Source organism: Benincasa hispida, chromosome 12 (assembly GCF_027475165.1).
Source record: "Benincasa hispida cultivar pf3 chromosome 12, pf3_genome.v1.1, whole genome shotgun sequence".
In the NCBI taxonomy this organism is placed as follows: Eukaryota; Viridiplantae; Streptophyta; class Magnoliopsida; order Cucurbitales; family Cucurbitaceae; genus Benincasa; species Benincasa hispida.
In genome coordinates this window covers 44354462-44426550 of record NC_143489.1, presented here as the reverse complement: position 1 = coordinate 44426550, position 72089 = coordinate 44354462, and the positions used below count along the sequence as shown (strand labels likewise).

At 33.6% G+C, this 72089-nt stretch overlaps 1 protein-coding gene across 1 annotated transcript; it reads right to left on the bottom strand.

Annotated features, from left to right (window-relative positions):
- Positions 1 to 17012: 17012 nt before the first annotated feature.
- Positions 17013 to 51981, bottom strand: LOC120067195 (Di-glucose binding protein with Leucine-rich repeat domain-containing protein). Its single transcript, XM_039018684.2, has 9 exons — positions 51637 to 51981; positions 50495 to 51547; positions 49827 to 49977; positions 49269 to 49340; positions 48681 to 48749; positions 40167 to 40235; positions 39664 to 39741; positions 22317 to 22525; positions 17013 to 17618 (listed from the first exon to the last, which is right to left on the bottom strand). The coding sequence occupies exons 1-9, from the start codon at positions 51953 to 51955 to the stop codon at positions 17512 to 17514; spliced, it is 2127 nt and encodes a 708-aa protein (XP_038874612.2). The 5' UTR covers positions 51956 to 51981; the 3' UTR covers positions 17013 to 17511.
- Between the last annotated feature and the right edge of the window lie 20108 nt (positions 51982 to 72089).

The window sequence follows — 72089 nt, the reverse complement described above, 5'->3', positions numbered from 1 at the left end:
TTGAATTAACTCAACATAAGTATCAATAATAAGAATTATATAGATTTAGACACATAAAAACTTAAAGTCTAAAAAGATTTTAAAACTTACTTGCCAAGTTCATATATACAAATGAGTGACAATAAATAATCCTCTAACTTGAACTCTAAAATTAATTTTAAAAACCTATACGAGTTATGTGAATGTAAAAAATAGCATGGAAACAAACGAAAATAAATGAAGAGTAATGTGAATATAAAAATTATGTAAAAAAAACTAATGATATAATAAAAATATCTCTCCATATTAAATTAGAGCTAACTCTACAAAAGTATTCACAATAAAAATATTAATAACTGTTATGTAGATTTAAAAATATAAGAACTAAAAAGTCTAAGAAAAAATTCAAACTTACAAACCAATAATATGATACATATAGCCTAATGAGTAACAAAAAAATTATCTTTTACAACTCTAAAACTAATATATATAATGAAAATTACGTAGGAAAAAAAAGTCAACATTACCTATTCAAGAAGACATTGTTGAGAATTATGATTAAAAACTTCCCTAAATTTTGAAGGGAAAAAAAACTTCCACAAAAAATAAAAGAATTACACTGATTTTCTAATTTTTTTGGAGATTGATTTGCAATTACAACCTAAAAAGCTAAAACCTACTTTATATTTTAACTTCATATTTGAATTTTTAAAAAAATCATACTTTTATTTCCATCAAGATAAACCAGTTCGGATATAGGAATCTCATTTTTAAGTCGGATTTTTTTTTTAAAGATAAACCAGTTTTTTAGCAAGAATTTAAAATTAGAGTTAAAAAAGAAGATTAGGCAAGATTGATTCAAATCTAAGTCCCATGCAATATCAGCCAACCCTTTAACCATTTAACCACAAAAAGGATTTGATGATAAATGTACATTTATTAATAATATTATTAATTATTACTTAAAAATTTATATTAAAAATACAAAAACCGATAATTTGAGGGACACATGCCTCCTGACTCCTATGTGGCTCCATTCTTGCTCCGGAGACAATATAATCAATTTTGCGTCTCAAACAACCCTTAATTTGTTGAAATGTTATAAATGTGATTAATTGGTAAAAAAAAAAAAAAAATAATCGTAGCACTCCATCAAAATATATCATTTTCAACTGAAAAAAAAATGTATTCAATTTTTTCTCTCTTTTTTTTTTAGTTCAAAAACGTATTCAATTTTATAAACGAGAAACATACAGCGATACCCAAATGCCGTTGTCAATGACTCAATGTCATAAATAAGTTTCAGTTTTAAAAATAAAAAGAAAAAGGAAAATAAAAACCATACAAATCTTCCGTATATATTTAGGTTTTAATTATTTTTGTTATCTCGTTTTGTAATAATTTTATTTGTTTTTTTTATTTTTTTTTAATTTAGATTATAGACACTACTTTCACTTTTAAATTTTTTTCTTTGTTATCTACTTTTTACCAATGATTAAAAAACTAAGGCGAATTTTAAAAACTAAAAAAAAGTAGTTTTTTTTTTTAAAAAAATTGAATTTGACTAAGTATTTAATCATTATAAGTAAGAAAGATGCAAATTATTATAAGAAATAAGGAGGAAATAGGCTTAATCTTCAAAAATAAAACAAAAGACGAAATAGTTATCAAATAAAACTTAAGTGTCTGTATTTCAAATTTGTAACGATCTAGTCCATATATTTTAAAATTTATAACAATCTAGTCTCTATCATGAAAAACATCATCAAGCTTATTTACCAATTTTAATTATGTAACAGGTTAGTCTTTATAATTTAAAAACAAACTTGATTTGTAACTAGTTTTATCAATCTACATATATAAGAAATAATCTCATTAAATCTTAATAATATTTTTCATAATATAAACTAAATTACTCTAAAGTATAAATTATAATTTAATATTTATTAAATTTTAGAGATTAAATAATTACAAGATATAGAAGAAATAAATTTTTATAAATCTAGAAGATAAGGACTCAATATCATTATAAACGAAGTGGAATATATTAAAATAATTTCGAAATTGAGAAACAAGAAGAAGATTGATGATAGAAAGAAGTATGATTTTAGATTAGATTAATTAGAGAGATTCATTATCTCATCGTAATCTCGTAGTGATGATAAGGGTGAACAGTCAAAATTTGTGGGCTCCAAATATACTCTAAAGCCATAATTAATACATTAATTATCCTTTGTGTTTCTTCAATTTTTTTTAATAGTTTCCATATTCTCAAGTATATATGGAAAGTGAAATCTTAAAAAGTTGAAAGGAACCGAAACAAAAGAATTTTACAAAAATGTTTTTAAATATTCTAAATAATAACAATTGCTTTGCTTCATCAAAAGTTTATTTGAGGATGTCTTTATAAGGAATTTTGAGAATGCTTTTAAAAGTAATTGCGGCTAGCTAGGAATGTATATTTTTTTAAAGTATATATATATATATATAATTATGAGATTGGGCTGCTTTTTTCTTTTCTTTTAAAATTTAATTTACAGATATGATTGGTCAAAAGAACTTTATAAATAATAATAATAATAATAAATTTGTTTTGATTTTTTAATTAATATAAGATGGTGGTGACGTGAGAGATTTAAATCTTTATCTTTAAATAGATTACTGATATACTTAGTAGTTTTTTTTAAATAGTAATATATTTACTAGTTACATTCATTTAAAAAAGAAAAGAATAATTTCAATTTGAAATAAGTTATTTTATCTTTATTTTATTTTATTGATTTTTTTTTTCAGAATAACAAACGTTATCTTAATATTTTTAACTAATGAAATGCACAATAAAATTTACTTTTTAAATATAACATAGATGATTTTAATTCTATTAATTTTTTTTTCTTTTTGATGATTTTAATTCTATTAATTTTTTTTTCTTTTTGCTTTCTTACAGATAATTTTCAAATACATGCTACTCAGATATTTTGTTCTGAAAGGCCAATTCTTAACAATTCTTAACATTTTAATATGTCAAAAAAGAAATTTGACTTTTTCCAACAGATGAAACCATCGAAAAAAGTCAAAAAAACTGTCAGGAAAATATTTCCGACGGAATTTTGACCATCAGCACTATCGTCAGGAAAACCTCATCGGAAAAACCTTCCCCGATTCAAGAAAACCTTGTCGTTGGGAAAAAGATTTTGCGATGGAACAAGGATGAAGTATTTCTGCAGACGCTAAAAGGAACTATCGACAAAAAGTATTTCTCCCCACGATAATTTTTTTTTCACCGTCAGGATAATTAATCTTTTGCCGACGGTTCTTTTTAGTGTCGGAAGATGGTTATTTATCCCAACGATTATTTTAACGTTGGGAAAAGTTGATTTTAACGTCGAGAGAAGTTATCTTTGCTGATGTGATCTATTTTTGCGTCGAGAAAAAGGTAAAAAATTCATGAAATTACAATTTTTTCTCAATGCATATACCGTTGGGATTATATATTTAGGTGTCGGGAGTATCTTTTTTTCTTTGTTTACGTATTAATTTTTTTTTTTACAAATATCATACCTTTTTGAATCTTACAAGTATCAAATAAACTAAAATAAAAACTATAAAATTAATTAGATGTCTATAACATTAAATAATATCCACAAAACATGCTTAAATCTTACAAATTTAAAAGTTTTGTCTTAAATATTACATGATATCAACAAATTTTAACCCCAAAATAACATTACATAATATCCACAAAGTATCTAAAAAATACAATTCTACAACTTTAACTTAGCTCGTCGAGAGATGCATCTTCAACATAAATCTCGAGATATCTACAAAATACAAATTTAAATAGTTTTAATGCTCGATATTCTATGTACCAATCTCAAAATGAATAAAAAACTTAAAATTCAACTTAAGAACATTAACAAATTGGAACAAACCAACTCATTAACATATTTCAATCTCAAACTCAATATTGAACTTAAAACTCAACTTAAACTTAAACATAATTATACATTTACCTCTATACCAACGACCCGACATAAGAACATTAACAAATATAAGTGAACTTTATGCAATCTCCCCTTACCCACTTTAACCTCAAACTCAATATAGCATATTCTCGTCTCAAAATTAATCTCAAACTCAATATAAAATTTAAAACTCAACTTAAGAACATTAACAAATTGAAATAAACCAACCCATATTTACACATTTTAATTTCAAGCTCAATATACTATATAACAATCAGAACATTATCAACTTTAATTGATAGTAGTTTCTTAAAATTTGTTTTGTTTTTTTGGAATTTAACTATTAATTCAAATGTTTATGTAGTTGAAAATCATAATTAATAAATGGTGTAAAATAAGCACAATTTTTTAAAATCAAATGATTATAAAAAAAGGTCTAAAAACCAAAATGAGCTCAACTAGAAATTTAAACCTAATACAAATAAAAAAAGAAAAAGAAAAAAGAAAACAACTAGGGGCTATTTGGGACATACAGGATGTGAGAAGTTTTGATGTTTGAAAAGTTCTAATATCTGGGGAGTTCGGGGAGTTCTGATCGAGTATGAACGATCGAGTATGTTCAAGCACTGAGATGATATACGATACACGGAAGGAAAATGACGGTGAGATACGAAACACATTCCGAAAATGGGTCCACAAATAATTAAAATCGATGAGATAAGATAATAGACCTTCAAATACTAAGATGAGAAAGATATTTAATCTCTCACCAAAGTTGCTGCATGGAGAGAAAGTTTCTCCTTCTAGAAGTTGAATGACTTTGTACTGCTCATGAAACATATTGGCCAAATCTCCCAAATGGTTCCAAAAGAAGCCATAGAACTTCTCAGCTCTGGTATATTTCAACTAAAACCTTTAGCCAAATGCTAAAAAACCCAAATTTCAACATCTCACTTCCAGTCATACTTGTTAAAAACCTAACCAAGAGAAGCTTTACATTTCACAGCTAATATACGAAAGAAAAATTTTTTGAAAGCAAAGGTAACTACGAGAACATAACAAATCACGCAGAACTCTTTACTTCATTTTCTTCTTTCATGAGCAGCGGAAACTCAATCAAAAATCAGTACTAACTTTGTGTTGGGTTATATATCTTAAAACTCGCAGTTTGTAAATATTAAAAATATTCTATTTGCAATAAAGCTGTTATTGAGATTTATTCAATGAAATTTTAATTGAATGTGTAAATTGCACTAGTAATAGCCTAAATTCTATAAACTAACGAGCCTCTAGCTATAACATGAATACTTAAACTTTATGTGGAGCCATAAAAGACGATCAAGTTTGAGTATTATATAGCGAAAATGGTCTATAAGTATAAGGATGAGGTTGGGTATCTTATCATGGGGATACTATGGATGCGACCAGCTTTGTATTTGATACAACTGATGGGATCCCAAAATCGTTCATGTGGATATATGCGAGTGAGGGCATCCTATGCAAAAGATGTTTTCATAAGACCGGACCACTTTTCTTTATAATGACCGTTTACTGTTGAAACTGACTATTTCAATCTGATGACTTAAGGTAACTCGATCTCAATTCTGAGCTAACTATGAACTCCTGTTTGTTCAGAATTATCCTTTAATCTACATGGGTGAGAGTGGCTCAACAACATTGCTCAATAACCTCCCATTTTAGGAGTAAGACCGAGTAGATAGCTAGGGACATAGTCTTGTAAGATGAAATTCACTCTTACCCGTTTTAGGGTTAGCAGATAGATTGTTCCCTTAAGTACTAACTTCTGGTCTTGAATAAAGGGGCCCAACCCTCTTTATCGAGAGGGACTCAGTTTATTGGTAGGACCGTAAACCAATTGTTCCTTAGTGAATCAATGGAGACTTAAGAAGCAAGATGTATTACAGGGGTAAAACAATAATTTTGACCCAGTTATTAATACGAACCATCTGTGAAGGAAGGTACAAAAATAAAGAGGTCTAGCGTGAAGAACAGATACATAGATGAAGGAAGATATGCATACAAAGAGGAGTAGAAGCTTTGCAAAGAGCTCATGCCGCTAGACAACATTGGAACGAAGCTCTCAGATTTGCTTCAATGGCGCTATAATGAAGTTGTGATCAGTCTGAAAGAGAAATAAAAAACGTGAAAAATGTATGAAAAGAAATAACTCAAATCTGCTTAGATGGTGTAGGAACAACTTCGACAAAGTAAGAACAACTCTCAGATCTACTTCAACTGTGCTGGAACGAAGCACGACGACCGTGGAATGGAACTCCAACAATGCTACAACAAAGCTTGAACGACGATGGAACCATGACGCTTGAACGAAGCGGAGTGGAGTTTTCGAACATGTGAGTTGAATATAGATGAAAAAAATAAGGAAGAAAAAGAAAACAAACCTTCTTGATCGTGCGGTTTGCAGAAGGAAGGGAAAATATTGGGTTAGGTAGCTAGAGATGAAAAAAATAAGGAGTTGAAAATTAGAGTTTTAAATCACCTTATCGCAACGCCTTACATGACGTCATAAAAAATTGGTTCTCCCGACAGTTGTATAAACTACTGTCACGATAACCTTAAAAAACAATATCAATTTTTTTTAAAACTTCCACTGGTTCCCTCCACTGTCGACAAAAGTAATTCCTCCTAACACCTAGACCATACTATCAAGAGAGGTCTACAAAATTTTTTCCACCATTTTTTATGTCGATGGTCTAAAAATATTGTCAGGAATACTTGTTTTTCCCAACGCCATTTGAACTACCGTTGGAAAAATCCATTTTTTCCTACGCCAAAAAATTCATCAGAAAAAATGAGTTTTTCCGACGATTTCTTTGGCATTGAGAATAACCTAATTTCTTATCATGGGTAAAAATTGGACCCCTGAATTTCTACAAGTATTAAAATTGGACCCTCAAATCTATACAAATGTACTAACTTATACAATTATATAACTTTGAAGATCCAATGTGACTTAATTTTACCACTTATATAAGTTTAAGGGTCCAATTTTAAAAATTAAAAATTAAAGAATTTAATTAGAAATGCCACCATCCTTCCAAAGTAATTTTTGCAATTTACGGAAGAAGTGTTAACTGTGGACGTACGCAACCAAATAGATTAAAACATAAAGTTGAACATAGACTATTACATGACTTTAGATTAAATAAACTCCAAAGTTAAAAAAAATAATAATAATAATAAATAAATAAAAATGAGTTGAAGCAAAATAAATTAAAAAGAAAAATTCCATTTGATTGACATCATATTATATGGTTTGGTGGGGTTGAAAAGAAAACAAAGAGAGGAAAAAAAAGAATATGTGCCACATCAGCAACTCCTCACTGTCTTCCACTTCTCATTAGTTTCTTTCTTCAACCCGTTCACACGCTTGCAAGTGGCACCCAATTTTTAAATAAATAAATGCAACCATAATTATTAAAAACCTCATTAACCAATTAAAATTATACAGAATTATTAAACACAACACGGATTTAAAATTATGATCACGTTACGAACCTTTGACTGCTGCTTCCTCTTCCTATTCTGTATACGTGGACAGATAACATATTTTTCGGGTCAATTCGCACGTGATCTATTTGCTTTTGTTACCTCCCACTAATTATTTTTTTTCATTAACTAATTTTGAATTAAAATACCATTTCTAAATTTACCAAAATTCAGAAATCACAACAATTATACCAAAACACATCTAAAATCTTTTTCTCTTAATCATAAAATCTAAATCTACTCAACCATATATCTTGTATTACATCGTAATTACACTTTGACATTTCTATATAGCTTACAAAATTATCCATATTTATTTGAATCTTGAGATAGGAACATTTTTCTTTTTCTTTTTTCTTTTTCCTTTTCAAATCTCATTTTATTTCAATTTTTTTCTTTTTTTCCCCTAAATCTCGTATCATCTTTATTGTTCCGGTTTTTTTTATAAGGATCAAATCTTCTTCTTCTTCTTCTTCCTTTTTTTTTTTTAAAAAAAATCCCATTTTTTCTCAATATTTCGTTTTTTTTATATTATTTTTTCAAATCTCATTATCCTTATTGTTCCAATTTTTCCTCTTTTTTTTAAATTTTTTTTCAAATCTTTCTTCCTTATTATTCCTCTTTTCTTTTATATTTTTATTTTTTTCTTCTCAGTGTGATAACATTTCAAACTCGCTTTCTTTCGTAGAGTTATTGTCTAAAAACTCAATGTCTAACGATTTATTCTCTTTACTATATTTATTTATCTTTGTCTTCTATTCATAGTGTTGTTGTTGCTTTTGCGAAAATTTTTCGTATAATAGCTTGACTTTCTTCAATTACTTCCTAAGAACTTCATTCGCGAAAGAGTTGATTTTCTTGATGTGCGATTCTGATGCATTTCAATGCTCCTGATTATTCTTTGTTGATTCTTTTCTAACACCAAAGAAAATCTCGATAGTGAAAAGTATTTGTGCTTCTTAAACCACTTATGCAAATTAGAATTCGAGTTGTTGTTATTGTTGTGATCTTCACTATATGGATACTGAATCACACTTTGAACTCATTGTCTTGATCATGGAAAGATTTAGAGGAAGTAACAAACCTTCTTAGACGAGCTCAATTGGGGGGACAAAGCACGATGGAGATTTGATGAGGCAAAACAAGGATGATAAATTCAAAATTGGAAGATGAAGAGGAAGAAAAATAATTAACTGATAATTACTTTTTTTTTTTTTTTAATCAGCGATTTAGTACCTTATTTTACAGAATTATCAACTCTTAAGTAAATAGTCGTTATTTATGTCTTTCTTTTGTTGTTTACCAATTTTTCTTCAACAACATATTAAAATTACAATTATAATTAACATCATCACACAATTTTCAAATAATCATCAAATTTGTATATGGTGTATATTACCTACTCCAATTAAGGTGTAATATAGTCTTAATAATACTACTATTAAAGAAAATGTTAGATCGAATTTGGTTGTTGGATTCCCAAATTATCGGACAAAATCCTTTAAATAGAAGAATGAAATGTTTAGAGTGTGAAATAGGTCTCGTATGGTGACCATTTGGTTTTTTGTTTTTAAAAATTAAATTCATTTCATCTACATTTCTTACAATGATTTGCATTATTAGTATAATGACTAATTCTTAACCAAATTCCAAAAACCAAAATAACTTTTTGAAGACTACTTTTTTAAATTCTCAAAATTTGGCTTGATTTTTTAAACCATTGGTGAAAAATAGATAAAAAGATAAAAAAAAAATTTGGAGATAGTAATAGTGTCCATAGATTTAATTTACAAAAACAAAAAAAAAAAAAAACAAAATATTACCAAACGAGATCTTAATAATTTGAAAATTATAGTTTTGATATATTTTTTTAAATACTAATAAAATCTGGATGGATATGGTTTTAAAAACTTGTATCTTTTTTTTAATAAATTCGTTATATGTACTCTTTTGTAACATTTTTATAATCTATTAAACTAAATAATTAAATCAAAAATTATTTTTTTTTAATTTTTTTAGACTTGAAAACTTTAGTACTTTATTTTGAAAAGTACTATTCCTCTCACCAACCCTTAAGATGTGTTTGGTTTAAGGAATTGAGAAGTAGAAGTAAAGGTTTAGGGTTTATGGTCTCCACTTCTTGTTTGGCTCAAAGAGTTTGTGAATCCCACTATTAAAAAACAACAATTTTATATCTTATTAACTTCTTATATTGTAGGCCTTAAAAGTTTACAACTTCTTATATTTCATAACTCTTCACTCCTTACTATTCCACTCCTCACCCCACAAGATGTCTCGAAAAATTTTAAATGATTATGAGTATTTTAATTTTCTATTTTATGTATACATGTTATTTTCAACCATTTTCAAAATTCATGGATTTATTAAAACTTCAAAATTTGAATGGTCTTGGTCCTATAAAATATAAATTTCAATTTTGTCTCTTACCAGCTCTAAATTTTATTTTTTTATAAAAATTGAAAATAATTATATTTTTATGAATGAAATATAATATTGAAAGTTTAAAAACTTATTTGATATTTTAGAAAAGAAATGACTTAAATGTAGAAAATTAAGGAGTTAAAATTTTAATTTAACTAATGTTTTTTTAAAATCTTAATTCGGTAAGATTTATTCCACTTAATTTTGACTTAATAAAAAATATAAACTCCCTCCTCAGTGGACACATGCATTTTCTATTGTTCAAAGATTAAAACTTTAAATAAAGAAATAAAATAAAACAAAACAACAAATATTAACTTGTGAGCTATTTTCCAGAAAGAAAAATCTGATGCTTTGAATGGATGCATCATTGGTCCAAGTCAATGTTAAACAGACCAAAAAGAAAAAGAAAAAAAAGGGTTTTTAGTATACTTTAGAACTAAATATATATTATATATGTAATCATAATTTTTTTTAGAAAAAAAAGCCTTTCTCTATTCGAGTCTATTTACAGAAAATTGTAGACTTTTCAGAATCTTTTAATTCAGATTAGTTCATTCTAATTATGATTAGGCCCAGACTTTTATTATTCTAAGCAAATTCTTTACACTTTTTAAATTATTTATTTATTTATTTTTGTTAAACGAAAATTTGGATTACTTTGATGGTTTGAGAAAACCTATGCGACGCTTTGATTATCAATTCATTTTTTTAATCTAAAATTAGACGTTCAACTTCAAGTGAAAAAATTATAACCGACATGAAAATTTTGCCCTTTTTAATTAAACGATAATAACTAAAAAATGTATATATAAAAAGCAAAGCCAAGTGTACAAAAATATTCAAATATTTGACCAGTAAAAATCATCATAAGTATTGTTTTGATTATTTAGATCATATTTGATAAACATTTGATATTTTTATTTTTTAATTTTAAAAATTAAGCATACAAACATTATTTCTACATCTAAATTTTTTATTATGTTACCTACTTTTTACCAATTGTTTAAAATACTAAGTCAAAATTTGAAAACTAAAAAAGTAACTCTTAAAAATTTGTTTTTATTTTTGGAATTTGGCTAAGAATTCAATAATTGTACTTAAGAAAGATATAAATTATTTATTATAAGAAATAAAGAGAAAATGATTTAATTTTCAAAAACAAAAAACAAAAAACGAAATAGTTATCAAACAGACATTAATTTTCACATTTCTCTTACTTCTTTTTTTTTGAATATTATGTTTCAATTTTCAAATTTTTGTAAGTGTTATTTTTATCTTTATCATTAAATTTAGTCGAATTTATATTAAGAGCAATAAAAAAAAAAAAAAAAGGAAAAAAACCCAAATAAAAGAAGTACTAAAACAAAAAAGAATAAATATTAAAATAAGTTTGAAGGGCGAAAACAAAGTTAAAATCTAAATACCAAAATTAATGAGGCATAAAAGCAATTTGAAAGGAAGTTTGGGTTTGTGAGCAAAAAGGGAAGAACAACAAAATGGCTTAAGGAAACAATATAGGAAAGGAAGCGATAAGGTCATGCACGGACCACATACCTCGTAGCTGCATTCGTTGATTAATCATCGTTGACCACCAATAACTGTTAAGTGGGACCCGCCATTCCTTGCATTCACGACACGGATGACGTAATTCTACAGTGCCTACTAATGCTTAGCGTGTGATCGCCTACACTTGATTCCTCCCCTTATTTGTTTCTATTTCTGGCTCCATTTTTCATGCGTGATTATGGTGCTTGTAATATATATATATAGAAAATACAAATGTTTATTTTAAAACATTATGGCAAGTTGTTGATATGTATGAATATTGATGATAGTTATATTTATTTACTTTAAAAGGCTTTAATTATGCATTTTGAAAAGAATTTAATCACACTTAATGTACTACTTACATAATACATTGCTTGAATTAATGAGTGATGTGATAAGTAAAATTCTGGTAAGCTAATTTGTTTGATTTTAAAAAATTTGAATTTTCATTAGAAGATTTAATCCATAATTTTGGCAAGTTTTCATAATTGAATAAGTTGAACTAATATATGTGTTTCTAGGAATGGAAACCAATCTTGAATTCAAAGAAACTAAAAGATGATTTGAACTCGAATAAAAAGAGAGCATCAAATATATATTTAGGTTTTTTATAAGAAAAATATTAGAGAACTATCAAATTTGACATAGTAAACGATTTTGTTTTTGTTTTATATTTAAAAATTGAATCAAAATATATTAATTACTAAATATTTCAGAAAATTTTCACATATAGAAAAAAAAATTAAATTATTTACAGAAATAGAGAAAAAAATGGATAGATATTGATAGACTTTCTATCACTTATAGACACTGATAGATTTATATCAGTTTCTATCCGTCTCTATCAAATAAGATTAAAATTTTGTTATTTGTGGAAATAATTTTTCTTATTTTTCTATTTTTAGAACCCCTAAATATTTATATAGGAGTTCACCAGTATACTTGTACTTCTATTGTACAAGATTCGATAGTATCAAATTTTACATAGGAAACTATTTTTCTCTCTTTACTTTTGATTTCAATTTTATGGTGAAGAAATAATACATATGTAACGTTACTCAGATATTTCATAGATATTAAAGTGCAGTTTTTTTCTTGCTTTTTGATCAATTTCCAATTTTAGATTGATAGAAAATATTAGGAGAGGGAAAAAAACATAAATCTAATAGCAATTTATGCCAAAAGATTATGAATCATTAATACTAACCATTTTGTTATAAATTTGGGAATAGTTGTTCTAATTAGGTCAAATTTTAAAAACTTTTTCAAGTTAATTTTTTTAGTTTTTAAATTTTAGACAATATATTAAAATACTTTTAATAATGGGTTGAAAAAAATCATTTATTAATCTTCAAAACCAAAATAATAATAATAATAATAAAGACAACACATATTTTAGTGGAAATATAACATGTAACCTCAATTTTTCAAAGATGGGAGCATATGTGTGACTACAAACATTACAAATGACAAAAAGACATTCAATAATTCTAATAAAATCATATGACAAAAATTTCCAATTGGCTAAAAAAAAAAAAAAAAGACAAATAAATAAATATCACTCATAAATAGGCCAAGTTGGCAACATGAGCAAAGTAAAATTTAACTCATTACAGAAAAATCAAATAAAAGTTGGCCACTTGGTCTTCCATTGGCTGTCCCACTTGCAAATACCATTGATTTCCCCATTTTGTAAGTTTATGTTTTTTTTTTTTTAAAAAAAAATAATAAATTAGGTAAAAATAAGAAGGAAAAAAAAATCAGGTCTTCTTATAGAAAGGTCAACAAAATCCACAGGATGGATCCTTTTTTTAAAAAAAAAAAAAAAGAAAAAGAAAAAAATCTTATCTTGGGGAGGGAAAAAAATAAACCCACCATAGGAATAAATAATAATATTATTGTTTTATTAGGAGAGAAATGGTTTATGTTTTATTCCTTTTGATTTAATTATTATAACATTAAGAAGGTAATGAGACTTTTCAAATCTATGGGTAATTTTGTTCTTGTCTGGTAATTATATGTGGCCCTAGAATCTTATTAGTAATATAAAAAAAGATTGATATCAACTGAAATGTGGATATCTTCTAATCTTATGAAAATGTCGATGTAAATATCAATAAAATGATCATGTTTAAGAATAATTTTGAAAAATTAATAAAAAAAAATATGTAAATTACTAAAAAATTATATTTTTATTAATGGATTAAAATATTTATTATATATATTATATTTATATTAATGACATCCACTTGTAAAAATATAAAAATAGCTAAAAATATCCGGATATCGACGACCCTTTAATATCATTATTAATTCCACATAAAACTTTTGATCCAAAATGCGGTATATTGACAACAAGAGTGTAGCTCAATTGACATAGTGCTCGTACAATCGATTTTGAGGTCTGAGGTCCGATTCTCCCATCCTACACTTTAACTACAATATCTTTGGGGAAAAAAAAAAACAAGAGGGCATATTAATTTTTTTTACTTCATTTTATTATTATTTTTCTAAAATAAAACAAAAAATATTTGGGTTTTGATATGGAAATTATTATTAGTATGTTGAAGTCAATTATTTGGTGGTGTGCTTGTTGAAGACAATTGTGGCCTTTTCCATCCCTACAAACATGTGAGTTTGATTATTCACTACAAACTTCATCTCACCAAATTTTCATATTTATTCTATTTTAATTTCACACTTTTAAATAAATTAAAAGTCTTTATTATTTTTGTTATCATTTAGTAGATTTATTGATTCAACTTATAATTTAAAATCCAACTTGTTACATGTGGCTTTAAGTGCCTAAGTTTTTTTCTCCTCTAACAAAGATTAATGCAAATTATTGAACAGATTGGAGGAATCTGTTTGATATACAATGTAGTTTCACTTGATCAACTTAGCTTTAATGAAATCGATTTATTAAAAATTATTTTTTGAATACAAATTTTAGATTATGTGATTCAAATAATAGAAATTGAGAGAACATATATATAATATATATTTTACGTATTATTAAATTTGAAAATATTAAACAAATATATCATTTCATGTTACATACCCAAGTTTATTTTTTAAAAAAATTTAAAACAGGTTATGTCGCAGTAACATATTATGGAGTAAATAATATTGTGAAAAATATTCGCCTTACATGTTAATTTATTAATCATATTCAAGATTGAACTAAATATTACATTATTAATTGCCCGTATTATTTTTATTATTTATGAATATATTATTGATCATAATTGTTAAATCGAAATTCGAATTTTGAATTTACTATCACACACGTTTGAAAACATTAAAAATGTAGAGTTTCTCATTTTCATAGAATCCTTTATTTTCAAAGATTCGGTAGTCGATTAATTTTTCCTTCCAATTATACCCTTATATGGAAAAAAAAAAAACAATAGATACTTGGACAGTTTTTGGCCAAAACAGGCATTAGTATAGTCTAATCCTAATCAAACAAAATTAGTTTAGTTTTTTTTTTCTTTCTTTTCTTTTCTTAAAAAAAGCATTTAATGAAGTGTTTTTGTGTTAGAAAAGTGAAGTCAACCGTTGGGGTTGCATGGACAGATGGGTTTGGCCTCAAAAGTCAAAAAAAGGGAAAAAAACAACCAAAAAGGCAACAAAAACCAAAACCTTTTTAACATAACATATCACTTGAATTATTTGAATCCTCACTGTTTTCACACTGACCAATTCCTCTTCTCCTTTTGTAAAATAAACACACTGATGTGGCTTTTTACAAACCTTAACTTCAAAACCCTTTTAAAAAAAGTTTGTTTGAAACTTTTGGATTGGAGAATTTTCAACTCCCTCACCATCCAATCAAATGTGTTGAATACTCTCAATCCCACATTGCTTAGATTCTCTATCACTGACTTTTCATACATTTTTTTTTCAAAATTGTGTTTTTGGTTTCTATTACCTTCAATCCAACTAACTTGTCTTTATATATATATATATTTAGGGATTCTAAAAAATAGAAAAATAAGGAAACTATTTACATAAAATAGCAAAATTTTAATTTTCTTTGATAGAGATTGATAGAAGTCTATCGATGTCTTTTTTTTTTTTTTTGTTACTTCTGTAAATAGTTTGTCATTTTTTCTATAAATTTCTCTATTAAACTTAATGAGGAATTAATGAGTGGTTGAGAAATTAACAAGTAGGAGACAAATAAGTCTATATAGTGTTATGGAGATTAGATTTGACTTCAAGAGGATGAAGCTATCTCCCATTAATTTGGAAATGGAGTAGGCAACAAAAATGATTTTCCTTCAACTTAAAGTTATTACATTTTTTTAATGAGTAGAAAATTTAGACTTAAACTTTTGGTTTGTGTATATGGTAATTGAAGTAATCTCATGATTATAACCATAATTAAGTCATACTTAGGCCCATTGGGATAGTTTAAAATTAAAAGGGATAGTGAATTGAATTATAAACTTTAAGTAGAGTCAAGATTGAAAAGAGAAATTACAATTTCTTATAAACACAACTAGCTAGTTCAGACTTCAAAAACAAGATCTCTCTTTTTCTCTCTTTTTTCCCCTAATTTTTTCCAATTATTATTATTATTATTATTTATTGTAAATTGGTAGTGTTTTTATATTGGGAAAATAAATAAACCAATAAAGGGACTGTTTTATACTTTCAGCTTTTGTTTTTGCCTTTTTAGAGGCAAATATTCAAATGTGATATGGTTGGACATCTGTGCAGCAAAGCCACCCCGATTCTGACATCTTTGACATTTTTTTTTAAAAAAATGCTGTTTTCCCAAAAACATGTTTTCAATTGTTCATGAATGAGAAGGTTTAGTTTCCATTTTATACCAATTTTATTATAGATTCCCATTTTCATATCATTTGTCTACTTCCAAACTCTACGTTGATATGATATTTTATTCTTTAAAATTAGAATGGGAATGATTCAACAGTTCCTCATATGATTTCAAAAATATTTTTAAAGTTTGCAAAATTTAAACGAACTAATTTATTACAATATGTTTAGGTCCATCCCTTCCAAATGTTGAATGAATAGAGTGCAATCATTAAGTATAGCCTAGACAATACAGGCCATACCTAATCACATGCTTCCTTTGTTTTTACCTAGTAAAAATAAATAAAATAAATTAATACATGACAATCTTTCATTAGTGTTGTATGAGCTACACAAGAGATAGATGCAACCCAAATTACACCAGAGTTTTCTTCGTAAGAATAAAGCAATCATTAGATATAGAGTTTTCTTCATAAAAGTAGGATAGGTGCAACTTAGACTACACCTAATCCCCATATTTCCCCTTCTCCTACACACAAAATTATTTTTTAATCATTTTTTTAAATAAAAATTCGACACATAACAATCTTTTATTGGCTGTCGGTTGCACTAAGTACTTTCCATAGAAATATTCCATATTAATACATTTGTAGAAATATTCCATATTGAGAAATGCTACAAATGTATTGATCACTTGGCTCAAAAGCTTACATTATTGCTCCTATAATTCAACTAATAAAAAAAGGAAATCACAAGAGAAAAATGAAATTTACCTTAGATAAATTCAACAGCAAAGGAAACGCATCATCCTAAAAGAACATTGAAAGGTGGAAGAACAGCTTCCTGGAATTCAATAACTGGTACAAGTAGTTCATGATAAAACTGACTACTATTCAGCAAAAACACTCTGTATATACACTTTTGGAACAGAACTACATATTATGAAGACATCTCATTTCTGGAAGGAACTATGCCATTCCAAATGTACACCAATCAAATGCTCTATTGGATCATATCAAAATGTTACAAAGAAAAATTGTCACTGTTCCATCAATCAAGATGTAATTGCCCTCTGTGATATATATTTGCTTGGTTACTTGAATGAAGCTCGAGAAAGCCAGTCTCATTTCAGCAGCAAAGCCTATGATTATTTTATGTTCGAACATCCTGTACGGTCATATTTAAGTTAGCGTTCTAATGATCTGTTACAGTTTCAAAACTCTCTCAAGGATTCCCTTTTTTTCTTTTTCAGCATAATTCAGTTAAGGGGAGTGAAGGGTGATAATCCCTTGGCATGTTGACTCTCCATTTCCAACAGCATTAAGGATTTCTGCCTCTGATACCTGTTCCTTTTTGCAGCAAGAGCTGGGAAATAATTGTCAGAAGGTAATACGTTAGCAGAGAATCCAAGCAAAATGATTTGTTGCATAAAAGAAAATAACAAAAACTAAAATATAGCTCTCTGCACGAGAGCGTATAGTCAGGACTTAGATTATCAGATTATGAATATAGGAGCCTCTAAATACTCATACTCATCACCACCGGCTGATGTTCACAAGCATGAAATGCAACGGCATCAGAAATAGACTTCTGAAAAGAATCTAATATACCCATACCCTTGATTTTACATTAAAAGAAGAAAGAAAGAAAAATGGAACAGGCAGATATTTCGAGATATCCTAGCTCTCACAAGGTTCTCACTGGATTCTTCATTCCTTTTTTGTCTCTTCCCCTCATTCATCAACCTGAAGTCAGCAGGTAAGACAGTGGGAAAATAACTAACCCAAATCCTCTCAATCTTAGGATATCATTCCCTCTCCCACTCCTACCAACATCAAGTATTGTTAAATTGACTACATAGAAGTTTGAAATGGGAGGAAAAGAAACTCCTACATGCCAGATGTCACTTAAATAAGTATCATAATAGATTCACTCATCCTTCACTTTGCTTCAAACTAGATTAATCAATGAGGAGCCAAGGTCAAGTGTATAAACTACAACGCCAACTTTCTCAAGCACACTATGAACACCTAATATATTCGTGTCTTAAAATTTTCCTTGCTCTCAGCAAGTATTTAAGAAAAAACTTACTCCCCGGTAAATATCTTCTTTTTCATGCATTGTTAGACTTTGTTAGGGACAACAAACCTCTCTATAATTCCATAATGGAATGGCATTGTCTAATTTGAGCCTAAAGCCTTCATGGCTTGCTTTAGGTTTCACCAAAAGACCTCCTCCTACAAATGAAGATAGTTATCCTTGCCAATATACCCATGAGATCTTTGTCTAGCCAATGTTGCACTCTCAACAATCATTCCCTTAAAGAAGCCCCTCATATAGTCCATCCATTTGTATCCTCTCACGGTCCTATCAAGAGTTTTCTCTTATTTAGGTCAACTAATTTTTATTTTCTAGAGCACACCCCCAATATCTAGGTGAACTTTCCAGCCTGTCTGAAATCCACGTCAACTTCCCAACCTGGCTAATATCCAGGTCATCACTTCTTCCTTTCTATAGTAACTAAATCATAGTGGGATAATTTCTCATCGACCATCTTCTGTCCCACCCTTTAACAATCCTCCCAACAGATAAAAGACCATCAAGCCTCCATCAGACTGCCTTGTCTAATAAAGCTTTACTGCTCACCCCTTTTTGTCGTCCATTAGAGGATTCATCTTCTCACATGACCATGTCTTTGAGACTCATCAACATTTTTTTTTTAATATCCGTGAGTGTCCGGACCAGCTTATGCGCACCTCGACTAATCTCACGAGACAACCTGCCTGACCCTACAACATTTAAGTGCCAACGAAACCCATAGGATATTAAATCCTAGGTATAAAGACTCATCAACTTTGTTCAGTACCAAAAGGTTTTACTGACACAATTAAGCTTGGTGATTTTCTTTTACTCGAGATCGGAGGACTGTTTTGTTAATCTTAATTCTATCCTAAGGTGTTCGAAATCATTTCGGTCTTGAAGAGTAACAAGGATAAGAGTTCTATGTGTGATATTAGTTGTGATTTTACCAAGATTGAAAGATGGGCTTCCATAGCAGGTTGTGAGATTGGATCCAATTCTTATTTATTCAAGTCTTCCTCTAAGAAACAGTATAATAGTTTGGCCTTTTGAAGTTCAGTGGTTATAAAGGTCCATAATAGCCTCATGGAAAAAGGTTTTCTTTTATAAGGGGATCGGATGTCGTTCATTTAGTTACTACTTCCTTCCTATCTTTATTTAGGAACCCTTCTATGAGTGCGAGGATGGAGAAGATGACGAGTCTGGGAAGGAATTCAAGAGATGAGATCTCACTTGATTAGGTGGAAGATATCTCAGCCAATCAATCTTTAGAGGGGTTGGGCATTGAAAATTTTAAATTTCGTAATGACGTTGTTAGGTACCCAAACATAGAAAATACAAGAAAACACTAAAGATTTATGTTGCAATATCAGTAGAGAAATTCAAATTACAATATATTATATCAATTCAAGAGGGCTATCTCTCTTGAAGTCCCACAATAGAAACTGTCACCAAAATGATACACCTTGTAAGGTCCCTAACTCTCCACATCTAAAATCAAGGCACCACTGATTAATTACCTTTAAGCACCTACTACTGTACTACTAATATTTCCAATATAACCCAATAATACATAATTCTATCAAAATAGTTTGTGGTGATTCCTCTTGGAAACCAATATGTTGTGACACAGAATCATTTTAAGCACGTATAGATGTCTTGCTTGTAAATGGATCTCAAACCAAGAGTTGAAAAGCCACTTTCAAAAACTCATGGGAAGTCTATTGTTTTGGGGTATGAGAGGTTCTTTTTAGCCATTTGAGATTCTTGTAAGGTATATGTCTTCAATTTGTTTTCAGGAGAATCGGTGGTTGGGTGATAGCACAAGAAAGACCTTGGTCATTTACTGTGAGGTTGCCAGCTCGCCTTCTTCCTTTGGAGTCTGTTTCAGGACGTTCTGGATTGTTTTGGCTCATAGCAGTATGATTGAGGAGTTGTTCTTGAATCCCCCCGTTCGACATAAAGGAAGAGTTATGTGGCAGGCTTATCCTTTTGCTATTTTGTGGGGCATTTGACTTGAGAGGAATAATAGAATATCTAGAAGAGCTAAGAGAACTTGAGAAGAGGTTTGAGAGATGGTTAGTTTTAATTAGTTTTTATGGGCATCCATCAATTGAGGTTTTTGTAATTACCAACTGAGTCTCATTATTGTTAATCGAAGTTCATTCTTGTAGCTAGTCTTGGAGCTCAGTTACTGAGAGGAACAAAACCTTAGGGAGTGAGGTGGGGAGTGCGCCCGCTATGGGCCCAAGTTATTTAGCATGAGGTATTTTGGGTAGTTTATTAATTTGTATAGGGGCTAATGTGGAAAGGGGTGGGGTATCTTTTTGGTTGGTTGGTTAGTGAGAGTGTGGAGAGGTAGGGATCTCTCGAATTCTCCCTGGGTCCCTGTAAAATCTATGAAGATCAATAATAAAAGAGGTCTCTATCGGTCTTGTACATAAAGTACCCTTTTCAATTTTGAGACTAGAAGGAAGATAGGAAAAACCGTTATCCTCCCTAATCAACACGATCTAAATGTTTATAGGTTCTCCCTCTGTGTAAAATATCAGAAAGTTCTCTCCATTGACTACGCTATTTTTTAATACTTGATTCCTCTGTCTTTGCATGACTTCTTCAATTTCAACGGGCTAGCAACTGCAATTGTTCTTTCCATGTTTTCATTTTTCAATTTTTTTCAACAAAAACGGTCCAGGACGTGTCTCTCACGTGCCTTGGCGTGCTCAAATTTTTCTAAAAATAATAAAAGGACATACATTTCTCTTGGAGTATTAGACATGTCCAAAGCATATACTAACATATCCATGTCCAACACATGTTTGACATGTACACATTGTCCAACCCAATGAGTGCGTGCTTGGATAAAGCATTCGTGCTTACTCGAATGCAAATATCCTTCCTTTGTGGTGAGCTACTATGAGCTAAGAAACTTCTCAAATAGAGTCCCTTCTTGAGAGAAACAAAGACGGATAAAGGTTGCCTTCACAATTCATCCCAACCAACTTCAAAATGGTCTCCTCTCCTCTTCCAACCGATTCTAGCCCAACACGTTGCTCTTTGTAAGTATTATTTAGCTCAAACAAACCAACCTCCAGACTATCACCATCAAAAGTCAGCATCTCCAAACATAGCAATTGTAGCTCAACTGCTCTTTGTGTGGCGTAATAGATTCTATCGCTACAAGTTTTGATGATATCCCTTTAATCAACTAGCCTTTCAGCGATATTTCCAATCCCAAGTGTGAGGTACTCTCCCATTTCTTCAAATATTTAACCCACTTGCGATGTCATCATCTTCATGCTTTCTCCAATGACTTTGCTACTGCCTCCACAACTTGAGTGAATTAGTTTTCCAATAACTCTACCTAACCTAACACCCTGAATTCCACGAAAGCTTTAACTCCAGCTACCATCTTCTGTTCTGCAACCATTTGCAGCCATCTTATCACTCTGATAAAACATTCATGGACTATACAACTTGCCAGTTCTCAGTTACAAATTTCTTTCATGAATCCACCCCACCAATGGCCCACCCATTACTTACCGATCATTCTTTCACACCAAAACGTACAAAATTTTGAATCAAAACAATCCGACCTCTTCTTACACCCTATTCTTCCCTCTCCTCTGATAAAAAAACTGAACTTTGGGGCCTAACAAAAATCAAACAACATGCTCCTTGTTTTTATGTAGAAATAAGAAATCAATGTGCAATTATTAAGATAATCCAGTAGAAGCTCATGTTTATTTTCTTACTGAAATAACAAATGTTTTTTACCTTTCAGTTTCTCTTTGGTAACATTTGAAGAAAAATGATAAAGGTATCAAGACAAACAGAAAAATGGAAGTCTATAAATCTAAATAACAATTGCTTCCGTGTAAAAGCTTAAACTAATCACATAATTGATAAAATTGCGGTTTAGCTTCGGGTGGGGGTAAATAAAAAACGAGGGAGAAAATAAAGGTATTTCAACTAAATACTTACACATTAATTCACTAGGCAAGCCGAAATCATAATCATTTCTACGCCTTCTGATGCAGCATATGTAGAAAACTGCCAGCAGTGCACAGAAAAGGATGGCGGATGATACACCTATTGCAATTTTACCAGTTTTAGACAACCGCCCATGTTCCCAAAATATAGGGCATGTTGGCAGGGAAGGCACACCACACAAACCCTTGTTGCTAGACAGGCTGCGAAGGAAAAAAGGGGAATTGAAACACAGCACAGAAAACTAGGAGGTAAGGTAACACGAGACTAAAATGCTCATTACAAGATGAGGATTGCTGTTAATTAGTGTAGTCAATATGAATTCAGCCAACTAAAGATTTTCTTCGAGTAAAGCCATCTTCTAAACTTTTGCAGCATGATTCGGAAAAGTTTGGTAAAGAATGCAGATTCACTTGATACTAAAGAAATCAAAATTACTCATGAATTAATTATTATTATTATTTTAATAGAAAACAATTTTTTTTATTGCTGAAATAAAAAGAGAGTGATGACGTTCAATGTAAAACTCTTAGGTTTGAGAAAGAATCAGAATACTCTATTCATTCACCAAAGATATGAATATAGACAAGTGTACAAAGTATAGAAAAGTAAAAGAAAAAACGAATGGAAAACCCTAACTATAGAATTATAACATTCAAGAAAAAAACGAAGTCCTGTAGAGGAAGAAGAGTTGAAAAAAAAAAAAAACAATCTAGAAAATGCCGTTATAAACGTCTACCAATTTGTTCAACAATCATGAAAGAAACTTGAATTCCATATTAACTGCAAGGTAGACTAAAACTAAGCAGACAATTCCAATAATGACTTGTTCTGAAAAACCGCCAATGATATCCAAAATTAGCTGGTAACTTTGATGCAAATCGTATCTCTCAAGATTAAGATTTGAAGCAATGACTGGCAATATTCGAAATTTGGAATCATAAACCAAACATCTGATTATCCTTGTTAACAACTCCTTAAGCCAAGGTTAACAATTCCAGAGGACGTCCTTTTGTCCCCTTCTCCCTTTGTGAATAATAGTTTTATCTGTACTGAGATACTCGTACAAAAAAAAAAAAAATGCCTATATTTTCATAGAAATTTTTCGAAGGATCTAACCCACTAATATATTTTATTAATACATAATTTCAATCTAATTATGTGTCACGACTAAAAGGCAATTCTGAGTGATATTTATTGGAAAAGAAGAGAAGAAAAGAAACACAGATTTACGTGGAAACCCTAGATCAGGGAGAAAAACCACGATAGGAGAATTTTTATTTTTTTAATTTTTCTGATACACAGTACTCAATACAGAACAGGTATAAATAACCAAACAGAGAGAAACCTAGGCAGTAGATACTGAGAAAAAGACTAAAACGCCTTTAGGGCTAAAATACCATTTCAACAATATTAAAATTGAAAATCAATAAAAGTGAATAATTTTTATCCTACTTGCATTGTGTAATAGTCATGCTTGTCCAGTGCATGTTGCCCATGGCAGAATGTCCAATCCATCCCCCTTTTTATCATGCTTTCAATGTATTTCATTAGTTAAGTTAGTTTGTTTTCCTTGTACTTTTTGTTGTAAGTGACCACTCACCCTTTTGCACATACAAAGGTAGTAGATGGCTTTTTGTTCAAAATATACTATTTGGGGGTATGATTAATTGTCCTATTGTTAGGCCTCCTATCAAACATGTGTACAAGAGGAAGGGCAAAAGAGGAATTGCAACTGCTGACGGTTAGGGAGTGGGAACCCTGTGTTCGTACATGTTGAAAGAGATTTGGGTATTTTGGGGGTATAAAATCATTTTGTTCGGATTAGGGTTAGTTATCTTGTCTTTTCTTTGTGAATAGTGTATTTGGAAGAGGACTGACCTCTCTTGGCCAATATTTTTAGCCGGTGGACTATTGTTTTGGAGATTTTGGAGCTCATTTGGAGCTTGTTTCCTGTGTGAATATATTAGTAAGAGGTTGAACCTTGCAAGTGGTATCAGAGACATCGAAAAACCTGGGGAAGTGGAAGAAAATGATGTAGAAACAGATGGAGGAACATTTGAAGGCGACGGGAAATGACATCAGGCTCATGAAGTAGAAACTCCAGAGGCTGCCGGTCTTGGAGAAATCGATGGAGAAGATCCAAGTCATGATATCAGAGATGTACGCAAAGCACCAAACCCCTAAGGGAACGTCGGAGGTGACCGGTACTTCCATGAGAAAAAGAAAAATGAGGCCAGATGAGGAACAAGAAGTGATCGGAGAAGACGGAGAAGGGAAATCGTCTCAGAGGAAGGAGAACAGTGATGGGCAGGAGCGGATTAAGTTCAAAAAGCTCAAGATGCTGGTTTTTAATGGAGAAGACCCGGATGGTTGGTTCTTTAGGGCAGAGCATTATTTTCAGTTGCATTTGCTGACTGAGAAGGAGAAGTTAAAAATAGTCGTCGTGAGTATGGAAGGGAAGGCGTTGAATTGGTATCGGTGAGCAGAGAATCGGAGGAAATTTAAGTCGTGGAAGGATCTTAAGGTGGGGATTTACGTGTGTTTCTAGTCACGGGAGTGAGGGACACCGTGCGCCCGATTTTTTGCCGTCAAACAAGAAGGATCTGTCATAGAGTATTTACAACATTTTGAGGAGTTGTCTGCACCGTTACCGGACTTATCGGAGGAGGTCCTAATCAACATCTTCACGAACGGATTGGATCCGGTGAATCGTACGGCGGTGTTCGCAATGAAAACTGTGGGCTTGGAAAAAATGATGGACACGACCCAACTCGCAGAGGATAGGATTGACGTGGGCCAGACCGCCCAAGGCCCATATGGAAAGGATGGAAAACTAGTCCAAAAGCCAACGACAAGGACCCCAGATGGGATCGCCACACAGACGGTCATGTGGGTAGAGAAGGTACCCAATTTAAACTCCAACACGGGAACAAATAGACGCAAAACCCCTTTTCGGAAGTGGATGGACTCAGAGTTGCAGGCGAGAAGAGAGAAGGGTTTGTGTTACCATTGTGACGAGCCGTTCAGCAAGGGTCACCGTTGTAAAAACAAAGAGTTACGCCTCTGTGTTGTAGTGGACGACATCGAGGATCTGGAAATGGAAGACATGCAGGTGGAAGATTGCATGTTGGAGGTAAGTCGGTGGTAGAGTTGTAGCTAAACTCGGTGGTGGGGTTAACTGCTTTGGGCACTTTTAAGCTAAAAGGGAAGATCGGGGAGCAAGAAATCACGGTCATGGTGGATAGAGGAGCAACTCATAATTTCATAGGACAGCACGTGGTGGACAATTTATCGTTGCCAGTGACAGAGACGACCAACTACGGTATCATCATGGGGTTAGGGGAGGCTGTCGGATGTGTAAAGGAGTGCACGTCGACCTTCCCACTTTAACTTTTGTGGAAGATTTTCTTCCCATGGAGCTAGGCAACTTGGATATGGTACTTGGTATGCAATGGCTGCGAAAGCAAGGATCGATGACGGTTAGCTGGAAGGAATTGACAATGACCTTCAAGGTAGGAGAGATGAAGGTGGTATTATAAGGGGACCCAACATTGGCAAGGATGGAAGTTTCGTTGAAGATGATGGTGAAGTCTTAGCAGTCAGAGGACCAAGGGTTTCTGATCGATTTTCGAGCAATGGGGGTGCCACAGGGGACAGTGAAATGCTAATAAGTGACTCCATTTGGGAACTCTGGCCGGAACTAGAGCAACTTTAGCAAGAATACGAGGATGTGTTCCACATGCCTAGAAGGCTACCCTCGACCCACCAAGTGGATCACCAGATCCAACTCAAAACGGGTACTGACTCAGTCAACGTAAGGCCGCATCGTTACCCGCACGCAGACAAAAATGAAATCGAGAGGTTGGTGCGAGAGATGACGGAGGCAGGCATTATCCAACCAAGCATAAGACCTTTTGCCAGTCCAGTTATCCTAGTTAAGAAGGATGGAAGTTGGCAGTTCTGTGTTGACTATCGGGCATTAAACAGAGCAATGGTACCTAATAAATTTCCTATTCCAATGATCGATGAGCTATTAGACGAGTTATATGGGGCCCGAGTGTTCTCAAAGCTCGACTTGAAATCCGGTTATCACCAGATACCAGCGCGACAAGAAGACATACCCAAGACTGCATTTCGAACCCACGAGGGTCACTACAAGTAAGGTCATGCCTTTCGGCCTGATCAACGCACCGGCAATGTTCCAAGCCCTTATGAATCAGGTTTTCCGTCCCTATCTCCGAAAATTTATTTTAGTATTTTTTTTATGATATTTTGATTTACAACAGAGACATGGTCTCCCATTTGGAGCACTTAACGGTAGTTTTCCAGCTCCTTCGTGAGCATAGTCTGTACGCAAATCAGAGTAAATGCCAGTTCATGGGCCACTAGGTGTCTACAAAGGGAGTCGAGGCAGATGAAGGAAGATTAAAGCCATGGTAGAGTGGCCCCAGCTGAGAAACATCAAGGAATTGAGGGGTTTTCTTAGCCTCACAGGGTATTACTGTCGATTTGTGGTGAATTATGGGTCAATAGCAGGCCCACTAACGAAATTGACAAAGAAGAATGGTTTCGATTGGACTGAGGACACCATAAGGGCCTTCAAGGCTTTACAGAAAGCCAAGACGCTCCCTGTGCTAGCTCTGCCAGACTTTAGTCTCCCCTTTGATATCGAAACGGACGCATCGTGGACCGGGCTCAGAGCAGTGTTGTCACAGAACCGACGTCCCATTGCATATTTCGGTCAAGTACTTTCAGCTTCAGGTCGAGAGAAATCGGTGTATGAAAGGGAATTGATGGCAATCGTGTTGGCAATGGAAAAATGGCACCATTATTTGTTGGGTCATCGTTTCGTTGTGTACACGGATCAAAAGGCACCGAGTTACATTTTAGAGCAGAGGGGCATTCCACCCGGAGTCCAGAAATGGGTGACCAAGTTGATGGGGCATGATTTCGAGATCAGATATAGGGCTGGACTAGAGAACAAGGCAGCGGATGCACTGTCAAGGATTCCCAGCGATGCTCAGTTGAATGTGATAACTGTTCCTTCGTTGATTGGCGTGGGGGTGGTTGACAAAAAAGTTCAAGAGGACGAGAAGCTTTGAGAAATTTTTGCCAAGGAGACCCGAGGGGAGGAGACGGTTTCCCACTACACAGTGCACCGAGGAAGACTATTCTACAAGGGTCGGTTAGTTCTTGCACGTTCCTTGGAACTGATTCCTACCATCCTTCACACATTCCATGACTCCATGGTGGGTGGACACTCAGGGTACTTGAAGACTTACAAGAGGACAGTTGCTGAACTGTTTTGGGAAGGTATGCGATCAGATGTGAAGCAATATGTGGCACAATGTGATGTTTGTCAGCATAACAAAATACAAGCTTTGTCTCTAGCTGAGTTGTTACAACCTTTGCCAATTCCAAACCAGGTGTGGGGATGGATTTTGTGGTGGGGCTGCCCCATTCAATGGGTTTCGAGGTGATTTTGGTTGTGGTGGATAGGTTGAGCGAGTACGCGCATTTTGCAGCCCTGAGCCACCCTTACTCGGCCAAAATAGTGGCCACGGTGTTTATTAAGGAAGTAGTGTGCCACCATGGTTTCCCTCATTCCATTGTTTCGGATCGAGATCAGGTTTTTCTCAGCATTTCTGGAGGGAATTATTCCATGCATAGGGGACTCAGCTGAAACGGAGCATGGCGTACCACCCCCAAACCGACGGACAAACGGAGGCTGTAAATAAGTGTGTCGAGATGTACTTGCGTTGTTTCTATCAAGAGAAGCCAAAAACTTGGAGTGAGGAACTGCCGTGGGCGGAACTATTGTACAACTCGTTGTATCAGCCCTCAATTAAAACCACTTCGTATGAAGTCATTTATGGGAAACCCCCTCCGCCAATCATCTCTTACAGACAGATAGGAACCATCTCGAATGACTCGATGGAGAAACAATTGCAGGATAGGGATGAGGCCTTGGCAATATTGAAAGACCACCTCACTCGCGCGCAGGAACAAATGAAGAAGTTCGCCGACTGCCACCGACAGGACGTCGAATTTGAATCTGGAGACTGGGTTTACCTAAAAATTCGGCCTAACCGGCAACAATCACTGGCAAAACGGCGTTGTGACGTATCTCCTGGATTTTCCAGAAACAGCTCGGATTCATCCGGTGTTCCATGTGTCCCAGTTGAAGAAAGCCGTGGGCAGTCACCACAAGGTGCAATCAGATGTCTCAATGCTGAACGAACAATTGGAGTGGGTCTGGAACCGGCCACGGTCGATCAAATGCGAGGGAATGATGTTGAAAGTGAATGGGAATGCTTAGTCACCTGGAAGGATCAACCTATGCACGAGGCTACCTGAGAATCGTATGCCACTTTCACCGCCCAATTCCCAGAATTCCACCTTGAGGACAAGGTGACTCTTCTTCAGGAAGTTGGGAGGGGGGTGTTGTTAGGCCTCCTATCAAGCATGTGTACAAGAGGAAGGGCAAAAGAGGAATTGCAACTGCTGACGATTAGGGGGTGGGGACCCTTGTGTTCGTACATGTTGAAAGAGATTTGGGTATTTTGGGGGTATAAAATCATTTTGTTAGGATTAGGGTTAGTTATCTTGTCTTTTCTTTGTGAACAGTGTATTTGGAAGAGTGACCTCTCTTGGCCGGTATTCTTAGCCGGTGGACTATTGTTTTGGAGATTTTGGAGCTCATTTGGAGCTTGTTTCCTATGTGAATATAAGTAGTAAGGGGCTGAACCTTACACCTATCTTCACATCCGAGAGTTGTATGTTATAAAGCGTTGAACCCTTTTATTGCTTTCTAGAGTTGTATGACTAATTTCCATCGTTCAATCATACTGTCAAACACTTGTGAAAACCTTTTTCTCTAAACCCGTTTTCTAAAACATTTTCTCAAGAACGGGGGTGGAGGTTGAGAGAATGCCCATTGTGCCATCAACTATTCGAATTTGGATTGGCTGAATTGTTCAAGGGCGAGAACAAGTGTCGCACCATCGGTTTGAGACCCTTACAAGACTGCGATTGTGACACACTACATACATTCACCATCAATGGATATTAGAAAAGAAAAACAGAGAATAAATTAAAAGCAAACTTCTGAACTAAAAGTTGCAATATGAACACACTTAGTTGTTCAATGGCTGTTGGAAACAGATATAGTCAAGAAAAACCATCACATTTATGTCTTGAGTGCAATGACCTGACTGTTTGGACATAGATTGACTTGAACAAATGTATTTAAAAATCATTGAAAAAATTATAGAGAATAATTTTTCTACAAAATATATAAAATCACTGATTGATCTAAAAGTAACTGATAAGTGAAGGTAAATTTAATATAACACTCCCCCTACTTATAGGCTTGAAATATGTAGAAGACCCAACAAGTGGACATGATATTAATTGGGAAGGCAAATAATATTGCTAGGGTTTGAATACATAGCCTCCTGAATCACTTGCCCTAATACCATGTAAAATCTCTGATTGACCCAAAAGCTTATACTGATAGGTGAAGGTAAATTTAATAAAATATCATCTAACAAAATAATAAAAACATTTATTGGGATTCCATGGAAATAATGTAAAACATAAAAGGGGGATTTTTAAAAATAGAAAAATAAAGAAAACTATTTACACAAAATAACAAAATTTTAATCTTCTTTGATAGAGACTGATAGAAGTTTATCAGTGTCTATCAGTGATAAAAATTTACAGAAGTCTATCACTGATAGACTTCTGTAAATAATTTGACAATTTTTCTGTCTGTGAAAATTTCCAAACATAAATAAAGTATTAAACTTGTAAAACTTTTAGGTTTGAGAGAGAATCAAAATACTCTACTCATTCACCAAAGGTATGAATATATACAAGTGTACAAAGCATAGAAAAGGAAAATATCACAAAATATTTACAAGAATGGAAAACCCTAACAATATAATTATAACACTCCCTCTCAAGTTGGAACATATATGTTAATCATGCCCAACTTGTTACATAGATAATCTATACGTCTTCCATCCAATGCTTTCGTGAAGATATCTCCTAATTGTTCTCCAGTCTTCACATATCCTGTAGATACCAACCCTTGTTGAATTTTCTCACGTACAAAATGGCAATCAACTTTAATATGTTTAGTCCTTTCATGAAATACTGGATTAGACGCAATATGAAGTGTTGCTTGATTATCACACCACAACTTTGTCGGTGTGATGATTTCAAATCCCAACTCAACAAGAAGTTGATATATCCAAATCAATTCACACACAGACTGTGTCGTTGCTCTATATTCTGATTCCGCACTTGAACGTGACACTACATTTTGCTTCTTACTCTTCCAAGAAATCAAATTACCACCAACAAAAACATAATACCCTAAGATTGATCTTCTGTCTTTAGATCCTGCCCAATCGGTATCTGAGAAACATTCAATATTAGTATGACCATAATTCTTATATAATAAACCACGCCTGGGAGCAGCCTTCAATTAACAAAGAATATGTTCCAATGCAGCCGAATGATCAACTGTAGGGCATGACATATACTGACGCACAATACTTACTGAATAAGCTATGATGGGTCGAGTCATTGTAAGGTAATTAAGTTTTCCCACTAACCTCCTATACCTTTCAAGATCTTTTAGCAATTCTCCATCTTTTGTGAGCTGTAAGTTGGGCATCATTGAGGTACTACATGGCTTAGCCCTTAGCTTTCCTGTTTCAGTCAACAAGTCAAGTACATATTTTCTCTGTGATAATAGTATTCCTTTCTTGCTTCTTATCACCTCAATTCCTAAGAAATATTTCAACATGCCTAAATCTTTTGTATGGAATTGACTATGAAGAAAGGTCTTTAGAGACTGGATACCTAAAGCATCATCACCAGTAATCACAATATCATTCACATATACGACTAACAAGATGACACCACCCTCAGATCTCTTAAAAAAGACCGAATGATCTGACGTGTTCTTCTGCAGTCCAAAGCTTTCAATAACTTGATTAAATTTACCAAACCAAGCTCGTGGGCTCTACTTTAATCCATACAAGGATTTACGAAGGCGACACACTGTTCCATTCTCACCCTGAGCAACAAACCCTAGTGGTTGCTCCATATACACCTCTTCTTGAAGATCACCATGAAGAAATGCATTTTTAATATCAAGCTGATGTAAAGGCCAATTATTGATTGAAGCTAATGAAATAAACCACCTCACAAATGCCATTTTTGCTACAGGAGAAAAAGTATCAGCATAATCAACGCCATAAGTTTGTGCATAGCCTTTTGCTACAAGGCGCGCTTTTAACTGAGCAACAAAATCATCAGGATTGACTTTAACTGCAAACACCCATTTTCAACCGATAGCTTTCTTTCTTGTAGGGAGAGAAACTAAATCCCTAATACAATTAACATCTAAGGCAGTCATCTCCTCCACCATTGCAGCACACCAACCAGGAAGAGACAAAGCCTCATTAACAGTTTTAGGGATGCATACAGACTCTAAGGATGCAATGAATGAACATGTGGAAGGTGACAAATGGTTATATGAAACAAAAGAGGAAATAGGATGAGCACATGTACGTTTACCTTTACAAAGAGCAATAGGAAGATCATCACTCGTTTCTAGATTCAATGACGAAGAAGACTCTGGTACAGGGCATGGAACTAAAGGAGGTTGTCGTCGAGTATAGACCTTAACAATGGGTGGAAGAGTAGAAGTAGCCACAGGTAGAGATGAATTAGGAAGAGGACCGGAAGGAGAAATAACTGTGTAGACAAGGAAATCATCCTCTAATTCCTTATGCTCCCCCTGACTCTTATTTGAAGAGAAAGACGGTGATGAAAAAAAAAAAGGTATGTTAAAAAAAGTGACATCAGGAGAGACGAAATATTTATTTAGACTAGGACAATAACACCGATACCCCTTTTGAACACAGGAATAACTAAGAAAAATACATTTTAAGGACTTTGGATCCAGCTTGGTATGCTGAGGCCGAACATCCCGAACAAAGCAGGTACAACCAAATATTCTGGGTGGAATGGGAAACAAATGTTGCTTGAGGCATAAAGTACAAAATGGTATCTCGCCCTTAAGAATGGAAGAGCATGCAATTTTTTAAGAAATAAGCTGTGGAAATAGCATCAGCCCAAAAGGATTTTGGAACATGCATCTGAAACATCAAAGCTCTAGCTATCTCAAGGAGATGACGATTCTTTCGTTTTGCAACCCCATTTTGAGATGGAGTATCGACACAAGAAGATTGATAAAGAATGCCATAGGCATCTAGATAAGACTTAAGTGTATGAGAGAAATATTCCTTAGCATTATCACTCCATAGGATTATAAGAGCACCACTAAACTGAGTTTGAATTTCAGCATGGAAGTTACGAAAATGAGAAAGTAACTCAGAACGACTTTTCATTAAATATAACCACGTAACACGAGAATAGTCATCGACAAATGTAACAAAATACCTAAACCCTCCTTTGGACTCAACAGGATATGGACCCCAAACATCAGAATGGACTAATTCAAAAGAAGCACTAGCTCGTTTATTGACTCGATGATACAAACTCAAACAACAAAATTTAGCAAACTGACATGACTCACAATCTAAAGAAGACAAATGTTGAAGGTGTGGATGAAGACTCTTCAATGCAGAGATAGACGGATAACCCAAACGACAATGCTCTTCAAAGGGAGACAACACGCTTGAGCATGTCATAGCCGTAGGTGTGTGGGGTTCAAAGATGTAAAGACCTCCAAATTCATGCCCTTTACCAATAGTCTGTTTCATCGTAAGATCCTGAAATAAGCAATAACCAGGAAAAAAAAAAGACACAACAATGAAGATCACGAGTGAGTTTACTGACCGAAACCAAATTAAACGAGAAATGTGGTAAATTTAAAACTGATGACAAAGAAATTGATTCAGTAAGATGGACAGTTCTTGATCCTAAAACAGGAGTGGAGGTTCCATCAGCTATAGTGACGTTAGGTGAAGAGGTGGATGTACAAAGATTAGAGAACAAACTGGGGTTACCTGTCATATGGTCTGTAGCGCCAGAATCAATGAACCATTTTGACGTGGAGGAAAGAAGACATTTAGAAATGTTACCTGTCTCTGCGATGGCCGTAATGGGAGTAGAAGATGATGCCCTCAATGACTCTTGATACTGCTGAAATTTAGCAAACTCATCTGCAGAAATCGTAATTGACTTGTCAAGATTATCAAAAGTAGAGGCGACATGTGCAGAGGGTGATGGCATCCTCTGACCCTTATTCAGCAATCTTCTGCATTCACGTTTCGTATGGCCAGGTTTATGACAATAATAGCAAACAATACCTCCTGGATTTTATCTTTGGTCATCACCTTTGGAGCTATTTAATTCAGCCCCCTTATTCCCTCTATAATCATTTGTGCGCCCAATCAAAGCACTACTAGAATCAGATGACGTAACTGCTTGTGTCTTCTCAGTACAAAGTATTCGAGTGTAAGCTTCTTCCAACGATGAGATATTTGAGCTTGACAACACTTAATCTTTGGCCATCTCATATTTAGGTGCAAGACCTACTAAAAAACTCATGATAAACAACTTTTCACGTTGAGCCTAAACTTTTGAATCCGTGCTGATTGGCATCAAGGCATTGAATTCCGCACATGTATTTTTAACCTCCATAAAGTAGCTTGGTAAGAGATTTTTCTCCTTCATCAGGTTGATATAGAGTCTTACAAACATCAAACACTCTATTAATATTCTCTTTCCCAGAATAAAGGAAATCCAAATATTCCAATAGTTCCTTAACTGATTCGTAGTGATTTACTAGTTCAACGATTTCACGGTCAATTGAATTCTTGATTTGTAGAAGCATTCTTGAATCATCCCGCCACCAAATCTTTTTATTAGCATCAATCGGTGGCTCTTCTGTGATGTGATCATCCATCTCCATGCTCCTAATAAAGTGGCGAACATTTGACCTCCATGAATAGTAGTTGGATCCATTCAACTTGTGTTCAGTTACTTTTGACACCATAGGAACAATCTTAGACATGACTACTGGTTTCTTATCAGCCATTACCTCAAAAAATAGATACCGAATAGTAGAGAATCAAACCCTAATTTTTCGAAGAGATGTCTTTACAAGCAATGAGTATATATATCCAAACAAACACACGACCAAAAAGAGTCAACAAAACTAAGAAAACCCATAGAAGACGAACCAAAACAGATGGCGCACGCGCAGACGTGCCGGTGCGTGGACCAACGACAGAATGGAGTAAGTGGCGCGTGAGCCTCACGCGCTGGTCAGATGGAATCCGGACTTTGGGGTTTTGTAGATCGACGGCTGGATTCCTCGACGGGTTGGACGATGTCGAAAAACTAGCTTTTTTTTCTTCCCGCGGCGGCTAACGGCGACTGTGAGCAAAAGTGTTAACTCACCTCTCCACAAAACCCTAAACGTAACACAAACGGGTTCTAAATTCTCAAATCCTACGGTTCACAAAACCCTAAGTTTGTTTAGAGAGCTCTAATACCATGCAAACTCTTAAGTTTGAGAGAGAATCAGAATACTCTATTCATTCACCAAAGGTATGAATATATACAAGTGTCCAATGCATAGAAAAGGAAAATATCATAAAATATTTATAAGAATGGAAAACCTAACAATAGAAGTATAACAAAACTAAACTGACTGAAACAATTTCATAACGAACCTTTTAGTAACAGTATTAAAACATGAAATATCATATAACAAAATACATTGACCTCATGGCACAACCAATAAACAATCTTGTCACTTGCCATACATGTCTCTGCCATTACCTAAGTTTCCTTTCTCTTCGGAGGATCCAAGTCCAAATATGTATGGGGTTGTTTGGAAGATTGTAACGTAATTAGGATTACTAAGAATCAGCGAAGTGTCGGAATGCATGAGGAATCAAAGGTGGAATGGAAATGGGATTGTGAAACGTGAAACGTGAAAATGGTGGGAAAGAGAGTTAGTGTAAAACCTGAACCCTAATTACTTTAAGTAAGAGTAAGTAATGAGATGTCTCCTAATGAGTTAAATGAAGCCATGTTTTAGGAGGGTTAGAGGATGGAAGCAAGAAGAAATAAGCTCTTGTGTAGCTAAGTGTAAACCCTGAATTCTAAGTTCCTAAACAAGTATGTTTAGCCAAAGGAATGATATATTAAATATTTAATAAGTGAAATAGAAGTTGTGGAGAAAGGAAAAGAAAAACACATTAAATAAGGAAACTCAATTATTGGTATGGCACGTGGTGGTTAATCATTGAATTCGGGAGGCGGCAGGAAGATTAAAAGGAAGAGGAACTTTGAAAGCTTGGTTTCGGCAATCCACATGAGCAAATTTAGTGAAATCGGTGTCACTTGAAAGCTAGGAGAACCTAGTTTTCAAGGTTGTCTTGCCGAAGAAAAGTTGCAGGAGAAGAACAGAAGGTGATGAAATTACAGAAGAGACAGAATCTCGGGCTAATCAAGACCCGAGGTGAAGATTGGAAGCTCTAGGCCAAACTATAAGGAATTTTTGGCTGAAATTTTAAGGTAAGAAAGTCAACTCAATTCTAAACATGTTTGTAGAAGGAAATTTCTTCAAAAGAGATCTAGATTTTGAGTTATGAATTGTTAAAGTTGTAATAGAGAATCTATGCATAAGCAGACAGCTGCTTGGGAAGAACAAGCAAACAACTCACCAGGGAGATTATAGAGAGATTTTGTGATGAGGATCTCGCTAATGAAGGAAATCTCGCTAATTTTGTGATGAGGATCTCGCTCTAGAAGGAAATCTCGCTAGAAATTGGGCTGAATCTCGCTAGTAAGGTGAGTATCGCTAGGATGAAAGGATCTCGCTCATGAGAAGAATTCACTCATGATGAGTATCTCGCTGGTTGTCTTTGATGATGAAAGTTCTATTTGAGGTATTTTGCTAGGAATTCTAAGTAGTTTAATCGGGAATTATGTCCTTTTAGGCCAAGAGGAGCTAGGAGAGGCGTATAACCCGTTAAGAGGCCAACGAGCTGTGAGTGACTATGTGATGAATCGATGTTTTAATGATTTAGAAACCATGATTTCCTTGAAGTTATTTCTCATGCTAAGTGTTAGAAACTATGATTTCTTTGAAGATATTCCTCATGCTAAGTGTTTAAATGAAGTGCCAAGCAACATATTTGTGAAACTGTTTCTCATGCTAAGTAAAGCCTGTTTTCCATGAAATTGACATGATTTAAATATGTTATCTTGTCCAAATACTTTCAACATGTTTAAGTAACTCCATTTTTATGATGAACTAGTATGATGGGTGAACTAGTATGATGATTCGAGCACTAAGCCTTAGTGTTCAACTAAATGTCTATAACTAGTTTTACTTAAAACACGATACCGAAGGACATTTGAGAATGTATCTGACCAACTTGGTACCGAAGGACATTCGAGAAGGTATCGGACCAACTTGATACCAAAGGACATTTGAGAAGGTATCTTAGCAGCTCGATACTGAAGGACATTTGAGAAGGTATCTGAGCAGAAGTATCCAAGGTATGACGGTACTCAGTTATAACCACGTGCACGTAGGTAATACGACATCGAGGGATTGAGCAAAAGGGTTCTCCTCGACTAAGGTTGACGTTGAGGGTTAGATCTAGTAGTTCACTCTCAACTAAGGATAAAGGCAGTCATATCTTCTCCTAGGCTAGAAAGATAGTTTGGAATTGCTAATGCTTATGAATGCTTATCAACGCATGATGTTACTAATGTATGAGTTTTCCAAGTATGTTTTCCATATCTAACGCATGCTAATAGTTTTTACAAGTCAGTTCAACACGATTTAAGCCAACTTATTTTATAAAGTATGAAGCATGCGTTAGGGTTAAAACTAAGTTTGATGTGCTATGTTTATATACCTAAGATTGCTAAAGTACATGCGTTGATATTCCTAAACACAATGAAGAGGAGTACTGAAGGTAAGAAAGGTATCTGAATAAATGTACCTAAGGTGTTGACGGTACATAGAAACCTCCACATACACATGGGTAGTTATGAAGGAGAGGCCGAAGTATGGGTCTCCTAGGCCATAAACCAGCAAAGAGAGGCCGAAGCATGGGTCTCATGGCCAATAACAGACGTTGGGAGCTAAAACGAGGTATGCTCGTTCTCAACTAAGAAATAATGATGTTTAATGGTGTTTAAGAGTAGTTATCAATGCTAATGTTTAGAGGAAGTTGCTTGAGATGCCCATCGATATATTTTTTTAAAGAGATCGACATAGGGGTCCCTCTTAGTCATAGCTCAGTATGAAGATATCGAAGTAGGGGTCTCAATTAAGATTCAGGTTTTAGATACAATGGTTGTAAAGGTTTTATGTACACGTTTACTTGGTATATTTTAGTTCCAGTATTATGTTTTCGAGCTTCCAGTTTAAGCATGAGATTTATGTTTTATTAAGTCACTCATTGGGCTTCTAGCTCACGTTTTCAAATGTTTTCTTTCAAGTAGCGGTCAGTTCCCAAAAAACTATTCTGCTGTTGCTCTGCCACTCAAAGAAGTAGGTTGAGGGAAGCGTAATTGAAGACCTATGTTAGTTAGTACACATGTGTCCGTCTAGTGACTAGTATTCTTGATAGGGCTCACTAGGTTGTATTATCTATGTATAAACAATGCTGCGAAACCCTGTAATGTAAATGTGTTAAGTTCTGAGTTATTATGTATGTATTAAGGGTTTGAGCAAGGTTTAACAGGTAAGATAGGCAGTAAGTGCCAGCAAAAGGGTTGGTAACTGCTGCAGTCACCATTCCATCCAAGTTAGGAGGGTAATCTGGTACGGGGTGTGACAGTTAGGTTAAAAACTGTCGGAATGGAATGAGTTTAATACTGCATATCAGGCCTAAAATGTTCAATCCAAATATGGGTTTTGGATTACATTACAATCCAAACTCATTCTATTACGGGCCCACAAACAGCCCCTATATGGCTTCTATTGGTTCCTCCCCGAGTTTAGAACGTATGCATTGCCAAAACAATTTGAATGGTCCTAAAACAGCCTTAAACAAGTTCCCTCCAAACATGCTTGGATGACATCCTCAGCTTGTCTTTTCACCGATGGGGCTTGGCTTGGCGCTCCTCCCCCTCCATCATCTCCAATGAACTTCCTTCTCTTCTCTCTCAGATATTTAGAGTAGTGTGCACCGGTAAGGGAAATGTGAGCTTTTTTTCTTGCCTTGCAAGCAATGATTGGGTGGTTGAACTTTTATTTGAACTTCACAATGCATTTTTTGCTATCCGCTACCTACCACACAGACAAGAACCTAAATGCATCACTCTTGCAAGAATGTGTCCTATTGGCTACTGCAGATCAAGGCGGTTGAAAGTCACTGAGAAACCTGTGTTATCGTGGGTGATGCTGCACAACCGCCATTGAAAGGAGGGTTCACCTTCATGCTAAGAAGTACAAATACTTTAATTTGGTTAGCGTATTTGTGTCCAACATGTGTCCAACACTTAATGGATATTGAACACTACGTTCTTGCTCAATGTTTGCAATGGCTAGGTAGGCATTCGTAGAAGCAAAGCCTATTGCCACGTCGACCATCAAATACAACCTTCTAAAAGATTTGATGGAATGCCCTGAGCACTTATGCCATATGGGAACTCATGGTTTTGATATCTGATGGGAATAATCAAAATCAAAGTCCAAGTTAGTTGGTGATTAAATGCCTCGCATCCCAGAAGAAAGGGAAAAAAAAGCTCACTTTCCTAAGTGACAAGCAAGGATAAAAATATCAATGTCAATGTCGACATCAGTATTTCAATTTTTCTTTTTATCAAATGAACCACTTTCATTAAGACAAAAATGAAAGCATACAAGGGCACCCAAAAAACCAAGTCCAAAAAAGAGGGATCTGTCTAAATAAAAGAGGACCAATCAATTATGTGTCTAAATAAAATCTGGATAGATTATATTCTCCTGGTATAAGTTAATTATGACATAAGTTTTAAATAAGAGGGGCACCGACCTCTGCTTTCAGCTCCCTGATTGAAGAAGAATAAGGAAAAAATTATCAATTATGTGCTTGGTGACTTCCCTTTTCATCTCAAAACATAACCGTTCTTTTAAAACTGAAACTTTTATTGATTAAACAAAGTTCAGAAAGGACCAGAAAATTCATAACCGTTAACCTACAGGAAAACTATGTAGCCATGAATGAGGAATAAACATCATGCACAATACAAGAACGTTACTACACTAAAAGATTAACGAAAAGATGACAATGACTGCAAGCACTTTGAAATATATAAATTGAACTTTACGTACTCAATGGCTCCACCATGCACGCCAATAGAATAAATTTCTTCGGGCACCCGTCCTTCTAATAAGTTGTCATTTAATAGCCTGATAAGATGGAGAGCCACTAAGAGAAAAGTGGTAAACCAAACTAAGACCACTTAGAGAACTGATAAACAAAACCTAACTAAGACCACTAAGAGAAGAGTGATAAACCAAACCAAATCAAGACCACCTTGAAGATCATGCGTGTGTCTCCTAAATTCAGGAACTACTAAATTTGAAACATTGGCAACTTTTTCCCTCAATTTTTGGATTTCATTATTTTCTCATGTGATAACACTTGAACTAAAATTTGAACTTCTATGTTGTGTATTGAAATTACATATTAAAAAAAATGATTTCAAAAAAAATTTTGTTAAAAATTTTCTTCCAGAGTTTGAGGAAGAAAACTCACGTATCAGAAAAAGTGAGGAAGTACCAACTACAGATATAATTAGGTACATTGGCAAGAGGGTGAGCAGAATACTCACACAAGCTGCAGATTTCGAGATGCTAAACTATCCGGTATGGATCCTGTTAACTGATTCTTTGACAAATCCCTACAAAGTCGGATAAATTCTAGCATAAATATTCATTAAAAAAAATTAAAAAGATATAACAATGATAGATGCTGCCACGAAGATCAAATAATTTTATTATGAGGTCATATAACATGAAGATGATCAATTAGTCCCTCAAAACAGTTAGGCCTTGTTTGGGAGGCTGGAATATAATCAGAATTACAGGGAATCACGATTATGATGAAATGTTAAAACCGAGGTTGGAATGGGATCGCAAAGTGTGAAAATGGTGGGAAAGAGGGTTGGACTAAAAAGAGTGGAAAGAAATGTAATTACAAACTAGGCCCAAAATCCTCAATTCAAACATGGGCTTGAGATTACAACCCAAATCCATTACATTCCAAACTCCCAAACAGGCCCTTAGTTTTTTAGGAAAAAAATAGAGTTCCAAATATATATGAAAGGTGATTATTTATTGCACATGAACCAGATCAGACCACTGTTAGGCCCCCAATTATATATACTTGTGTTGGGAAGGGTAAAAGTGGTAACTCACCCCAACCCCGTAGTAGTAGAGATGTCTGCGGGGCGAGGTGGGGCCGAGGATGCCATTCTCCGTCCCCATCCTTGTGAAATTCCCCACGGGGATCAGGTTCCCACGAGAAATTTTTCCCCATTAGTTTTTTTTTTTCTAAAAAAAACTGATTGATTTAAATCACTAATGTGGGAAAATTTTAAATAAATAATTAACTCTATCATTAAATTGTTTATTATAGTTAGTTTTATATTACAATTTTATAGATAAATTACTCAAATTTTAGCCTAAAAAACTAATCACTATTTTAGTAGAAATAAATAAATAAATCAAATTATTCACAAATATAATCTAAATGTAAATATTCAATTTAAACATATTCATTATCTTGACCTAACCATCAAATTTGAAATTTAAATGTAATGTTTACATGATAATAATAACAACATAACATTAAATAATTATACTAAATAAATAAATAGAGGCTGACCGGGACGAGGATGGGGAACGGGGTGGGGGCGGGGGCGGGGACAGGGACGGGGGCAAGGGCAGAGACAGGGAATGCATCTGTTAAAAGAGATAAAGAGGAGACACAAGGTTTACGTAGAAACCCTAGAACAGGGAGAAAAACCACAATAGGGAGTCTCCATTTTATTAATTTTTTACATAATGTGAGAGATACAAGAGGATTCTTATTTATAGGCTCTAACAAGCCTAAATACAAAAAAAGAAAGAAAAATAGGGTAAAGTAAATAACTATAATACTAAACAATCAACTAAGTGCCTTATTTCCAACACTTCCTCTCAAGTTGGGGCATAGATATCAATTAAACCCAACTTGCTAACGCAAGAGTCAAAATTTTGGCTGAGTAACCCTTTAGTGAGAACATCTGCAACTTGTTGATTTGATGGAATATACGGAATACAGATACTACTATTGTCCAATTTCTCTTTTATAAAGTATCTGTCAATCTCCACATGTTTCATTTGATCATGATGTATTGGATTATTGGCGATGCTTATAGCAACTTTATTATCACAATAAAGTTTCGTAGGTAAGACACCATCTTGATGAAAATCAGATAGTACTTTCTTCAACCAGATTTCTTCATAAATTCCCGGACTCATAGCTCTATATTCAACCTCTGCACTACTTCTAGCAACTACACTTTGCTTCTTACTTCTTCAAGTAACCAAATTACCCTACACAAAGGTACAATACCCTGAGGTAGACTTTTCGTCAGTCACTGATCTTGCCCAATCATAGTTGTTATAGACCTCAATGCATTTCCTATCAGTTTTTCTGAACATTAGACCTTTACAATGAGTGCTTTTCAAATATCTCAAAATTCAATTCACAGCTTCTATATGTTCTTCATAAGTTGCCTGCATAAACTGACTAACAACACTGACAGCATAGGAAATATCTAGTTTAGTATGTGATAAGTAAATTAACTTTTCCACCAGACGTTGATACCTTTCTTTATCAACTGGAACTTTGTTAACATAATCTCCAGTTTAGCATTGAATTCTATAGGAGTGTCAGCAGGTCTACATCCAGTCATACCTGTTTCCTTTAACAAATCAAGAGTGTACTTCCGTTGTGAGACAAAGGTTCCTTCTCTTGATCTGGCCACTTCCGTTCTAAGGAAATACTTTAGATTCCCGAGGTCCTTGATTTCAAACTCGTTTGCCATCTTCTTTTTTAGTTTGGTGATCTCATCAATATCATCTCCTGAAATGACAATATCATCCACATACACGATTGGGACAGCAATTTTCCCAGACACGAACCTTTTTGTGAACAATGTATGGTCAGAGTGTCCCTGAGTGAACCCTTGGAACTTAAAAAAGGTAGTAAACCTTTCAAACCAAGCTCTCGAAGACTTTTTCATACCATACAAGGATTTCCTAAGTTTACACACCTGATGAACAAACTAAGTTTCAAAACCTAGAGGAAGGCTCATATACTCTCTTCTTCTAAATCACCATTTAGAAAGATATTTTTCACATCAAGTTGGTGGAGAGACCAATCTTTATTTATTGAAACAGAGAGAAGAACCCGAATCATGTTTAACTTCGCTACAGGAGAGAAAGTTTTTGAATAGTCTACCCCATAAGTCTGAGTAAACCCTTTCGCTATGGCCTTGTACCTGTCGCTACAAGTCTGGCCTTGTACCTGTCTAAAGTACCATCAGATTTATACTTCAAAGTGAATACTCACTTGCACCCAACTGTTTTATGTCCTTTTTGGGAGAGTAACGAGGTCCCACGTATCATTCTTTTCAAGAGCTCTCATATAACGGTAGTCTTCCACTCTGGAATCTCCATAGCCACATGTATGTTTTTTGGTATTGTTGTTGTGTCAAGACTGACAGTGAAAGCCCTGAACTTAGAAGACAGATTACTGTAAGATAGAAAGCGATACATAGGATACTTAGTGCAAGACCTGGTGCCCTTTCTCACGGCAATTGGCATGTCAAGAGAAGCATCTGACTTCTCATCTACTTTCCCACCTACAGTAGGATTTTGCTCACACGTTTCAAGTTGAGGTAGAATTTCACTTTTTTGTGTTTCTATAGTCTCATCATTGTCTACCACCTTGTTATTTTCTAGAACTAACACATCAATCCTATCATTCTTAATTACATCCACAATATCATCCTCAACACACAAATCGTTATTATTATTAGGGACACACTCAGTAGTACCTTAAGCTTGTGTTGGTTCAGATTCATGGACTGGAGTCGGTAGAACAGTAGGGGACACAATTTCCTTTATGAGTTTCTTCCTGTGGTAGGTTAGCCAAGGGACCTATAGGTAGAACAGTGTCATGGAAACTCAAGATAGGCTCAGGAAGATCAATAGGGACTGAGGGATGTTGACCAGTTAGTCTCTTCACAAGTACTCTCCCCTTGAAGATGACTAACGGGGAAGAAGGGTTTATCCTCGAGAAATGTGACATCCATGGAGATAAAGTATTTCCGGGAAGGATGGAATCATTTATAACCTCACTAGTGAAGAGGATATCCAAGGAAGACACATTTTTTAGCACGAGGGGTAAACTTAGTTTGGTTAGGGCCATAACTATGGACAAAGACAAAACACCTAAAAACCCGTGGAGGACCATCAGGAATGAGTCATGTGGTCGGGTACGACTCCTTGAGGCATTCAAGAGGGGTTTGGAGTTGGAGAACACAGAAGGCATTCGATTAATAAGAAGAGCTACAGTAAGAACTACATCTCCCCACAAATAAGATGGAAGAGAGGTAGATAGCATGAGAGACTGGGCAACCTCGAGGAGGTGATGATTTTTCCTTTTAGCCACTCCATCATGTTGAGGTGCATAGACACACGAACTTTGGTGAACAATGCCTTTGGAAGACAAAAATTCACGAAGAGTATTATTGAGAAATTCACAACCATTATCACTTCGAAAAATAGCAATTTTAGTATTAAACTGAGTCTCAATACTAGTGTAAAATTGTTGAAATATTGACGAAACCTCTAATTTGTCAGTAAGAAAAAAGACCCACATAAAACGAGTATGATCATCAATAAATGTCACAAACTAACGTTTTCCTAAAGAGGTGGTAACACTAGAGGGACCCCAAACATCACTATGAATAAGATTAAAGGGCTGAGAAGGTTTATAAGGTTGAGAGGGTGACCCTATGTTGTTTTGCACGAATGCACACATCACAAGAAAGAGAAGAGACATCAACTTTATGAAATAAACGAGGAAATAAAATTTCATATATAGAAAATTTGGATGACCAAGGCAAAAATGCCATAACATTCAATCTTCTCTGAAGTTGAAAAATACGAAGATAACAAACTAGTCCTATAGCTGTTCTTAGAAAAAGCATCATCATCAAGGAAGTAGAGTCCCCTATTGTGCTAGGCAGTGTCATCGTCTTCTGAGCTCAAGTCTTGAAAGAAAACATTATCCAGTGAGAAGACAACTTGACAATTTAGATCTCTGGTTATCTTACTAATAGATAGCAAATTGTAAGATATTTTAGGTACATGCAACACATTCTGTAAAGTTAAACCATGGAAGGGAGAAATATGACCGTTTCCCACAATAGGAGCAAAAGATTTATCTACAATTATGATCTTTTAACCAGCACACGGAAGATACAATAGGAAGTTATCAGATGACCCAGTTAAATGATTTGTAACCCTTGAATCAAGTATCCATGGTTTATTGTCATTTATACTTAGGAAACTTAAGGGTTGCGATGTACCTGATTGAGCAATTGCCCCAAGGGAAGAGACAACAGAGTCACTTTGACAATTCACTTGAGGTTGTGGTTGGGAAGCATTTGCAGATTCACTTACAAGTGCACGGTTGGGATTGGACTTGTCATTTGGAGGGCGTCTTCTACCATTCGGTGGTCTACCATGTAATTTCCAGCACTGTTCCTTTATATGTCAGGGTTTTTTGCAATGTTCACACACTGAAGTTTGTCTCCCATTGTGCTTGTCACCATCATTAGCAGGTAATTTCGCACTAAAAGTAGCAGAATCAGTAGGTGACACAATAGTGATGTTCATAGCACTGGATCTGTTTTCAAGGTGAACCTCAGAGCACGCTTCCATAAGAGAGTATAGGTCTCTATCCCAATATACGGCCTCATGCTGCATCGAATTTAGAGTTCAAACCAGCTAGGAAATCATATTCCCTATCTATTTCCTCAATTTTGGAATACTGAACACCTCCACACAGACAGTCCCAAATAATTTCACAACACAAGTCCATCTCTTACCAGATTAGGGACAGTTTATTAAAGTATGAAATGACATCCATCGTCCCCTGTTTACACTCGTGAACTTGTTTGCGCAGAGTGTAAAGACAAGATGCATTCTGCCTTTTTTAATATAATTTTTTAACAAGATCCCAAATATCTCAAGCGGTGGCAGCATACAACAATGGTTTCCCCATCTGAGGCTCCATACTATTAATCAATAGTGAACGTAGCAAGGAGTCCTCTCCTTTCCAAATGCGCTCTTGAGGATCCCCTGGTTTAGGTCTGGGTATCTCGCCAGTCAAATAACCAAACTTGTGATGCCCTTCAAGAACCATTTTAATAGACTAAGACCGGGAGAAATAATTCTGGCCGTTTGACTTTTCTCCTACAATTAAGCCTGTGGAATTTCCCATAGAATCAGACAAATAATTTGCAGTAGTTAAAGCAAGGAAAAAGGTTACCGGATTCTCTGGATACATCGGTAAACCGGAAGGAACATTTGAATTCAATACACTTGAATTTAAGTTTGTGGTTGTGGAAGCACCTAGGGCTGCCCCAAGAGCAGCAATTTGTTGTTGAAAACTCGCTTGAACATTAGCTAATTGTTGTTGAACCATTGCCGGAGAAAGACCCATAGACCCGTGATGCTCATAGCTCGGCGGCGGCATATGGGGGAACCCAAGCGACAATAAGCTATTATAGGCGGCTGGCGACACATCACTCCTGATTACAGACTTGTCTCGGTGATGCGTGGAAGATCCAGTAGCACTGGCTTCAGATTCCGGCGGCTGGATGAAGTGGCTGGCGACGGCAGGACCAGCGGTGGCGATGGTAGCGCTGGGAGTAAAGCTGGCAGAGCTAGGGTTCCCGATCGGCTACTGTTGAGGATGTATTTGCAGCGATCGAAGATACCGGTCAACGGCGATCTGAACAGCAATGGCGGCAGCGATGGCAGTGGCGACAGCGGTCAGAGGTTTCATCGGCGGTTGTGGCAGAAGCGGTGCTGGTGTAGCACTAAGGTTATCTTGCACCGGTTGGTTTTCGCCGATGGTAGCTAAGGTTTCGTCACCATGCTCCGATACCATGTTAAAAAAGAGAGAGAGAGAGGAGACACAAGGTTTATGTGGAAAACCCTAGAACAGGGAGAAAAAACCACGATAGAGAGTCTCAGTTTTATTAATTTTTTACATAATGTGAGAGATACAAGAGGATTCTTATTTATAGGCTCCAACAAGCCTAAATACAAAAAATGGAAAAAAAAATAGGGTAAAATAAATAACTATAATACCCCCGAGACTATAAACAATCAACTAAGTCCCTTATTTCCAAGGGCATTCCCTATCCCCGTTTAGCTCACGGGGAATTTTCCCCACTCCCTCTCCCATTCCCCGCCCCGTTTGGGGTGGGGCCCCGCGCGGAAATTGGACATCTCTACGTGGTGGTTAGTTGCGTGTTGTCTATGTATTTAGCTATCGTAGTTTTTGTATTTTGGTTATGTTATGTTTTGGAATAGCTGGAGTGTATCTCAGAAAGGAGAGTCCACCCTCTCGAACTGGTATGTATCCTGTATTTTGAGTAATCTTGGCAATATATTGCGACTCAGGTGGAAGAGTCTTAACAATCACATTCTATGAATAGCATACACACGCACCAAACCAAGCTGACAAAATGGATGGAAACAAATTTTTTAGCCAGCTTAGACCTGGGCAATTTTCATCAACCAGAAACTTTCACACCACATGAGGAGAAATAAATAGTAGAAAATAAATCATACACATACATATACATATATATATTAAAGGGAAACGAAAATTTTCATTGACTAAATGAAAAGAGATACTCAAAATAAAACTACCATAAGGGATACAATAGAAAAAGACTAAGCAAGAGAAACAAAAGCATTCCAGTTCAAACATAAATCTTGAATAGAAAATTTTGCAAAATGCTTGGAAATAGAGCAGCATGAAGAATTTTAAACCCAGACATAAGCAAAGTGATCATTCCATAGAAGAGACTTATCCAGAAAATCCCCTTATTCTTTCAAACCAAATTACTGAAAGAAGAACTCTAACCACAATGGACCATAATAACTAAGACTTAGATATCAAAGAAGGGCCAACCAAAAGCTGGAGGATGTACTCCTTGAACAGATCATGGAACCACCCACTGAGTATTAAAAATTGAAGACAATTCCACTAACAATGCTGGGAAAAGAAAACTCAAAGAAGATAGGCTGCAAATATACACAATCAGCCAAAGATATAGGGTAGAATCTTCCAAAATGCCCCATTAGAAGTAACAGGAAATTATATTCAGCTAAAATACAACGACAACTTCACATGTACGCATTTATAGAAGAAAGATATTTTTAATTCTTTAAAAATGAAGAAAAATGTGAAAATAATGGTTTGAAACCACGCAAGTTTAACAAAAAGGCTTCAACTTCAACTGAGATTGAAGCCTGCGAAGTTTAAGCATAAAAGAACGACTAACCTAGAGATGAATTTATCTACTTCAGTCCCAGACAATAATGATAACAGAAATATTGTTGAAGATTATATCCAGCCAATCCAATATAATATTCAATGTATATATATCAGAATCCAGAAATATTATCAACATAATGAGATAATTAGATAACTGAGGTTGGCATATCTAACCTTGTATAATCAAACTATGGTTTTATCTCTAATTTAATCTAGTCTATTATTATATTAAGGCCCCGTTTCATACATTTGGTTTTGTGCTTGTAAGCACTCCTTCCATCCATAAGTTCTTATGTTTTCTTATCCACTTTCTACTCATGTTTTCAAAAACCAAGTCAATAACAGAGTCAAGTTCTAAAAACAAAAAATAATAGTTTTCAAAAAATATTATTTATTAAAATTTGACTAGGGATTCAAATATTTCATTAAGAAAGGTGAAAACTATAATAGAGACATTGGGAGGAAAAAACATAAGTTTCAGAAATAGAAAACTAAAAATGAAATCTCAAACAGAGCCTAAATAATTTTGAGTAGTCTAATTTGTTTAGTAACATCAGCATCGGTGTGCACATCAAAATCAACAGAATAAACAAGGCTTGCCTCCACAACAAATTAATATAAAATTCTGTATAGGTAGACAGTATCTAAATTGAAGCAAAGACAAATAAAAGCCACTGAACAAGTAAAAACAGAAAACAAACATACTTACAGCCGTGTGAGAGAATGTTCACCTAGCCCAGGCGGTATTGTGCCCCCCAGTGAGTTGGAACTAAGATTTCTGCAGATTTGGGGGAAAGAACAAAACAAAACAAAATCTAATATGATTCAGAAGAACTATTAGAAGTTAAAATTTATATTCAATGACTGATTCTTCAGATTTGACAGAAAAAGAAAAAGTGAGATGAGGACAAACTAGTTAATCAGATGTTATAACTGGACAGCAATTAGACCTAAGATTATTGACAATCCTCCAATGGCATAAATTAAGTTTAAAGATGTGGTTGAATCTAAATGAAAACTATGAAACAAGTACCAATTAGTAGGGTTAATTTAGGACAAAGACGACAATTATACGGTACAGCATCAACCATAATGGATATAAACTTAAATTTCCTGTAGCATGTTAGATTGGAGACAAATTTAACGTCAATTGAATCATAAGGCACATGGTGATAAACTTTTTATTCTACCATGCTAAAATTTTAGTGTACAGTTAATTAATAAAGGGAAAAAAATGGTTAGGTGATATCATAGAAAAGGAAAATTCCAGAAGGAAGAATTTTCAGATGATACTTACAGGCTTACCAAGTTTGTCAAAAGAATAATTTGGTCACTGATATACCCTTTCAAGCCTTGACTTCCAAGATCGCTGAAATGACAAATGATTTAAAAAGGTAAATCAAATGGAATCACAATAAAGAATTGATAAGGGACAGAAAGCAACACTCTTCCTCTCGGAGAACTGACAGAGAATGCCTTGCAAGGAAGAAGGGGCTTGAAGTAAGATTAACATCAGATTTTACTCAAAAAGGAAATGCATCTAAAGAAGGAAAAATGGATTAGGTGCTGCCCTTCTAAAAATGTGGAATTTTTTGCATGGATAGACGTTTTCCTACTTTTTCACAACTGGGTAGAATCTAAGTATGAGATGATAAAAACTGATCAGTCAACGCAGAAAATCACCAATAAGATATTTTGACTATGGTCAGTTCATTTAGACTTTATCACTTCAATTTTGTTTACATTTTAATGAAAATACTTTTCATCATACCAAAACAATAAAATTTAACATTTTAAGATTTTAAATGCTTTGAGACATTTGACCATAAAGAAAGAGATAATTTATGATGCTTACATTTGAAATATAATGAGGGCGGTTACATTCTTGTTGGGACGACATGTAATTCCCTCCCAGGCATCCCAATTTGTAGGAGCACAAGGATCGCCATTCCAACCCATTCTATCGGGCACACGGAGTGACTCTTTCAATGCTCTCATTGCAGATACTACAATCATAAATAAATAAATATATAAAGGTGTTAAGATTGTTAAGGATACCTTCCAAAAGGATTTGTCAGTCCCCGTATTCAACTTCCACTCAATACTTCCCTATCGAAGTGCATCATCCCCAATTCCCATATGACTGATAAAGTTCCATTCTCAACCATACAACTAATATTTCACTGTTTCTTTTATTCCCTTTTTGTTTGAAAGATCAAAGAAAATGGGAGGGAAAGGAACTCAACAAACACTCATGTGCTCAAAAATTCCCCAGATCTAATCCCAAGGAAAAGCCAGAATTACCTAATTTTATTAGTTGAACTCAAAATTTCTATTTATGGAAAAATTTTCAAAGCTTCACCACAAATAACAAAGGAAGCATGCTATAAGCCCTCCACTGCTTGAGCTCATTCACAAACCCATCCCACTAAAGTTAATATTCATTTACAATCCCATGAAATACAGAACAAAACAGAGCAATAGCCCCAAAATCGAACATATGATATTATAAAATGCACATACCTTGCTCTGGCGCGGTGGAAAGATCTCTCGGAACCAAAGCATAATTCTCAAGCCCACTGAGTAGCGGCGAGCCAACCACCCCCACAAGCTTCACACTCAAAGCCGAGCTACTCAAATTCTTCATAGTATAAGACCATGAATAAGCTGCAAAACTTCCTACTTTCGCGAAGATATCTATTCTAGTGGCATTATTGCCATTAATAAACACATCGAACACTCTCTGCCCCGCCTTCTTCACACTCGAATCAATCTCCGCAAAATGCAACCAAACTAAGTAATCCAATTTGGCGTCCACCGGCAATTCATACTCAAGAACCCCAGTTCCCCCAACTGTCACCGCCTTCTGATACAATTTCATCGGAAAATAATTCGGCGGCTGATCAGTCCCACTTACGGATTTTGTCGTCGACAAAACTCTAACCGATCGTTCCAAACTGGGAATTATGAATTTCGAATCAGACTGCCACGACCGACCGAAAACGTCGGTATCATTGCTAAACCCAGGGCCCCATTGCTCAGACCCGCAAGTAAGCCTCCCATAGTTAACAAGAATGAAGTTATCTCCAATGGCGGTTGAGTTATACGACAAGGGATCGACCTGAACAAGCTGAAATGACCCAATCACTGGTGAATCGGTGGCGAGGCTATAGAAGCACAAATCAGCCTCGCCGTCGCCAATGAAGGCGAAGAGATCAGAGTAAGCGCCATGGCGAGCAAGGTCCTCAGACCAAGGAGAGCGCCAGCTGAACACAAGGGTACCTTCAATGGAGGCATCAAAGGAAGGAGGGTGAGATTTACCATCGTAATTGTCATAGACAGTGAATGTTCGAAAGTAGTATCGACCAATGGGCAAATTGGGTATAATGTAGCAATTCTTCTTGCCGGAGGATAGAGGGAAGAATCTGAGATTCTTCTCTTGTGGGTGGCGGAAAATAAGCGGCTCGGAGACAATAGCAGTGGTGCCGCCGGTGTAGAATCGGTCGGAAAGCCAGGTAGTGCCAAATGGGTCGGTGGAGTTGATTAAACCACCGCAATCTATGTGGTAAGAGATGCCTGAAATCAAAAGGGGAAAGTAAATTAGAGTCAGTGGAAGTTGGAGAAGAAGGTGAAACAGTAAGTGAAAGCAATGAAATCCAGCTTACTGAAGGGATAAGGAGCAGAAATGGAAGAAGGTATGAAGAAGAAGAAGAAGAAGAAGAAGAGAAAGAATGTCATGTTGACTGGTGGGTGTTTGAGAGCTGGAGAGAATTCAGACATGGGGGAAAGGAAAGTGGAAAATAAGTAAGAAGAAAGTAAAAGGAGAGAGAAGAGAAATGGTTTAATGGAGGCGAAATTGGTGGAGAAAAGGAAAGAATGAGTGCTGAAATACCATAGTAAGCCACTGAGTAGAAGAAAGAAGAAGAACAATGGGTTAACTTTCACATCCCAATCTTTGGTTGTCAATTCTTCCCCCACTCCCATTCAATCATCCCACTCCAATTCACAATCTTCTATCATTTTTTCCATTTTAGTTTACTTTATCATGTTCAACTCAAAGTTAGTTTTAAACAAATGCGGTTTTAAAATATAAAAAAATAAATTAAAATATTTAAAAATATAACAAAATGTCATTGCTTAATAGACTTTGATAGACTACTATCATCTATCACTGATATATTCATAGTTTTGACATTTTACTATACTTAAAAATATTTTCAGCAATTTGACATTTAAAATATTGTTCCTTTAAATAATCCAACTTCAATAATATGTATATATTTAACGAAAAACGTCATCTTTCTCTCTTTTTTATTTTACATATTTATTACAGAATTTCATCTTATAATTTTGCATTCTATAAATACATACTTCTTAACTTCAAACTTCATAACTCAACTTAATGCTCCAAACACTTCTTAAATTTTATATTTAGTCACTGTAATCTCAATAAATCTTAAATTTAGTTATTTAAAGTTAAATTTTATCGAAAGTAGTTAAATATAAATTTTTTAGCATAAATAATGATAATTATAATCAACAATAAAGTAATTGCATTATTGTGACTATATTGGATATTTGTCAAATAAACTAGTATTTGTTTCCAATTTTATCCCATGGGGATTTCGTTTCTCTCTCCCTACACTTTATATATCTATGGTTTCTTTCTTATTGAAGCGAACTTAAAGGTTGGCTTCCCTATTTTATTTGTCTATTATATTTGAATATTGATCCATTAGCATTTGAGTGTACTAAAAGCTAGATCTGTGGTTTGAATCTTCCTATTTTCAATTATACATATGTATATAAATGAACTAAACAAATGGAATATAATTTATTATTACTGGCTTTAAAAGAAAATAGAAAGGAAAAAGATAGATAAAGAATAAGAAAAAAATATCTAATATTTAATTCACGAGGTTTTCAATGAAATTATAACGACCTAACAATAAACGATTATACTTTCCTTTCTTGTGAAACATTCAAACAAGAAAATCCAATTTCTTTTAGTTCATCAATTGTGGAGATGGGGTTCAAATCTCCTACTTCTAAAATGAAAAGTCATGCCAATAATTTCAAATCAATTTTATTCCAAAGTAGGTAAGAATTTAAAATTATTTTCACCTCTTAAATTTTTTAGTTATTTAAAACTATCATCTTTTAAAATTCTAAAGCTTAGATTTTTTTTTTTTTTAATTCAAATTCATATACCAAACAGAATATTAAAAAAGGAAGATTGTCCGCCTCAATTCAAATAAGAACGGATAGTGATGGTTTTGGACCGAAGGACATAACCGACCTATCCATCCCCCTACCCAAAGCTTGAGCCTAGCAATATGGGCATACAATGGGGTATGTCCTACCCATCCCCCAACCCAAAGGGGAAACCAAGAAGATGCTCAGCCAAAAAACCAATAAGGCACGTCCCCTCAGCTTGAAAAGTTAGAAGAGTTATCTCAAAGCGACTCTAAAACCTATCAAGACAACTTAAGTCAACCGCTCTTATAAATACGTTATGATAGTATCGAGGAGAGGTAAGTCCATTCTTCAATCACAAACTATTAATTTACTACACTAATCTACTCTCCACACCAGTGCACAAATCTTTCGATTTTGTAGGTCACATTTTTTTTTTCTTATTAAATAATGTGGATTGACTTGAGAAAAAAATGTTTTTCAAAAAACTCATTTTTATTTGAACATTTTTTTTATCAAAACTATTTAAATAAACTTCAAAAGCTATTTTGAGTGGCTGTCAAACACTATTCTTTTTTCCTAAAATGACTTATTTTTTAAATTTAACACTAATTTAAACACACCCTAAATTTATCATTATTGTCATGTGAATGCCACTTTTTCCTCCATTTGGATTCTAGCTTCAATACGAACAACAAAAAAAAATATATATTTTTAAAAAAATCCACACCCAAAAAATCATAGAAGTGCACCACTGTAAAAGAAAAGAAAGAGAAAATTTCTAGTACTACGATAGTATGAAAAAATTTTCCTACCTTCTTTATTTGTCACTATAGTAGCACACGAAATAAATAAATAAGAAATAAATAATTTAATGACGTATTAAATAATGAAGGCAAGGAGATGAAACTACGACAATATTAATTTTTTTTTTTTTTTTTTTTTTCGAAAAGAAATGAGTTCCTTCCCATGATGTTCCCAGCCAAAATCATGACGGGCAAGATATAGAATTTTCACTTCTCAAATATAGAGTCAACAATATAGAGAAAATTAGTACTCAGTAATCATTTAAAATTTGTGATGTCGAAAATATTATTAATGCAACAATAATATACCAACCACGTGTTCTAAATATAATTTCAAAGTTTATATTAACACCTATTCAAAATTTATTGCATGATATTGATGTATTAATAGCCTATGAGTATTTATTTAAAATGTATTTCAATTATAACATTAGTATATTTATAGTATATCAACTCTCATTCAAAGATGTAATTACATCATTAATTGATATAGATTAGTGATATTCAATCAAAATTTATTTCAAGTATAATTTTGTTATTTCGATAATATATTAGTTGCATTTAAGTATATTATTAGTAGACCTGTAGTATATCGATATTTAATAAAAAATATATAATTTCAAGTATAAACTAGTAGTGATGTACATCAATGTTAAACATGAATGGAGTATAAATATACTATTAATATTGATTGGGTATATAAAAGTATATTAGATATACCATTGATATTGAACTAATATATGAAATATAAAATATATCATATTTACAATTATTATATTTAATATAGAGTTTACCTTATATATTATTGATGAACAAAATATAAATTATGTCAAAATGTTTATGGTACACAACCACAAATGTATATTAATATAATTCAAAAAGGAAAAACGACAAATTTAAAAATGTTGCTATAGTTCCAAATCTAAAACAATCATGGCTAAATTTTCAAATATCCTAATGCTTTTCTCTACCCATTGCAATTCTTATCAATAATTGTATGATAAGTGGTCAAACTTTCTATTGTTAACTCCGTTCGATAATTATATTACTTTTTTATTTTAAAAAATTAAGTCTACTTCTTCTCAACTTCTTATAATGATTTATATTTTTCTTAAGTAAAAGAGTTGGATTCTTAGCCAAAATTAAAAAACAAAAACAAGTTTTTTAAAACTAATTTTTTAGTTTCCAATTTTTTATTTGGTTTTTGAAAATATTGATAAAAAGTAGATAACAAAAATAAGAAATATAGAGATGAAATGAGTGTTTATAGGCATGATTTTAAAAAATTAAAACCATGGTTACCACGGGACCTTAGCTTTCTACATTTGAAAATTTTAATTTATAAATGCTAATCCACATATATTTTTGTGTGTTTTTATTTACCTTTGTGTTTTAAAATCTAGACCATGTTTTAAAAACCAAAACAACCGTTTATTTTTTCAAAAAAAATATTTTTGAATTTCGTTAGAATTTTAAGGGACCGTTTGGGGCACCAACTAGGAATTGGTGGAGTTGGTTGTTGTAATTCACTCAATATTTGAGACACCAAATATAATAGTGGTGTGAAAAACTATTTAAAACCTTCATTATTACAATATTTACTATTTTTCACTCATCTTATATTTTATTCTTTGTTATAGTGTTTACTATTTTCTATCTAGACAAAAATAATTTACATTTCAAATACAAATTATTATGATCGCACTAAAATAATATGCATTCCAAATATTAACTATCATAATCCACGAACTAAAATAATTAATCAAACGTCTCAAACGTCTCATAAATGTTCCTCAAGAGAGAGATAAAAACATAACTATTCTGAAAAAATATAGTGGGAAGACCAACACAGTTTTCAAGAATTAAATTAAAAAAAATGTGGTCTTAAATTCATGAAATATTTTTTTTTATCGGTTGATGAATTGTTTTTGTTTTTGTTTTTTGTTTTTTGTTTTTTTAATGAATATGGAGACAGGACCTTTCCGATGGTCGTTAACGAATCATTTATATTGTGGTTTCGTATAAATCTTACCCTCATAAATACAAATGCAATAATGCATTAATGCTAATATATAAGGCTGCCTTAAAGAATTATCCTTTTTCTTTAAGCTACTTTCACAAATATAAAAGCAACAAAGCTTTAATGCTGATATAGGTTGCCCTAAAGCTCAAAGAAGGCATGAGAAATCTAAAATCTATAATTCTTTAAATATATTGAGGGCAAAATGGAAATCACAAAAAAAAAAAAAAAAAAAAATGTAATGAAAAATAAAAAAGTAGAAATTTCGAGAAAAAAGACCGGCTAAATTATAAAAAATATCTTTGAACTTTGTACATTGAGTAAAAAATACCTCAAAATTTCAAAAATTTCAAAAATATCTTTAATTTTTTTCAAAAATTTCAAAAATATCTTTAAACTTAGAGTTAAAAATACCGTAACTATTAATTGATACAAATATATGCATCAAATTATAATATAGTTATAACAGGCTAGGCCGTATCATCCTTAAGGAATCCGTTTTGATAGTTTTTTAGCTATTTCATTACTAAGATTGTGATATTATAGAGAAATCAGGAAACATAATCATGTACCATACAAATAAAATTTTAAAAAATGTGTAACTTATAAAATTTTTCATAAAAGAACATTACTATTAAAAAATATTTTTACATTTAACTCAAAGCCCACTGTGTTAAGAAAAAATAATAAATTAATTAAAAAAATCAAAGCACTCTTGCTATATAAAAATAATTTAAAAGAAAAACTCAAAGCATTCTTTCTTGGGCTAATAGATACTCTTTTCAAGATAGTCATTTAGAAAGGCTGCCTTAACATCCATTTGTCATATTTCATAGTCATAAAATGAAGTTATGGATAAGAGTATTCTAATTGACTTTATCATGGCAACTGTAGAGAAGGTTTCTTCATAATCTACCCCCTCGCTTTAGGTAAACTCTTTTGCCACAAGTCTTGATTTGTAGTTCTGTATCTTACTAGCTTGGTCTCATTTTCTCTTATAGATCCATTGGCAACGGATGGATTTTATCCCTTTAGGTTGATCTATAATATCCCAGACAGAATTAAAATACATAGATTCTATTTCACGGTCCATGGCTTTAATCCATTGGTTTTTTATCCACATCATTCATTGCTTGGTTGAAAGATAGTGGATCCTTTAAGCCATCATCTGGTATGATGACTTGAGTTTCAGTTAAACCCATGTATTGGTCAGGCTGTTACACAACCCTCCCACTACAACAAGGTATTCTCTACTCTTGATAATGATGTGGAATACCAATATCATCAATAACTTTTGTTGATGGACCTGCTTTGTCAACAACTCTTATTGATATATTTGTCATTTCTCTTGACATTTTTTCTATTACTAGCTTACTACGAGGTTAATGATTCTTCATGTGGTCTTCCTTTAGGAAGGTTGCATTTGTCGATACAAGTACCTTCTCTTCCTGAGGATCGTAAAAGAAACCACCTTTCATTTCTTTTGTGTAGCCTACAAATAGGCATACTTTTGGATGGCGTTCCAACTTTTTAGGATTTTGCACCAATACATGTGTCAAGCAATCCCAAATTTCGAAGTGATGTATATTTCCTTTACGTCCTCTCTAGAGCTCGTAAGGTGTTTCAGAAACACTTTTTGAGGGAACCATGTTCAAAATATACATTGCAGTTTCAACTCCGCGTCCCTAGAAAGAATTTGGTAACTAAGTATAACTCATTATGGAACAAACCATGTCCAACAAAATTTTGTTTCTCCTTTCTGCCACACCGTTTTGCTGAGGTGTGTCAGAGGCTGTGAGTTGAGATTGGATTCCATGTTCTATTAAATAGTTATGGAATTCTAAGTCCATATACTTTACCACCTCAATCTGATCAAAGTGTTTTAATTTTTTTACCTAATTGGTTTTCAACCTTAGCTTTATATTCTTTGAACTTTACAAATGTTTCAGATTTTTGGTGCATCAAGTAAATATGCCCATATCTCAAATAGTCATCAACGAAGCTGATGAAATATTCATACCCTCCTCTAGCTCTAACATTCATCGAGCCACAAAGTTTAGAATGTACGAGCTCTAAGGGTTCTTTGGCTCTAAGACCTTTTCCAGAAAAAAATCTTTTAGTCATTTTACCTTCAAGATAGGATTCACATGGCTTAGAATTGTCTTCTAACTTATTTAGATGACCGTTCTTAACCAGTCTCTCATTCCTGTTGAGATTTATGTGACCCAGTCTCAAGTGCCAAAGATAGACATTTGGAGAAAGTTTTCTTTTCTTATGAGTCTCAGCAGTTTTAAACATCTCTGTATTCAAAATGGCCTTTACCTCAGTTGGTTTTAACAAATATAAGTTATTTTCTAACTTTGTAGAATAAATATTGTTATTTCTTGAATTGATGAACACTTCAGCATTTTCGAAAGAAACTCTATAATTTTGTTCTAGCAAACAAGAGACAGATATTAGATTCCTGATTTCATAGAAGGAATGTAATAAGCATTTTTAAGATAAATATATCTATCTCCTACAAATAATTTCATATCTCCCATTGCTTTAGCTGAAACAACCTCATCGGTCCCTACCTTAAAGATCGTTTTACCTTCTATTAACTTTCTCCAAGAACTTGTTTCCTAAGAGAAAGTACATACAAGATTAGTGGCACCTGAATCAATTATCCAGGTCTTATCATTTTTCCACTAAACATGCTTTCAATAACTAGTAAATCATATTCATCTTGTTTTTCGAATTTTTCATTCTCATCTATATAGTTCAAAACTTTAGATGAATTGGGAGATCGAGGAAAATCCTCTATTAAAACCCTTTTAGAATCATTAATGTTAGTAATTTTTATGTTGATTTGATTTTATCGTTAACTAATTTGGACGCAAGTACTCTAAAAGATTTCGACATAATGAAAATTTTAAATAAATTATAATTAACAAATTGCAACTAAATCCAACGTCAAAATTTTAGCAAAACAAGTAATAATGTACCCTTCATTATTTATTAGCAACGATACTATAGTGAGTCAGAATACGCACCAAGGGGCAGTCAGATACTCCTTCTCTAAAGCAAACAATTTTGGCCAAACAATATCTCCAGAATAACTCTTATTTCTATAGTTCTTTAGTTGCCGTTTTCGGTCAGAAATTACTAACACTTTAGTAATTCTATAAGTGTAACCCTCCATTTTCAGACACCAGGGGTCGGCCCCAACTATGCTCACGAAATGGAGAGTCAAGGTTGAGAATGGACCTGAGAAATCCTATCCATTTCTGGAGTTTGAGTTGTTCTGAATCCTGTGTTACAACCCTCCGAGGGGATAACCGTCATTAAACGACCAGCAAGGGCCGCCTAAAGGAAACCAACAGGCGCAACATAGGAATCTCATGGTCCAAACTAATGAAAAAGACTGCAGGACACGTTGACACATATCCTTCACCCACTTACTATGAACTACTTCCCCCATTCACCTTGTTATTAACTCATACAAACACTTTCCGAATGGAGGTCACCCCTAGGGTGACAAAAAGTATCATATGAATCTCACAGTGTGAACTATGTGGAGACGTGACAGTTGAAATCTATTTAATATTTAATTTATGTTCGAACGACTTCCCTTATTCACCAGAATCCAGATTTATGCAAATACTTTCCGTATGGAGATCACTCCCAGGGTGACATGAAATACCGTTTAAATCTCAATTGTGAACTCTTAGGAACGTGAGGAAAAATAATGTATCGTATATGTTATTAATCTCTCACTGAAGTGTTCTAATAAATTTATCACATGAGTTATCAAACTCCACTGAAGTGTTCTATTATTTGGGTAAAATTATACTTAGGTTCTTTTTGGCTAATTAAAACAACCCTAAGTCTAAGTGGTTTTATCCAAGTATAACACTTATAATTGGAATTTACCTACAATGTCTAGGTGATAAACCGTTTTATTACTTCACACCGCTCACGTATGCTTATAAAACCGGTTAACAACACTAAACTATTTGGCCATAATCCTTAGGTAGGAGGTGTTTCGTAGACTGTCAACTTAAGTACCCCCGACCTTAGACAAGATTATATACTGGTTGAGTTTGTAACCGTGATTTATAAGATAGTGACCTATTTTAACTATTAAAACAAGTGTTTAACCTACATGAGCATGGAACTTATCTTCGTTATGAATTTTAATATCTATTTCAATTTTATAATAACTTATAAAACTTAGACATGCTTATACATCCACAACATGCATAAAAAATATTCAAATTTAATATAAAAATTATATTTAAAACAGAAACCCTAAACATGCATTCTATACATTATAACAATTTATAACATATACTCAATACATGTAACATGCTTCCTATGGTGGGATTTTAAATCTAAATGGCATACGATATACATAAACATGTTTGAATTTAAATACAACATACATCACATGCATAATTATTTTTAAAAAATACTGATATGGTTTAATTTTGGCATCCTAAGCAAGCATAATAACTAAAGTATTACAAAACTGGAAAAAAAACTTCAAATTGTTGTAGAACCACCCGAATCGCTTGAATCGGACCTCTAAAGTCTTCAAAAGAGTTGAACAGTCCAAAATAGGTTGAACAGGACCAAATAAGAGTTGAACCGGAAAACCCTGCGTGAACCGACTCGAGCCCGCACCTTGGATCTGGGGTGGTATGAGCAGTGTTAGCAACGCTCTCATCCTAGCGTTACGATGCTACAAGAAGAACACCACGAATATGTGCTGGTATGAAGAATAGCGTTGCAACACTCTAGGGCAGTGTTGCAACGCTATCTGGACAGAAGCAGTTCTGCAGAAATTTCTCCTCGACCTTGCTTGTTTCCATCTCCAAATTACAATCTAATTTGGACTCTAATGACTCCAAATAAATTATAGACTCTAGAGCATACATATAAGCTCAACAAACAAGAGCCAATTACAAATTTAACTTGGAAATCAAAGAGAAATCTAATGTCAAGGCCGATAAACATCCATATCAGTCCATAAACATGCAAACTTAGAAATTTACCCAACAAACTCAAATTAATTGAGTGCTTAAATCATGCTCTGATACCAATTGAAAGGATACATTAGCACACAACGGAAGTAAACATAATCAATAAGCACTCTAATTGCATTTAATTTGAGTTTTAAAGAATGCATTTTCAGAAGAAAAAAAAACACAAGTGTGTTTAATGTTACATACCTCTTGATGAATTCTTCAAATTCCAAGCTGTTTTTCATTCCAATTCAGCTCCAAATCAACTGTGAACCACAATATCTTCTTTATTCTCAGCTTTGGATTTGAGTGGTGGAACTCAGATTTGAGTGAATTTGTTGAAGGTGTTTTGTGGGTTTCAAGAGGAAGAAGAAGACTGCAAAAAGACTAATTTCTTCAGCCAAAAACTACTTTTCTTCTCCAACTGAAGAACTTTTAATAATCTTCAACATGCAACCACTAAAGCGCTTCATCAAGGCCAGCAGCTAGTTGAGAATTGAAGTGGATTTAGGTGGGATTTGTGTGAACTTATAGGTAGGACACATCCTACTTGCTTCAAATGTGGGAAAAACCCACTTTGAAGTTTAATTTCCAAATTTCTCAATTTCTTTTAATTAATTCTAAAATTAATCAAAATTTGATTTAATTAATTCTCAATTAATCAAATCTAAAATTGTAAAATCCAATTTCTCAAATTGAATTTAAAAATGGAAATTAGTTTTATTTTTAATTAATTAAACATAATAAATTAATTAATTTAAATATCAAATATCAAATTAATCACATACTAAATTTAAACATGAATCTTATTCATGTAATTGATATTTAAATCAACATTTAAATATTATTAACTCTCCAATTTCATTAAATTTCAACAAATTAAACATTAATTATATCGAATATAATTAAGCAAACCCTAATTTGATTTTGAACTAATTCAAACTCAAAAACCCTAATTTTATTTTGAATATTTTCTAATTGAAATTCAATTTGAACAATTCAAATTGATATCATTCCAAATTCACTCAATTTAATAAATTGAAGGTGTTCATGTTTTACGAGCTAGTAGAGGGACCTTATGAACCTACAGATCATGAGCTCCAACGATTAAGATTAATTGGTTAAACTCTTTAGACCGAATTAATCAGTATTCATTAATTATCGAAACACACCACTATAACTCGATAGTTACACTCTTCTCACTATTGATATATTTGTGTCCACACGATAATTTCAATTTCAGTTTTTAATCTTAAAATTAAAACTGAAATTTTATTTTATAAAAATTAATACAAAATTTATTTTTCTAATAAAATTAATAATAATTAATTAAAAAATTTAATTAATAATAATTAATCTAATATCAAATATTAAATTAATTTAACACTATCAAATGTAATATTTTTCCCAAATAATAACTAAAATCTTTGATATTTGAATTTGGATAGTTATGTCATTTTTTCAATAATATTCAAAGTGCTACGGATTGACATTCAAAATATAAATATAACTTTAGTTGTTATCATTTTGGCATAGCATCTTCTTTTTTTTTTTTTTTTTTGGTTTTTGTTTGTTTACCCTGATTTTGATTTTCATATTTTGTTTGTAAACAATTGAATGATTGTCTCTAATTCTAAATAGTAGATAAAGCAAAGAAACTAATAGATGAGAGAGTTTATAAGCTTAATTTTCATAAGGTAGATCTTTCACTTTTGAATTTTGTCAAAAAAAAATTGTTGTTAAATCATCATATGGATTTATTATAAATGTAATTCTATCAATAATTTGGCTAGACATTGCTGAAAAAAGTTATTCTAATTTCTTAAAAAAAGTTATTCTAATGAAAAAGAAAAACTCAATGGTTTGATTCTCATAGTCTATGTCAAACACTTTGATTCAAGGCTAAATTATAGAAAATATCCTTAAACTTTGTATTTCTTGTCAAAAATATACCTTTGCACTTTTTAAAATTTGAATAGTAACCGTTAATTAATCTTTTTTAAAAAAGTTTTTTTTTAAAAAAAAATACTAGAGAGAGAGATCAGGGAGTGCACCAGGATATCCTAACTAAGTTGGCACATCTTTAACACCTTCATCTTACACACGTCCATTTAATTTTCTTAAAAATTTTCAAAAATATTATTATACCATTAGTTTTGAATAGAAACCGACAATTAGTACCTTGTTTATAATACTACTTTAAAAAGTTAAAGAAAAAATATAGTTTTCATTAGTATATGGACGGGAGCCATTAATGCCTCATTTAAAAAATAGTATCAATACTTTCGACCCTTAAAACTAAAAAACAAATAGTTACGAAAGCAATGTTATCACACACACACACACAAAAAAAATTGTTGAACTCCAAAAGTAGTTGGAGTATATTACAAAAAGGTGGAGTTGAGAGGAATTTGGAGAGCTTTGTGATTTTAGCTTAAAATACAATACGGATTGTGAGAAAGATCTTAGTGATTTAGAAGAGTGTAATAGAAATGAGTTTTCAATATATTGGTTGATGAATGTTTGATGAAGTGAAATAATGTACCTCAAAGTAGATGTAGATCATATGTGTATCCTAAAATTAAAGATGTGACAACTAATTATATGCATATCAAACATTGTTCTACATTTCAACAAACTTAGTTTCAATCATTGGTTGAGAGCTTCACGAATATTGACAAAGTCGAATAGTGTGAAATCCATATTTCCATTTTTCCTACTTAAGCAGGAAATAAAAGGGATTGACTAAGTGAAAGTCAAATCCTACGTTAAAGTGAAGGAAATTTCTAAGTATTTAAATAGATTGTTGAGTAGCTTTGAGATAAGTCATAACTAGTGAAAATTTGGTTAAGTATAAGGTCAAAACAGAACTATGCGTTGGAAGCCAAGAGAAAAAAAATGACTAAGTATTTGACAATACATTGGTGTGGTGCCATGCGTTAGCCATGAAGCTTTGAGAGGTTAGTTGGGGCATTGAAAGAGGCTAAAGTATGGCCGAGAGGAAGGTATGCGGAGCATGTGGCAGCCGATGTTTAAGAGGTTAGTAGAGCATGCGGTAGCCTCAAGATGTGCGAACAAGGGCATTGGGCATTGGAGTTGCGCACGTTGATTGATCGAGTATGCGGTGATGGTATGCGCACGCGTTGATCAAGTATGCGACAATGCTCCACGATGGCATGCAACGATGCTATGTATGCGGCCGATGGTATGCAGCCGAAGGTATACTGTCGATGGTATATGGCAGCACTATGCGTTGGTGTTATGCGTTGGAGATGTACTATATGCGTTGGACATCCGAGGCATGTGGACGCATAGGACAAGGCTTGAGCAAATAGTATGCGGTGGAAGAGGGTTGGTCATAATCCTAGTTGAGCATATAAGGCAAGGGTAAGCCATGCGGTAGAGGGCATGCGACCAAGGAAGAGCCTTACGAGCATCTAGTATATGCGACCAAGTTGCATCAATGGGATGCACAAGATAAGGTTGCATTAATTGGAGATGGCATAATCGAGGTTAGTGAGTCGTATATGGGGAAAGGTGCTAGGCAGCAATGGCTTGAAGGGTGACACCGCAGGGCGCAAGCATGGGGATGGACGCATGCGTCAATGGGTGATATTCAGACATAGGAATGTTGCGGCATTTGGATGGACGCATTTGTGGGTAGATGAACGCATATGAAGGATGAACACATATGGAGGATGGACGCATTCAAGGACGTCATCCAGACATGTAGCTTGTTAGGAAGAAATCTTAAGCCATAAGCAAATGAGGTGGATACACAAGAAGACTTGCAAAATTGAGGTCTGTGCGTTGGTGAAAGGGGAGCAAGCCACCTTGGATTGCGATTACGCAAGGTTGTGTTAATAGTGTAAAGAAATGACACTTGGACATGCGGCCAAGTAGGAGGTGTCGGCCTTAGAGAGATCTTAGACGTCTATAAATAGGGCCAAGGACTTCAGATGAGAACTCAAATTCTCTTCAAAGGACATAAAGAAGAGTGGATGAAGGATAATTGGGAGGAGACTATGCGTTGATGAAGGAAAGCATGCGTTGGTAGCAGAAACCATGCGTCGGTCATGAAGTTCCAAGAGGGGAAGATGTTGTAGGACAGTGAAGTCTAGAAATAGCATCAATTTGGGACGAGGAGTTCTCCCATAATATTCGTGCGTTTGAAGTGATTCCAAAGCCACTTGAAATCTAGAAGAGTCTAGTTTTTAGGGTAGAGCTTCTAGAGAAGAAGCTCTAAGAAATCAGACTGAAGAGTGAAGAAAAGACAGAAGGGTCGAGCTATCAGGTAAGCTTAGGCCAGTCTTAATTTTTTGAAGATTTCGGCCAAACCACGAGATTTTCTAAGCTAAGATTTTGAGGTAAGCTTTCTGAGACATTTTATAGCATATTTGTAGAAGGAAGCAACTCGAGATAAAGCCTAGAATTATGAGTAATCTGAGCTTTAAGTTGAATCTGGAATTTAGGGTTCAAGAGGAGCCCGAGAATACCATAAGTATCTAGCATGAGAATGAGATTATGTGATTGAGATGGTCAGGGGGTCAATAGACTTAGTTCCTGAGCCCGAAAGCAAAACCTCACGGGATGGTCAGAGGACCGAGAGGTCTAGTTCCTGAGCCTATGGGATGATCCTCGTATAGGATAGTCAGAGGGCCGACAGACCTAGCTTCTGAGCCCATGCGCGGGGAGCAATGTGCTCATAAGAAAAGGGAAACGCAAAAGAGTAAGCTTTGTATTAGTAACAGTTAACTATCTACTGTGTGTAGGTAGACAACATACTCATTTTAAGTAGTTATCAGTTTAACTATCTACCACGTGTAGATAGAGTTGAGAACAGACCCACTCGAAGCTGAGTTTTGAATGTAACCTCGTATTTATGATATGCTTATTATTTATGAGCTGAAATAGACTTTAAAATTTTCTTACCACTCACTGAGCTTTGTGAAGCTCATTCTGTTATTTCATGTTTTTCTTCCTAGGTAGCAAAAGGTAAGGAGTTCCAGGGTGGTGCTAAGGTCAAGGTCTGCCACAAGCCACAGTTATAGTTCCGGAGGGTTTTAAAGAATTGTTGTTGTAAAGTTTTGGAGTTGTATAAACATTACATTGCTGTAATAAAATGGACCTACTTATTAAGTTGTTGTTTATCTCCTTGACTTTAAGTTTACTAAGTGTGAGTAAAGAAGTTCAGTTGGGCAGTAGGTATCACAAAAGGGTGGTATCTTCGGTCCCTCATACCTCTCCACGGGCTCAGGAGTGCGGGCTTGGGGCGGGGGTGACAAATAGAGATATCTTTTATTTATCAAAATATTTGAAAACCCATTGAAGAAGAATATGAATTAATAGAAGAAGAAGATGAGACATTTTTTCGTGTCCATAAGATCGAGAATAGTTTAAAAGGTAAAAAAAATGAGATGTTTAGCTCTTTCTTAATTACTTGTTCAAAAGAGAGTTTGTCAGTCCATTTTTCTTGAACTTTTTGTATCTAAAAAAAGATAATTATTATGCTTGGTGGAAAAGAGTGAACCACAATAATACCACAAGCTAGTTAAAAAGTTACTGACAAAAGTAAAGGCAAATAGACAGAAGAAAGAGTAAGAAAGATGCACACAGAGACTTGTTAAACCAGCTCTATGAAATCACACCTACGTCTAGGAGGTTTTCCGCCTAGGTGAAAAGAAATCCACTAGAATGTAACTTAGTTTAGGCTCCTCCTAACATTGATACTACTTATGATAAGTCTGCAAATTTAGGTGCCCCTATATCTGATGTCATAACAACAACTTCATCCCCTTTTCACCTACTAGTTGAAGAAGTACATGCTCAACCAGCATTATACCATAGCAAAACTACTTGGTCAGGCCAAACTTCAAAGAGCCACCATGCTTCTTACTCTGATTAAGCATCCACACCGAACACATGAGATCCTTCTCAATTACAATCAATCAGTCCATACTAGCAAGAATACGTCTTACCCTAAAACCACACCAAAAGCACAAATAAAAGCCTCATAAGGCAAGAAAGCCACCAACGAAAACAAACCAAACAAGGAAAAAGACCACCCAAGCAAATATATATACCACTAATAAGGAATACCTACACCATATCAAGGAAGTTAATCAACACGTAACACTTAAGAAGTTTGTCAAACAGAATTTGGTTCTAAAAGAAAATTCTCTCCATAAAGTTGCAATATTAATGGAGAGAGTTTGGCAACCTGGCAATGAAACAAGGTGAAAATGTTTATAAATTCTTTTTTCAAGTTGTTGAAATTATCAACCAAATGAAAGGGTTATTCAGAGTCTTCCTCCAAAATTTATCTACGTTGTTATGGCCAATCACAATAGTCTAAATATGTGTCTATATTGACAATCTTAAACTTATGAGTTCCCATTAAGACCAAACAAAACTCCTACTCAATTGTGGAACAAATGTTACACAAGAAGATGAAGGGACAACAATTATTTTGATCTTGTACGGTAATCAACCAATGTGAATCTCAAAGTATTTGATACTTTTTTTTATGAGAAATATGGTCAATTATGAGATAGCATCAAATTGCTGCCCCTAGCTTCAGAATCCTACGATAAAAGTTTCTGCAATATATTGTGGATTCTTGGGAGGCCTTTCAGAGAGGAAACAGGTTCCAATTACAATGGCACATGATAGCAAAGAGGATTCTTCTTTACTACCGTTGGAAACAAATTAAAGAGAAAACGAAAATCTCCAAGATTTTGGAATCAATCAAAGGATTCACATTGACAATTTCATCTACCAAAATTCCTTTTTTGGTCTGATAATGCAGCAGGTTTTTATCAATCACCCATAACTTTTGCTGATTGATTGGTAAACTATTACCATTAATCTCCTCATCTTATTTCTTTCCAAGTAAGGTTATTTTCCTTCCCGCTAAGGTTCAATTAACTTGTTCATGTTTAATTATTTTCTTTCCCGCCATGGCAGTTAAATAGCAAAGACCTTTGTATACAGAAATATTTACACAATAGAGCATCTTTTGATTTTGGAATTTGCAATACATTCTTGAGTGTATACAGAAGTTTTTTTTATACTTTTTTATACTTTTTGCCGTGCTTGGGGTATGATGAGCGGGTGCTAAGAATGTGACACCTAGTTGAGATATTCCGGTGCATCCACTGATCCCTCTTTGTCTGTGTGAATAATGGTTAAAAAAACAATAAGAATGAGGATTGACACTCATCTAAGTATTTTTCTTTGGCTCTTTTACTTTGTATTTTTTGTCATAGATTTTTTTCGGTGAATTGTTGATTTGTTTTGTATAATGGGGTGGTTGAACTTGTACTGTGTAATGGGGTGGTTGAACTCATACTTTCAGAATTTTGTGTATTTGTTTGGATATCCTTAAATCACCAATTAACCAAAATGTTTAAGTTGATAGGTGAATTAAATTTAATTATATATCATCTAACATACTGCCTCTCTTGTGGGCTTGAAATATGAAGATCAACAAGTGGAAAGGGGCTTGAACACAGAACTTCCTTGACCACCTGCTCTGGTATCATTTGAAATCACTGATTAACTCAAAAGCTCAATTATCTGATGGGTGAAGATATATTTAATTATATATCATCTAACACTCCTCTTACTTGTTGGCTTGAAATATGTGAAACGCCCAGCAAGTAAAAATCAATATTAATTGTGGAAGAAACAACTATGCAAGGATTTGAACACACAGAGCCTCCTAAACCAACATGCTCTGATATTATCTTAAATCACTAATTAACTCAAAAGTTTAAGTTGATTGGTCGATGAAGGTAAATTTAGTTATATACCATCTAACAGATATTTTGATGGTTACTTTATTTTTAAGACCTTTTGACATTTGCAACATTTTATTTGTGTGTTCTGAACTTTATGGTCTTCTAGCCATTGAATAATTTTACATATAATATAGGTTATAATTTAGAGAAGAGAGCACATAACTACCTGTACAATCTTCCGAAGAGAATGAAAGGTTTCTTATAGAAGTCATTAAAAAGGGAAATTTAAGGAATGTCTTGCCTCTATTGAAAGTTTATGCAGATGTGTTAGGTTTTTAATTGGGCAAGTATATTAGTTGAACTTGCAAAACTAAATTAATTGTTTTAATATTCTTTGCTTAACTTTGTTCTATAATTGAATTGGGTTGCAATTATTAATCAAACTATTTTTACAACTAAATAAATCATTATTTTGAGATATCCTCTCATTGTCTCCATTTAAGTAGATTTTAGCTTTAGCTTTAATTTATCCTTAAATCTTCTTTTACGTTCTCCAAAAAAAATATGTTTAGGCCTCGTTTGGTAATCATTTTATTTTTTATTTTTGTTTTTAAAAATTAAGATTATGGACACTACTTCTACCTCCAAATTTCTTCCTTTATTATCTACTTTTCACCAATGGTTCAAAAACCAAGCCAAATTTTGAGAATTAAACAAATTTGCTTTCAAAAATTTATTTTGTTTTTGAAATTTTGTTAAGAATTCAACTATTGTATTTGACAAATGTAAATCATGGTAAGAAATGCGGAGGGAATAGGCGTAATTTTCAAAAACCAAAAACAAAAAATGAAATGATTACCAAATGAAACCTTAAACTTTTTACGGGTTCTTATGGTTGAGAAATAAAAAACTAAAACTAAATACACATTTTGAGCAACAAAAACTTAGAATAATAATTCGGAAATGTTACATCCAATACACCCCAAGTTGAAAAGAAATAATTTTTTTTTTTTTTTTAAAAAAGAAAAGATTCAAGTAATTCAAAAGGGTGGGCAAGGGAAGGTTGTAATATATAAGAAGCCAATTTAATTTGGAAAAAAAAGATTGTTCAAACTTGGGAATTGTAACACCAAGACTTTAGTTCCCCTTTCTTGTCATTTTTTCATCACCACCACCATGTTTTCGATCAAGATTGATGATACTGATCCTTCCCTAGATGCAATCATCCTATTCTTAGAAATTATGAACAACGAAATCTGTCTAAAATTTTTGCCGTCAACGTTTTCGATAATTGTTCGGTACCAAAGCTCTCCCTTCTTTGCAATGATGTCTATGCCGCAACCGTTATTTGCCGAGTATTTCGTTGATCGGAATCACATTTCAAGGGTTTCCCTCCAATGCTTTGTTGGATGGCCAAAACTTTCCTTCATTGACGATCCATCTTCAAGAAGATGAGAATAGAACTGTTTTTAAATATAGAAAAATGAATTAAAATATTTACAAAATATAGCAAAATTTCAGAACTATCAATGCTAGATGCTGATAGACATTGATAGACTTCTATCGGTGTCTATCAGTTTTTCAGCAGTTTTACCTTCTGAAATAATTTCCTTACATATATTATAACACCCTTTTTCCTTTGTTTCTTTTCTTAAACAATTATCAATCTTGGTTCTGAATAGAGATTATTTTCTTTCTAATTTTCTTCATTTTTGTCATTTCTCGATTCTTTCATGCATGTTTGATTATTGTGTGGATTTTTGTTTTCATTAAAATTATGAATCTTGTTAAAATAAATTTCATATAGGTTTGATAATTGGAAATCGATCCTTGCAACTCCTTTAATTTAAAGGACATATATCAAATGCTTGAGGATATTGTATATTTCAATCTTGCTTCGTTTTGGAATTGAATTTTTTTTATAAATAGTATTTTTGGAATTTTTTGTTATAAAGTGTAAATATTTTAAAATATATTTTTTTTATATTTAAAAAGGCTTCTTTAGAATTCAATATTTTCATTGTTAAAATAACAATTTATTCTTTATATTTTAATTTCGTTTTACATTTTAATTAGATCTTGTACTCACATTAAATCTCAAATTAAGTTCATGTTGATTATTTTATTAGCATTTACATGATATAAATTATTATTATTATTATTACTAACAATATATAACTTTCTTTTGACTATGTTAATATCTTGAAGGGCCTTCAAAATTACCATTGCATCGTGAATTGACATTCGTGGCTATGGAAGACTGGTCTCCTGGCCAAGTTAACTTAAATGGAAAAATTTTCTCCACATTGAGTCAGAATTGTTTAGCGATCTTATTACGATATTTTCTATCTACAAAGAAGTTGATACAAATAATGCAATTTTTTCCATATATTTTACGTGAAACTAAGTGGTTTATATATATATTTTGCTAAAACGAAACCTTCTTTCATTTATCACAGTTTTGATTACTTCAATGGGTTAAAAATTAACCTTTTCTATTCTTCGATTTGAAGAGGCACCTCTTATACTAAAGAGGTATGTTTCTTTAAAAAAAAACATTTTTATTTTCTTAATATATGTATATAATTATTTGTAGATAAGGTTGAAAATTTGTTAAATATAATTACTACCGATTAACCTAAAAGCTTAAGTTGATATAAGTTATGGTAAGTATAGTGTTATATCAATACTCTATCACTTCTCTCCCTTCTCTTGTTTGTTTGAAAATTTGTTGAGTAGAATTCGATATTAATAGGGTGATCTGTAGGTTAGAAAATGGAAACTTTTTTTGTTCTTAAGTTTTGTCTTTGATTTCAATTTAGTCTCTAAGTTTCGAAATGTTACAAATTATATCCTTAAAATTTGAGTTTTATTTCAATTTTATATTTAGGCCATGTCCAGACTTACATTTTTAACATTATTGTTGGACAAAATGTTGTGTAGGGTGGATCATGTTTGATTTTAGGTGATAGAGAAATTGAAACGGAATTACCAATGTCACTCCATCCATCATCATTTTTCAGTAATTGTGGACTTGAAGTTCAAAGGGTATGGTTCTTCAAATTATCTGATCATTCCTATGTAATAATTCATTTTCATTTTTAAGTTGATGCACATTTTTTTTATGATCCGTATCCCTTTGATGCATTGGTTAAACTCAAACTAACTAAAAAAATAAATACATGTAGTAGTGATTTTGTGTACTATGATACAACTAATTCTCTTGCTGATATTATATATAAACTTTTGTCATTCTTTATACAAGTATTATTAGACTTCTTCATTGGTAATGTCTTTTATCATTCTTAATTATCAACAAAAATTAAAAAATTTATCCATGAACAA

Excerpts from the sequence above, each read along its gene's own strand:
- LOC120067195 (XM_039018684.2), bottom strand. The coding sequence starts at position 51,955 with ATGGGAGTGGGGGAAGAATTGACAACCAAAGATTGGGATGTGAAAGTT. Across the intron at positions 40,236-48,680 it reads GAACATTCTCTCACACGGCT|GGATTTGTCAAAGAATCAGT; the intron begins GTAAGTATGTTT and ends CCGACTTTGTAG. Across the intron at positions 22,526-39,663 it reads GTGCATGGTGGAGCCATTGA|CCTGTCTAGCAACAAGGGTT; the intron begins GTACGTAAAGTT and ends TTTCCTTCGCAG.